The sequence below is a fragment of the Vicia villosa genome, linkage group LG6, assembly GCF_029867415.1.
Source record: "Vicia villosa cultivar HV-30 ecotype Madison, WI linkage group LG6, Vvil1.0, whole genome shotgun sequence".
Lineage (NCBI taxonomy): Eukaryota > Viridiplantae > Streptophyta > Magnoliopsida > Fabales > Fabaceae > Vicia > Vicia villosa.
In genome coordinates, this window is record NC_081185.1 from 28,644,806 (window position 1) to 28,716,894 (window position 72,089).

At 37.0% G+C, this 72,089-nt stretch overlaps 1 protein-coding gene and 2 long non-coding RNA genes across 3 annotated transcripts; all 3 read right to left on the reverse strand.

Annotated features, from left to right (window-relative positions):
* Nucleotides 1-3,402: 3,402 nt before the first annotated feature.
* Nucleotides 3,403-4,200, reverse strand: LOC131613449 (uncharacterized). The gene has a single exon (XM_058885118.1). The coding sequence runs from the start codon at nt 4,198-4,200 to the stop codon at nt 3,403-3,405; it is 798 nt and encodes a 265-aa protein (XP_058741101.1).
* Nucleotides 4,201-4,938: 738 nt separating this feature from the next.
* Nucleotides 4,939-5,468, reverse strand: LOC131611379 (uncharacterized). Its single transcript, XR_009286876.1, has 2 exons — nt 5,335-5,468; nt 4,939-5,208 (listed from the first exon to the last, which is right to left on the reverse strand). It is a non-coding gene; the product is annotated as an uncharacterized LOC131611379 (long non-coding RNA).
* A 30,435-nt stretch (nt 5,469-35,903) lies between these two features.
* LOC131611380 (uncharacterized) lies at nt 35,904-36,499 on the reverse strand. The gene is made up of 2 exons (XR_009286877.1): nt 36,347-36,499; nt 35,904-36,188 (listed from the first exon to the last, which is right to left on the reverse strand). It is a non-coding gene; the product is annotated as an uncharacterized LOC131611380 (long non-coding RNA).
* Nucleotides 36,500-72,089: the final 35,590 nt, after the last annotated feature.

Here is a 72,089-nt window from a genome sequence, read left to right on the forward strand (position 1 = left end):
GAGGTTCTAGACGAAGAACCTAGAGACTACAAGGAAGTTATGAGGAGTCGAAATAAGACTGAATGGCTGAAGGCCATGGATGATGAGATGAAATCTCTTCATGATAATCATACTTGGGAACTGATCAAGAAACCTGTTGGGGCAAGGTTAGTCAGTTGTAAATGGATTTTCAAAGTTAAGGAAGGAATTGAAGGAGTGACGTCGAAAAGATACAAGGCAAGGTTAGTTGCAAGGGGTTTCACTCAGAAAGAAGGTGTTGACTTCAATGATGTGTTTTCTCCTGTTGTGAAGCATAGGTCCATTCGAATGTTACTTGCCATGGTAGCACAATTCGATCTTGAACTGGAACAGATGGATGTGAAGACTGCGTTCTTGTATGGTGATCTAGATGAAACGATCCTGATGAGGCAACCTGAAGGGTATGTCGAAAAGGGGAAGGAAGGTTATGTGTGAAAGTTAAAGAGATCTTTGTATGGGCTGAAACAATCTCCTCGACAGTGGAATAGGAGATTCGACAAGTTCATGGCACGTATAGGTTTCATTAGAAGTCAGTTCCACCACTGCGTTTACTTCAGATTTCGACCTGGTAATTCATTTGTTATTTTGTTGCTTTATGTGGATGATATTCTCATAGCAAGCAACAATGTTGAAGATGTGACGAGAGTGAAGGCTGAACTCAATAAGGAGTTTGATATGAAGGATCTGGGAGCTGCTTCCAAAATTCATGGAATTGACATTCGAAGAGATAGAAAGAAGTCTAAGTTATGTTTATCTCAAGAGGCATACCTACGGAAGATTCTTGAAAAGTTTGGTATGTCGAATTCGAAGCCAGTTGTGACTCCAACAAACCCTCAATTCAAGCTGAGTATTGATCAGTGTCCCAGTACTGATGTCGAAAGAGCCTATATGAATAGCATCCCATATGCTAATATAGTTGGTTCTTTGATGTATGCTATGGTCTGTACTAGACCCGACATAGCATACGCAGTAAGTCTTGTAAGCAGGTACATGGCGAATCCTGGAAAGGCTCACTGGCAAGCATTGAAGTGGATTTTAGGGTACATAAATGGGTCTCTGAAAAGAGTCCTAATTTATGGTGGAGCCTTGGGTGAAGATGGTAAAGCAGCAATTGGAGGATATGTCGACTCTGATTATGCAGGTTGTATGGATTCCAGAAAATCTATTTCTGGATATGTTTTCACTATGTTTGGCACAGCAATTAGTTGGAAAGCAACACTTCAGAAGGTTGTTGCTCTATCAACCACTGAAGCGGAGTATATTGCATTAACTGAAGCTGTGAAAGAAGCATTGTGGCTTGAAGGTTTTGCGAAGGAATTGAAACTTCAAGGTCGAGGTATCACCGTTAAATGTGATAGTCAAAGTGCAATACACCTGTCGAAGAATTCAGCCTATCATGAGCGAACTAAGCACATTGATGTGAGGCTGCATTTCGTCAGAGGAGTAATCGAGCGTGGAGAAGTCCAAGTGCTGAAGGTTTCGACTAAAGACAATGCTGCTGATATGATCACCAAGACATTACCGAGTTGCAAGTTTTTCCACTGTATGCAGTTGCTAAAGCTGCATGAAGAAAGCTAGTTTGTTCCCTTGATGTTGTAGAGTTAGATCCAAGGTGGAGATTTGTGAGATATTGGATCGAACTCTAGTATGGCCGAAGGGTAGCTTCTTGGTTCGACAGGGTTAAGCATGAAGTCGAAGGTTGTTCACATGCTTGTGTCGAAGATGTTAGGGTTGTTAGCATGTTAAATTAGGTTTTAGTGTTTAAACCCTGATTTGTTAAGTTAGCTTGTTTATTAAGTTGGCTTGTGTAATGGGCCTTGTGGAAAAAGCCCATTAGTTAGTATGTTAAATTTTATTATAAATAGCATATTAGTCTCTCATCATTGCTAAGATGCAAATCCTAATTTGGGGTGAGAGAGGTTATTTGTTATTTTTGTAAACTTGTAATCTTGTTTTAAGAGAAAGTAAAAGAATAGCAGTTATAACCAATCTTGTGTTCCTCTTCTTCCTTGTCCTTTATTCATCCCTTATTTTATACTTTGTTCGTGGCATTGAATTCACAACAATATTAAACCAATATTATTATTATTATTATTAATGAATTGCTATATATTATAAACTTGAAAAAAGATTTTCCTTAGTTTAACACATACAAACACAATACAAACACAGTATGTGTGACGCTACAATAGCTTAGAAACACTATCCAATTGTATTTACTATATCTCATAACATGGCACTATGTATAGATTATATTACTATATTATCAAGGCACTAGTTTGATAGGACAATAAAAGTATATGTTTTCTTTGTAACTTGGTCATCCATGCGTAAAAACAGTAGTCACGCCAGTAATTCAATTTTTCGGATGGCTTATAATATTCCCATTCATATTAAACCACGTTCATATTAATACATGATTTCACTAAAAGACACAGCATGGGTTTATCCCGATGGACTATTAACTAGCACATAAATAGCAATAATCTGACAATTAGAAAAACACAGTAGGCAAAAAAAAAAAAGAACCGTATTCAATTAACTAAATAAGTGGCATATAGCTATTTACGAAATCCAAATTCTCTCGTGCACTCTAACGATCCCAACAACCCAAAATATATTGATAACCAGCCACATCAAAATATATACTATAATCCTAATCCAACTATTGACGAGTTATATTTAGGAATTGCTCATCAAAACCTAACAATGTCAAAACCATAAAATAAGGGATTTTAATCTAAACAAGTTTCTATCCATCATATATTATTATATAATCCTAATAACCATGTAAAAACTCACCCTTACATAATATTCATCATAAATTCCATTATAGAGTCAAAACCTCACCCTTACCTCGAACTCCCCTTAGGTTTTTCTGCAACTTTCTCTCTTTCCCAAATTCTACGTTCCTCTTTTCTCTTCTCCAACCTTTATGTTTCTTTCTTCTTACAGCACTCCAAAACCTAATTCTATTTTTCCCATTCTCTTATAATAACTCTATTATTCTATTTTTCTAATAAACCAATTGGGCCTAATACCTACACCCCACTTTTACTTCATGACACCATAAAATAAGCCAATCCTATATCTAGTCTTATTTCTAATATTATTTTCTACCACTTACTCAACTAAATTAATCCGATTAATTCAACATGCCAACTTAAATAAAAATTTCCAACAAATCCCAAAAACAATTCAAAAGTATTTAATTAAATAAATAAGTAAATATCGGGGCGTTACAACTCTCCCCCACTTAGAATATTTTCGTCCTCGAAAATTTCAGGTTCGGATATTCATTCCACACTCCAACTAACAATCTTTCAAGTCGACAATATTATCACTACATGAATGGCTAATAATGAAATGCATACCTCGAATCAATCATCCCTGTTGGTTGGTCTTCGAACCAGTCAAAGCAAAGACTTTTCCTCCGAACTTAGCCTTCTTAGGTTTTTGACAATTAGTGCTAATATGGCCTTCCTCCCCACAGTTGTAACGAGTCACGGTATTACTCTTACAGTCAGCCAGGAGATGTCCCGTTTTTCCACACTTATAACATTTCTTTTCAACACTAGGACACTCATTGGCACGATGACCAATCACACCACACCTATAGCATTGGACCGAGGTAGAAGCTCCTCCCTCACTTGGCTTCTTGGCATCAACTGCGTTATGATTTCCCTTATCAGCCGGGGGGTTGTAAGGCTTCCCGCGGTTCTGATGTTGCTTACCTCTTCTCTCACTTATGATCTTGTAGTGAGCCTTACTATCCTCCTCATAGATCTGGCAACTATCAACCAAATCAGCAAAGACACGAATCTTTTGGTACCCAACATCTTTCTTGATCTCAGAGCGCAATCCATTCTCAAACTTGATGCACTTTGAAAATACAGCACCTGCTCCTTCATAGTACGGGTAGAAGTTAGCCAACTCAGTGAACTTTGCAGCATACTCTGTCACTGACATATTCCCCTGTTTCAGCTCAAGGAACTCAATCTCCTTCTTACCACGAACATCTTCAAGACAATACTTCCTCAAAAACTCTCTGCGGAACACAACCCAAGTAATCTCTTCACCAGCAACTTCCAATCTCTGGCGAGTCTCTAGCCACCAATCATCTGCTTCGACTGCCAGCATATGAGTTCCATACCGAACCTTCTGTGCCTGAGTGCAGTCCATCACACGGAGGATCCTCTCAATCTCCTTCAACCACTCCAATGCGCCATCAGGGTCATGCTTTCCTTTGAAGACCGGCGGATTCTCCCTCTAGAAGGTCGCCAATGGGCTTTTTCCACAAGGCCATTTACACAAGCCAACTTAATAAATAAACTAACTTAACAAATTAGGGTTTAAACACTAAAACCTAATTTAACATGCTAACAACCCTAGCATCTTCGACACCAGCATGTGAACAACCTTCAACTTCATGCTTAATCCTATCGAACCAAAAAGCTACCCTTCGACCATACTAGAGTTCGATCCAATATCTCACAACAACAATTAAAAATTCTCTATCTTAACATTAACATTTTCTAATAGTATTGAATTCATAAATATTGAATTAAAATGGAAACTTAAATATCTAAGACTTAAATATAATAGGTTTAACTATGTAGTCTCTTTATTCAGATGATTCACAAAATTAATCCTCCAATTTTAAATTTAAATAGTTTTGGTTTCCTCCAATATTTTTATACATGTCTCATTTTTTTAAATGACAAATTTCTTGTAAAACATAATAAATTATTATATATAAATATATTGTGGAACTTTAAAAAATAAACTTTCATCGATTTTTTATAAAAAAAATCTTAGAATTAGATCAAATCTATTTGAATTTAAAATAATAAAATTAATTTTGTGAATCAGATAAAATTGAGAGAATAAATTATAATTTAATCAATATAATAACTCATATTAGGACATCATAACATTATTAAATTTTATTAAATTTATAATGTTATTACATTTTAGTTTGTCATCAAAATGACTAATTTTTACAATAAACTTTGTTAATTAAACATGTGCAAAGGCGTTTATTATCGGCAAGATCTTTACAAGTACATTGATGAGCCATGCCACTTGCTCCATATGCAGAATTGAGTTCGTCAAAACAGGTTCGAGATGTGTCGCTACACTTTCCTGATGTATTCAAACTTTTAGGACAAAATTCAACATCATCTGCATCTACAACATTAAACAAAACAAACATATAATGATTTCATTTAGCAATAAATTAAATTAAATTTAGAATATAACCTTTTTTTTCATTCTGAAATAACAATAATAATATTAAAATTATTAAAAGTATACCTCTTATAGGTGTAGGAGATCCGTAAGTGTGGCTCAAGAGGGCAAGCAAAACACACACCATTAGGAGAATGCTTCCTAGCTTCATGATGAAATTTGCTTCGATAGACTGAAAATTTTCAAATAGAACTCTTAATGCATTGGAACAATATCAACCAAGAGGATATATATGAGAAAAAAGGAAATGCACTGACAGTGTAAAATATTTTTACACTGTCAACCAATGAGAGACATGCATCAGAAATTAAAATATTTTGATTGATTGTATGTGTAAACAGATTTACACTGACACTGCACTATCTTTAATATCTCTCTATATATATATATATATATATATATATATATATATATATATATATATATATATATATATATATATATATATATATATATATATATATATTTCGTTAAAACTAATTAATTCAATAAGAATGATATAAGTCAAAGACTTGAATATATTTAAAATATATAATAGGTATTTAAATTTAAAGTTATATATCTTTATAAATATTTAAAAGTTAGTCAAACTTATGAACATTTAAAATTTAATACGTTAAATATATGTGTTCTAGCGTATGAGTACACTGGTTTAGGCAAACTACTAATATTCAGTACCGGTACGTGTATGATATTTGTATGAGACTATTTTAGTTACTCAAATTTAAATTTTTCATTTATTTATATATAATAGAGGCAGAAAAAGTGATTCTGTATAGCCTTGTATTAATTTTTTATGTTTGCGCTGCTACTAAGCAACTTTCGTATTTTGGCCTTTGATTTTATGAATTATCGGCACATTTTATATGTATTTTGGTCTTTGATTTATGAATTATTGGCACATTTTATATGTGATTTTTTTATAATATTGAACAAATTATTTTACAATTTTAAATTTTTTATCATATTAATTTTTTAATAATATAATCATTTTATATTATTTTTATAATTATATTTACAAAATTATAGTATTACCTATACCTTATTTTTATAAAAATGTCGTATTATGTACCCGACTTATATAGGATACGTATCCGGATCGTTGCAACACTGTCTAGCATATTACTTTGTCATTGGTGTTGATAAATATGAGTTAAAACCCTCTCCATTTTTAAAAGAAATAGAAAACACAATTACTAAAATATTGGGGTATAAATATATATAGTATTGAAATGTGTGACATATAATTTATATAATTCAATTTATATATTTAATGAAAACAGTGATAATAGTACTTTCCATTTCTTTTGAGAAATGGAGAGAATCTCAACCCGATAAATATATAGGACATATATGTAATAGAATTTTTGTAATGTTACTCAAACACACCTTTTCAACATATGTCTTTTATATTTATTTATTTTTGGGAAAACGTCTTTTTTAGTCTTGTATGATAATTTTAAGAGACTAAAATTAATTTCTGTGGTTAACATAAGGAGAAAAAAAAAGATATTTTGTCTATTTTTTTAAATCTAAAATAAAGAAGATTGATGCTTAGTTGTGCACTATCATTAAGTCCACACGTCATCCTAAAACCAAATTGATCTTTCGTCATTGCCTCATGTTGTAAAATGGATGTCTCGATGAACAAAGGATAAATTGTTTTTTTATGATCAAGAAACACACAAGGGTAAAAAAGATGATAAACAAGAAGAACAACAAGGATTGGTTATAACTGCTATTATTTTTTTTCTCTTTCAATTAAGATTACAATTTACAAGATTAACAAATAACCCTCTCACCCTAAATTAGGATTTGCAGTATGCAATGATGAGAGACTAATATGCTATTTATAATAAAACCTAACATACTAAACTAATGGGCTTTTTCACAAATAACCATTACAAGCCAGCTTAGGGTACTAGCTAACTTAAACAATTGGACATAACAAACAGACCCAATTCGAAATACTAACAACCCTAGCATTTCAACACCCACATGCTAGAACACACTTCGACTACAGTATGTAGGTCTTCGACACAATCACTGTCGAACAAAAGCTACCCTTTGACACACTAGAGTTTGATCCAATTCTCACAAATATCCACCTTGGAACAAACTATATAATATCAAAGAACAAACTAGCTTTCTTCATGCAACTTTATCAACTACATAGAATGAAAAAACTTGCAACTCGACAATGTCTTGGTGATCATATCGGCAACATTGTGAACTGTCAAAACCTTCAGCACTTGGGCTTTTCCACGCTCGATTACTCCTCTGACGAAATGAAATCTAACATTGATGTGTTTGGTTCGCTTATGATATGCTGAGTTCTTCGACAGGCGTATAGCACTTTGACTATCTCATTTAACAGTGATACATCGACCTTGAAGTTTCAACTCCTTAGCAAAATCATCAAGCAATAATTCTTCTTTCACAGCTTCAATGAGAGCAATGTACTCCGCCTCAGTGGTTGATAAAGCAACAACCTTTTGAAGTGTTGCTTTCCAACTAATTGCAGTGCCAAACATATTGAAAACATATCTAGAAATATATTTTTTGTAATCCATACAACCTGCATAGTTAGAGTCGACATATCCTTCGATTACTGCTTTACTATCTTCACCCAAGGCTCCACCATAACTTAGGACCCTGTTTAGAGACCCATTTATGTACCTTAAAATCCACTTCAATGCTTTCCAGTGAGCCTTTCCAAGATTCACCATGTACCTACTTACAAGACTTACTGCATATACTATGTCGGGTCTAGTACAGACCATAGCATACATCATAGATCCTACTATATTATCATATGGGATGCTATTCATATAAGCTCTTTCGACATCAGTATTGGGACACTGATCTACGCTCAACTTAAATTGAGGGTTTATTGGAGTCACAACAGGTTTTGAATTCGACATACCTAACTTGTTGAGAATCTTCCGTAGGTATGCCTCTTGAGATAAGCATAATTTCGATTGGTTTTGATCTCTTCGAATGTCAATTCCATTAATCCTAGATGCAACTCCCAAATCCTTCATATCGAACTCCTTATTGAGTTTAGCCTTCACTCTCTTTACATCTTCCACATTATTGCTTGCTATGAGAATATCATCCACATAAAGCAACAAAATAACAAATTAATTACCAGGTAGAAATATGAAGTAAACGCAATGGTCGAACTGACTTCTTATGAAACTTATGTGTGCCACAAACTTGTCGAATCTCCTATTCCATTATCGAGGAGATTCTTTGAGTCCATATAAATATCTCTTTAGCTTGCGCACATAATCTTCCTTCCCTTTTTCTACATACCCTTCAGGTTGCCTCATCAGGATCATTTCATCTAGATCACTATACAAGAAAGCACTCTTCACATCTATTTTTTCCCGTTCAAGATTGAACTGTACCACCATGGCAAGCAACATTTGAATGGACCTATGCTTCTCAACAGGAGAAAACACATCATTGAACTCGACACCTTCTTTTTGTGTCTGAAAGTTTCTATTTTAATGATTGAATTCATATTTTAAAGGTATATTTAAAATGTGTAATTAATGTAAAGGTAATATAGCATGTAAAGATGAAATTCGCAGAAAAGACTTAAAAGGCTTCAATGATAAATGTAAAAGACATGACTCGAAAAATAAATGTATGTAAATGACTTGAATTTATAAAACTGAGAGTAATATAAAAATACAAATGGTGTTACACATATATTCTCAATGAAACTCTTTCTCTTTCACTTGGTAATTGAGCGATTTTTGAGTGATTTGTACAAAATGAACACCCCTTAATCCTTCCACTAAGATCTCTATTTATTCTAATTCGACCCTAACGATCAAACTATAAGGAAATGCCACGTTGCTCTTTTGCATGTACTTCGATTCCCTAATGCTTCCACGTGTCTTTCTGACTGAATAAATCATTTTGAAATTCGAAACATTTCCGCTCGAAATTCTGATATGCGAAACAATATGACTTTGTCAATCGTATCTTCAAAATATCTCAAAATAATCTAAGTATTTTATTCCTTCGACTTTGAAGATATTACAATTCATGCCTTACTTCGACTTATAGAAAATCTTCAATATAAAGAATCTTAAAAATAGCCTTACAAAGCTATTCTCCCTTCGAAGCATAAAACTTTTAGAACATCTCGTGTCTACTTGTCAAAATCTCTAGCTAACACTATGTGGATGACATTGTCTGTGGTGGGATGTCGGGTGAGATGGTCCAACACATTGTCAAACAAATGCAATCTGAGTTTGGTGGGTGAATTAACCTACTTCCTTAGTGATCTTACTGAGCAGATCAGATGGCCAGCAACAAAGAAGGCTTGAAGTCCGGAACGGTTGAGAGGGGAAAAAAGGGTTGTACCTGCAAGGCACTCCGATGCCAAAGTAAGTATATGTTCTACAAGGTACAACAAAGTAAGAGAATTTTGGGGTAAGAAAATATTACCTTGCCCTCTGTGATGAGAGGGCTATTTATAGGGGGTATTCCTAGGCGGAATTGACTCCTCTTTCCAAGGCGCGGATTTTGGTAACGCGTGAGCCGGCCGTTTGCCGAGCACGAGGTTGCCTCGTGGTCGGCTGTCTTTGGTGTTTGGCCGGAATGGTCCGGGGGAAATAGTCGCGCGCGTGTCCATGGTACCTTGGGCCGAAGGCTGGATTGGCCCAATAAGGGTGATTGGGCCGGTCCAGAAAAGGAGCCCCCCAAGTCGTTGCTTCTGCCCGTGGGAGGGACAACTTAGAGGATGCTGATCTGGGGGATCCTCCGGTGACGTGTGCCCTGCGCCGGCCTAAAGCTTCCGGGGATAAGAAGGGTCAGGTCGGAAGTTTAGGAGGCGTGTTGTTTCAGAATATTCAGTAGGGGGACGTGTCGCATTTAATGTGAAATGATGGCTACCCTACTCGTAGGCTACTAGGGTTAATGATGGCCATACTGTTTCGTAGAGCCCCATGTGCGGCGCACATGACGTTTTCAGTAGCCTATAAATATCAGGGTTTGCTATTTCTCCCAAACTTTTCAAATTCTTTTGCTTCATTCTCTTCCCTCCGCCGCCGACCGTGAGCTTCGCTGTGGTGTTCTTCTTTCTATTCTTTGTTTCTTCCGTCAGAATCTTACTCGTAAGTTTGTTTTTACCTTCGTTTTTAGCTTTCTATGCTTTGATTGTTTTTAGGAATCGTTTGCATGTGGTTAGGGTAGACCTTTAGGACTGATTTTGACGAAGATATAGGATGAAGCTGGTGGTAGGCGGCGGAGATAGATGATTTCTCTGTTGCTGGAGGCAGTGTATGGTTGGATTTATCGCTTATGGCTACCTTCCAGCTTGTTGATTACGGTTTAGGAGTTTTGGTTATGTGTGAATATGTTTTTAGCGTTTTCTCTAGGAAAATAGGTTATTGTGACGTAGCATGCGTCTTTGCCATTTCCTTTGGCGCGAGTCTCCTTCTGCTCGGATTCTGTTTTTCTGGAGAAGGGCAAGGTCGTGGGCCGTTCGGTTCCCAGACCGTTGGTGCGCCCTTTCACTCTGAACAGTGCATCCCTAACATGGTTCACATATAGTCGAGCATCATCTGTTGACTCTCTGGCATGGTTCACACATGGTCGAACATCATCTATGCATATAGTTGACCATCTTCTATTGACTATCTTCTATGGTTCACACATAGTTGAACATCATCTATGCATCTCTAACATAGTTCACACATAGTTTACCATAATCTATTGACTATCTTCCATTGTTCACATATAGCTGATCATCATTTATTGAATCAATTCCATTGTTCAAACATCTTTAATCATCACCTAAGCATCTCTAACATAGTTCAGACATAGTTGACCATCTTCTATTGTCTATCTTCCATTGTTCACACTTTATTAATTGTCATCTATGCATCTCTAACATAAAGTTCAGACATAGTTTACCATCATTTGTTGACTATCTTCCATTTTTAACACTTAATTGACCGTCATCTTTGTATCTCTGACACATAGTTGACCATATTTTATTGACTATCTTTCATGGTTCACACATAGTTAACCATCATCTATGCATCTCTGACATAATTCACACATAATCGAACATCATTAGTTGACTCCCTAACATGGTTCACACGTACTTGACCATCTCATGTTCATCTGTAACATGGTTCACACATAGTCGAACATCATCGGTTGACTCCATGACATGGTTCACACATCGTTTACCATCATTTATTGACAGTCTATAACATAGTTCACATATAGTGACCATCTTCTATTGACTATCTTCCATTGTTCACACATAATTGACCGTCATCAGTGCATCATTAACATAGTTCACACATAGTTGACCGTCATCTATGCATCTATGACAAAGCTCACACATAGTTGACTGTCATCTATTGACTATCATATGTTGAGTCTCTGACATAGCTGACCATCTTCTATTGACTATCTTACATGGTGCACATATATTTGACCATCATTTATGCATCTCTAACATGGTTCACACATAGTTAACCATATTCTATTGACTATCTATAACATAGTTCACACATAGATGACCATCTTCTATTGAATATCTGGTTTGTTATCAATAACATACGCAAGATAAAGACAATTAAATTAGTTGCTCAAAAGTAAAGTGCACACAAGAATTATTGACCCAGTTCGGTGAAATCACACCTACTCTGGGGGCATACCAAGCCATGAATGAATCTCTTCCATGGTTCACACATAGCTGACCATCGTCTATGCATCTCTAACATAGTTCACACATGGTTGACCATCATATGTTGAATATCTTCCACGGGTCACACATAGTTAACCATAATCTATTGACTATCTTCCATGGTTCATACATAGTTGACCATTATCTATGCATCTCTGACATAATTCACACACAGTTGACCATCTTCTATAAACTATCGTTCATGGTTCACATATAGTTGACCTTCATCTATGCATTTATGACATAGTTCACACATAGTTGACCTTCATCTATGCATCTATTACATAGTTCACACATAGTTGACAATCATCTATGCATCTATTACATGGTTCACATATAGTCGACCATCTTCCATGCGTCCCTGACATGGTTCACACATAGGTTAACCATCATCAATGCATCTCAAACATGGTTCATGCATAGTCGTATGCACACATAGTTTACCATCATCAATGCATCCTTGACATGGTTCACACATAGTAGGACATCATCAGTTGACTGTTGTTTATGGTGATTTCCGGTAAACAACCGCTAGTCTTCCAAACTATAATAAATATGATTTGGTTACTCGCAGGATCGACTAGATTGATCCTAGGACACATAGTCAAGAAGATTGTCATCAACGTTCATTCGAACTATATTCATTATTTGTCTTCTTCAATAAGCGTTGTTCGATTAAAGAACAAATAGTCTTGACAATCACTTTGTTATATATAAATGTGACTTCAGCGAAAAGATAAGTAACATAACATAGAAAATTAAAAGGACTATTGAAACGTAAAGAAATCTCAAACTGCAGAAATGTTAAAGACTTTGAAAGTAAATAACATGAAAGTAATTCGAAAGTAAATGACATTAAAGTAAAGATACAGAAATGTAAATGGCAAGAAGTAAACGAAATGCAGTAATTCTAGAAGATATTTAAAAACAAAAGATAATACACATGTATTAAAGTGGTGGTGTCATACGTACATTTTCTCAGGGAACTCTTTCTCTTAACGCTTGATACTTGAGTAAATATGTGAGTGATTTGTACAAAATGAACACACAGAATCCTAACATTAAGACTCCTATTTATACTAGTTTCGACCTTAACGGTCCTATACTAATCTGCTGCCACGTTTCTCATAAGAACTTCTAGCGATGCCATCTGTTACTTGGACAGTTACGAAACCGTCTTCGAATTTCAAATCTTCCCGCCTAAGTCTGTCTTCGACGCGTGGCAGTGTATTAAACAAACACTACGAAAAAAACACGCTAAGTAGTAATATTTGAATATATTTATAAATTTGTCTAAGTCCCCGAAGACACATACTTTTCACTAGCTTTCAGTATTCATTATCTTCATAGCGAACTTAGAAATCTTTACTCTCGAAGCATGACCATCAGTAGCCATTCTTTTATTTTTAAGGGATGGCCATCAGTAACCATCTTTCCTTTGATTTTCTACTTCTTCGAAGGACAAATACTACAAAACGAAATCTTCAGCTAACAAATTGCCCCCAATAAATGCCTGTTTCGAGAGTCAACAGAAATAGGCGTTTCTTGTCATTATAAGATTTCGTTCTTTATTGATCTTTGAGAGTTCCAAGACTGCTGACTAACGTCATAATTATTGATGACCCTGTTTCCGAAACGTCTTGTCATTTTCAAAGATGTCTTCTCATAACTTACATTCCCACGTTTTAACCTTACTTCTTGATCATTACTCCTACATACTAGGAGTGAAGCTAACTTTATTCGACCGCCATTGGATTAAATCACCAGCCGCCACGTGTTCTTTGGATTTTACCCAAAAGATTTAAAAAGGGTTTCCGTTAAACCTTTAAATACTTGGTCTTGCACTTCTACACAACCTTTCATTCCTATTTCTTCATCTTCTTCAAAAAACCAAACATCTTCAATCTCTTCAAAATCTCTCTCTCTTAATCAGAAATTTCTCTATGGCTTCATCTTCAAATGTTCTTCAACCTGCTCTGAAGCTCCAATCAACAACACGGTCTGGGGAACAAGAGCACGTTCAAAACCCTAACACCGAAGAAATACGCGCTATTTATGCTTCCCAGGTAATCATTCCCTTTGAACTTTCTGGAAAATCTCTCGCTTTTATGGGTCCATTACCAGGTGAAAATATCCCAACCAAGGTATTTGGGTTCCACCCCACATATTATCTTGTGATCTTAACCAAATAATTAAACTGACATTTACCTTGTTATTGCAGGAAGACGCTGGCACTGCCACTTCAGGTTTCAAGGACCATGGCTTTACCATTCATGTTGACAAACTTTACGGTAATTGTCAAACTTTAACTTTCGTCAACTAAACCCCTCAAAGGCTTATCTTTATGACTAACTTTGCTCTATTTAACATAGGTACCTCTCAAAATCAAACTCATGTTCTCTCGCCAGTCTTTGAAGACGTTAGGCCAATTGCTACCATATTGCCTAATGAACCAGTCGAAGAAAGTCATTCCACTGACGAATCCCCACCTACTCATCAAGACAAAAATTTGGAAGAAGATCATCCATTCTCAGGCAGCGACAATGTGAACCCCCAAACACATGACAGTGAAGATACTGCGTCGGAGCAAGATGCTATGGAAGAAATTTCTCAACCAGAAAAACAAGATCCTCAAGGGACTTCGACTCTTGATGCAAAAACCATTCCTGAGACAACTTCGACGCTTGCCCCTGCGAAGCCTACTCCTTCAGAGCTGGAACAACTTAAGCAAACTGATCCTCTTAGTTTCCTAAAGGCTATCATGAATGAGAATACTTCTTCGTCTTCGGAACTCGATGTTTCTCCAGCTGTAATTGTAGCATCTAGTGATAAAGAAGATATTCCTAGCCTCCTCCGACAAATAAAAGAAAGATTCTTTGGGGTCAATCTTGTGGATGTCCTCAACCGGGAACCTATTAAGAGTCACAACTTAAATCAACTTCTAAAGAAGGTAGATTTGCTTCAAGTTTCCACATAAGTTTCAGAGGTAATTGTTCTGTTAGGCTCTCTACTCGAGCAACTCCAGGCCAACATTCTTCGAAAGCAAAATGTCGAAAAAGAGCTATCTGAGACAATGGCCTCTCATGACTCTTCATGGAACTCTGCTGTGGACGCAACGAAACAAGGTGAGGCCCTCAAGCTTAAACATTCAGAAAATCAGAAGGCCTTTGATGATTATGAGAAGAACATCAACTCCTGGAAACAAGAGATAAAGGCACTCGAGGACAAGATAAAAGAAGCTGAACGTTGTCAGGCAGCCATACAAAAATCTAACCAACAAGATTTGCTCGAAGTGGTGTAGTCGGGAATTAAACATTTCGAGACTGCACAGAAATTAGTGCCAGAAATCGAAAGATTGAAGAAACAACGGGCACTAATTGAGCTTCGTATGTCTTCGTGGGAGACTCAATACTTGAAGATCAAAACGGATCTCCCTAAGGATTTTAACTAGATGTTTTCAGTCCTGTTACTTGTTGCACCTTTGTTTTGTAATCGAAACTACTGTAGACTCATAATATTTGTATGCTTGACTCCCATTTATATCTATAATGTTTGCCAGCATTACTTTTAGCGAATCTAAACATTTCTTCCAAAATATATCTTTAGATTTTCTACAGTGCTTTTTATTTAATGCAACGTGTAGAACCTGAACATCTTTCGCAGCATCCTTGCCTCTAGACTTGACGTTTCCCCTTCTCTAGCCATAATCATTATTAAACAGTGACGTCACTTTCTCCAAAACGTCGGTTTAAGACGTGCGTGCATCAGTTTCATGATTACTTCTCAACTTCCAAGGGCGGGAAACGGCGGAAGCCATAACTTCTTTCTTTGGAAAACCAACCGCAGTCCAATCACTCATTAACAATTAAAAATCACCCTTCAGTATTCCCAGTCTATATAAAGGGTCAAATATTGTCTTCATTTCTTCATTCATGCGCTTTCTCTCCAAACCAAACACAGAAAAAGAAAACACACAACTTCTCTCTCAGAACACCTTTCTTATCTTGCAATGGCTGAAACTCTCTTCTTTAACGACATCAAAGCCCTCATCAGAGGCGAGTTCAGACTCTCTGAGGATGAACTTGTTCGTCATTTCATCAATATCGAAAACCTCTTTGTCAACCAAGAACTGGACTTCTATTTTGAAGAAGTCTTGGAGGGTGCTATTTACCCCAACATGGTGGCAGAATTCTGGATGAATGCGTCTTTACGCATAGATCCTGAAGGTAGGACCACCATTGATTCTGAAATTCGACACGCTCGTCTCAGCATCACTTCCACCACTATTGCCAACCTAATAAGATGCAATAACTCTGGTGCAACTTTTGATGACAACAGTTTCAGCATGACTACTCATCTCATGTTGAGAACTCTTATGGACAATGATCGCTTCAGTGCCAAAGTCATCAGGATCTGGCACCAGATGCTCGTGGGGAACTTCCAACCTCGGCGGATCGATGAAAACAACATCATGGTTGAAGACTTGGAGTTTATCCTCTGTGGTCTTCGAGGGAGGAAAATTAACATTCCTTTAATGATCTTTAAAGGACTTGTTAAAGCTGTCTCTATCGGTGTTGACCGTCGAGGGAGTGTGACTTGTCTTCCCTACGGGAGACTCCTCAGTTACATTTTCCTGAAGAAAGGTGTAGTAAGGCGGATGCGTGATTCTGGAGCCAGGGATATGTTCGAAGCTGAACCCTCGCCTGTGCTGTCCTTGGAAGGCTTGGACCAAAGGATCAACTAGCTAGTTTTTTCCTTAGTTTTTTTTTTATTTATATGCCTTTTTTTTTCTTCTTCTCTTTTTTTTTTTGTAGTCTTGGATCCTGTTTTTTGGATCCTTTGTAATGCATGTACTACTATGCTTTTGAATGAAAAATACTTTTGGTGTCTCCTTGGACTCTTTTCCCTCCATTTAAAATTTATTCTGATCGCAAAGCCATTTTGATCAACGTAGCGTATATGTTTTGACACATGCCTGACCATTTTGGCTTTTCGTATTACCCTGAGTATCTACGTTTTTGCAATCCTTACTTCGTACATACTTGGTTTATATCTCTTCAAATATTTCCCGTTTACTCTTAAGATCCTACGATCTTCTGCTAATTCTTCAATTTCGTAAGCATTGTTCGAGAATACTTTCAAGATTCGAAAGGGTCCTTCCCAATGTGGGGACCATTTACCAAGTGCCTGATTCTTTCGATCTATAGGTAAAATAACTTTCCAAAATAAGTCATTATTAACAAAAGTTTTACCTTTCACCTTTTTATTATATGCTCTGGACACTCTTTCCTTTTGCCTTTTTATCATTTCCAGTGCTCGAAGTCTGTCTTCGTCCAAATCTACTAACTCATTCATCATTAACTCCCAGTATACGTTGGGAGGAATGTCTGCTTGTCTTTGTATTCTTACCGATTGCAAACATATCTCAATTGGGAGTACTGCATCATGTCCAAACGTCAACTGGAAAGGAGTTGTATTTGTAGCTTCCTTTGGAGATGTCCGACAAGCCTAGAGTGCTTGATCTAAAGTCTTATGCCAGCTCTTAGGTTTCTTTCCCACATGTTTCTTAATAAGGCCAATTATTATTTTGTTTTCTGCTTCAACCTGTCCATTTGCTTGGGCGTAATAAGGTGTAGAAGTAAATAACTTGAAACCTATTTCTCTGGCAAAGTCTTGCATTTTTCGTCCAGTAAAGACTGATTCCTGATCAGTTGTTATACTTTCTGGGATTCCAAACCTATATATAATGTGTTTCTGAATAAACTCAATCACAGCCTCTTGATCCACATTTGCCAGTGGTATTGCTTCGACCCATTTTGTGAAATAGTCTATTCCTACCAAAATGTACCTTTGACCTTTAGATGACTTGGGGTGAATTTCTCCAATCAAATCTAATGCCCATCCCCTGAAAGGCCATGGTTTTACTATCGTACTTAATTCGTTTGCTGGAGCGTGTTGGATACCTGCATGTTCTTGGCACTCTTGGCACCCTTTCGCAAACTCTATGCAATCCTTTAACATCGAAGGCCAATACATCCCATAACGAAACAAGAGCCATTTCATTTTGTGCCCTGCTTGATGTGCACCACATGCCCCACTATGTACGTTCGACAGAGCCAAATATGCTTCTGCTTCACCCAAGCATTTCAACAATACCCCTTCAGGAGTTTTCTTGAATAATTCATTTCCCATCAGAAAATATGACAATGCTCTATACTTGATTTTCCTGTCTGTATCCGTCGAAGGATTCTTTAGATAGTTAATAATTGGACTCCTCCAATCTGTGTCTGCCAGCGAGTCTATATTTAGTACTTCGAATTGTTCTTTGGTGGCATACCCCAATTGTGAGTTCTCTAGATCACTTGGCGAAAGTTTAGTAAACATTGCTCTTCCTCTTACTTCAATCAATTCCTCCAACTTTTCTTTTGATACTTTATATCCTGAAGCTAATTGTGCCAAGTCGTTTGCTTCCTGGTTATTTACCCTTGATACGTGTTTTAATTCCACATATTCAAATTTCTTGAGTAGCCTATTTGCAATGACAAAATACATGATCAAATTCTCTTTGATACATTTGTACTCCTTTGTCAATTGCTTGATGACCAATTCGGAGTCTCCTTTAATTTCGACTCTGGTTGCCCCCAATTCTAACAAAGCCTCAAGTCCAGCAATTAATGCTTCGTATTCAGCTTCATTGTTGGAGCATAACGGATCTTCGATTTTATACTTGAGCTTTGTTGGAATTCCATCAGGAGAAATTATCAACATTCCAACTCCAGTACCCTCTCTATGTGTTGAACCATCGAAGTATAACTTCCAAGGTTTTAAGTCCACGTAATGCTGATGATTCTCAACCACCGCATGATCGACAATGAAGTCTGACACAATCTGACCTTTCATTGCCTTGAGAGGCTGAAATATTAATGAATATTCAGTAAGGGCCAAAGCCCACTTGCCAATTCGACTATGCAGTATTGGCTTAGATAACATATGTTTAATAACATCACAATGAGATGAAACGTAAACATCAACTGGCTTTATATAATACTTAAGTTTGATACAGGAGAAATACAAACAAAGGCAGAGTTTTTCTATATCAGTATATCTAGTCTCTGCATCATTGAGTACCCTACTTAAGTAATAAATGGCTCTCTCGATGCCATTCTCATCCTCCTGGGCAAGCATGCTGCCTATTGTTTTATCTGATGCTGAAATGTATAGGCGCATGTGCTTCTTCCCATTTGGGGGAGACAGAATTGGTGGACAAGTCAAGTATTGCTTTATCTGATCGAAAGCTTCTTGATGTTCAGCACGCCATTCGAATTTTCCTTGCTTAAGCCGAAGTAGAGGTGAGAAAGCTTGCGTGCGTCCACTCAAGTTAGAGATAAATCTCCTTAAGAAATTTATCTTGCCCAATAATGATTGTAGTTCTTTCTTCGTGGATGGGGACTTGGTTTCCCTAATGGCTTTCGTCTTGTTCTGGTTAATTTCTATCCCTTTTTTGTGGACTACGAACCCCAAGAAATCACCTGCCTGCACAAAGAAAGCACATTTAAGGGGGTTCATCTTCAAGCCATATTTCCTCATTCTTTCGAATGATTGGCTCAGATGATCGAGATGACTCATACCCGAGGTAGATTTTACCACAATGTCATCTATATACACTTGCATGAATGTTTCTATAAAGTCATGAAATATAGAATTCATTGCTCTCTGATAAGTTGCCCCAGCGTTTTTCAAACCAAAAGGCATCACAACCCATTCGTAAGTGCCTATTGCCCCTGGGCAACGAAATACCGTCTTGGATACATCATCTTCTGCTATAAAAATTTGATTGTATCCCGAATATCCATCCAACATGCTCAAATACTCAAAACCTGCGGCTGAGTCTACTAGCATTTCTGCTACAGGCATGGGATACTCGTCTTTAGGAGTAGCTGCATTAAGGTCACGAAAGTCTATGCATACTCTTAATGAGCCATTCTTTTTAATTACAAGTACTATATTAGCAATCCACTCAACATACCTTGTAGTTTGGATAAATTTGCACCGTAAGAGTCTTTCGACCTCTGCTTTAATCTTCGAGTGAATCTCTGGCGCGAATCTTCTAGGGGTTTGCTTTATGGGCTTCTTCCCTTCTTTTATTGGTAATTTTAGTTCGACTAAATCCCTTCCTAGACCAGGCATCTCATCATAGTCCCAAGCAAAACAATCTCTGTTTTCTTTCAGCATTTTGATGACCGTTGCTTTCAATTCTGGTTCTAGTTTCGCGCTGATATATGTTATCCTTTTTTGATCATTGTCTCCAAGATTTACTTCTTCAAGTGGATCTTGGGCCAACATCTTTATATTCGACGCCATTGGGTCTTTTTCGAACCCCAAAGGTTCCTCGTCGTATATTACATCCAACCTTTGGTTTGGTTCTTCTCTTATGATCTCTTCGTCTGGAGCCGTGTGTTCAGGGAGTTCGAAACTCGCACGTATCTCCAATTCTGTTATTCCTTCTTTGGTTAAAACTGCATCTATCTTTGTATTTGATAGTTCGGCTTCGAGAGCCGCCTTCCTTTTGTTCTCGGCCACATAGGCCGAAATCTTTTCGAAGAACGAAGACTCAGACATGATTAATGTCATCGTCCCAGCCTGTTGGCCGTACTGTCGGATAATTCTCCAATGGTGCTGTATCTGGTGGACCATCCCTGATCTCTCTATCCCATTGGAATCCATTTGGGTGTAAAGTTAAATAGTACAATGCATTTTTATTTGGGGTATACATCTCTTCTGCAGCATGACAAGGGCCTATGTTTGCCAGGTTCCTGTCGAAGTTGGTTTTGTTCACCTGGTTGACCTCAGCCATGTAGTAACTCTGATCACCTTCGATATTCTCCACTATACCATCTTCTCTCCAAATTGTCACCCTCTGATGCATTGTTGAGGGCACAGCTGCTACCCCATGAATCCATTCCCTACCAAGCAAAAGGTTGTAGTTTGCCTTTGCTGGTATAACCATGAACATGGTTGGCCTGGTAACTGAGCCTACTGTCAAATTGACTTGAACAACTCCCAGTGTTTGTCCTATTTTGCCTTCGTAGTTAGATAAAACCATGTTATGTGGCCTTATATCCGTATCGAACATACCAATTCTTTTTAGCATGTATTGAGGCATTAGGTTCACTGCTGCTCCCCCATCAACTAGGACTTTATTAATGCCAACGTTCTCAATCTTAGCCCTGATATAGAGTGGCTTCAAATGATTTCGCATACCCTCATCAGGCCTTTCGAAGAAAGCATTCTGTTCTTCTACTGCACCATTATTCAGCACATAGTAACACACAGGTTTGTGTTTTGTCATTTCTTCGATATCAGCCTCTTCACAGTCTTCCACTTCAGTTTCCTGATTAAACTCGTGAGGGAGTACAGAAACAACATTGCAATTCAAGTTTATAGATGACACTCCATCAGAATCAAAATCATTTGTCATTCTATCCTCTTCTTTCCAGGAATTTGAACGCATCTTTTCTTCTTCATCCAAGAGTTTTTCAGCTTCGAATAATCTGCGTTCCACCGGAGGTTTGTTTGACTTTGCCCCCTGGTATGGGACTTGGTTGCTACTAGATTTTCCAGCTTCTCTTGGCCTGTATTCCTTCTGAGCCTTTTTTATTCTCTGATGCCTTCTCCACTGGGACCGAGACATAGGATTTTTTCCTTTATAATTCTCCAATCGATACGCCTCTCGATTTGGTCTTTGAAATTGTTTCCTATATGCCATTGCAGTTCTACCACCTTGGTCCCAACTTCGCCATTTGTTGGCTCTTGCATCAGCTTGTACCCACCTATCCCTTGGCGCATCTGCAGGGATTCTGAAAGTTACCCTTCGAGTTCTGGGGTGTGGGCTATCAGGCCTCTTTGTTGGAGTCTATATGTCGAAACTGTACAGGTTAGGACGTAACCCCTGAGTTTCTTGACTCATGTAGCAATACACACGTTCGAATGATCGTGCTAGCATTTCGTCATAGACTGCCCCACATCTTGGGCAGAGAGAAACTTCAGTGTTTTCTTTGTGACATCTGACAAAAAATCCTACCAAGCTTTCCTCCATCTTTGGGTACAGTTGTAGTAGGGGATTTGGCTCTCTTCCTGGGTGTTCCCACCTTTCGCGTCGAACCCTTTCGAAGTTGGCTTCGACCCTTCGATTCAGCATGATCGAACACCTTGGACACATCCATTGCTTACCACCATTTCTCTCGTGGCAATTCCAGAGATATTCTTTGAGGCTTTCGGTTCTTGGAGGAACTTCGATGCCCCCATTTTGCCTCGTCAGCCATGTCTCTAGTTCGCCAAATTCAGACACTGGTCGTCTGGCGCTGACCATGTTAACCGCTGCTGGAGGAACTTCAGAGATCTGGATTTTCTGGAGTTTCATCCTGAGGTCTTCAGTGGCCTCACTGTTTTCTTCCTTCGATGCTTCAGTTATTTCTGTCTTGGAAGATTCTTCAACAACAGTGTTGAAGACTATTTCACCTTTTAGGCTTTCAGTAGCCTGCTTTCCATTGAACATTGCTTTAGTCTCCACAACTTCAACTTCAGATGCCTCCACCATGTTGATATCTTCCACCTCGCAGAGGCTAGCGTCAGCAATGTTCAGGGGATTGGTATCGACCCTCATATGACTCTTGGTCTTGTCAGCAAACTTCAACCTTCCATCATTGAGAGCATTTTGAATTAGATCCCTGAAAAGAAAACATTGAGAAGTTTTATGGCCTAAAAACCCATGATATTTACAAAAACCTCTTTTCTTCCGTTGTTCCAACGGAGGAATTTTTGAATTTGGAGGTAGTATCATTTGGCCATCTTTTACCAATAAATCAAATATTTCATCACACTTGGTAATGTCGAATGTATAAGTTTTCTTAGGGAACCTATCATTCTTATCGTTTTCTACTGGGTTTTTTCCATTGGCAGGATTTAACAATTTGCAGGCGTAAGGTGGCGCTTCTTTCAATTCAGCTAAGTCTATTTCGACTTCTTCAGGGCTATACGAGTCATTAAAAGACTCATCATCAGCGTCCTCGGCTTCGACGTACGCTACTCTCTCTTTCTTATAACTTTTATTCGCCCTAACTTTTTCTGCCTTCAGGCGTTCGACTTGTCGAACCCTGTCTGCTAATTGGGCCATGTCCCTAAGGTATTGGGTATCTAGTTTCTTTCTTATTGAATAATCTAGACCACCTGCAGCCATTTCGACAAGTTCATGCTCTGGGACTGTTGTAAAACACCTTGATTTCAACAAACGGAACCTATTTAAATAATCATCAATTGTTTCTGTGAATTTTCTTTTAACACTGGCCAATTCTTTCAAACTTATCTTAGTTTGACCCATGTAGAATTGCTCATGGAAAAGCCTTTCCAAGTATGCCCATGCATCTATCGAATTTGGTGGCAAAGTAGTAAACCAAATGAAGGCATTTTTTGTCAGCGAACTAGGGAAATATTTGATCCTTAAATCCTCGTTTCCTGCTAAGTCTCCTGCTTCTGTCAAATATCTAGCAATATGTTCCACCGTTGACTCATTAGTTTCGCCTGAAAATTTTGTGAATTTGGGTACCTTAGTGCCCCTAGGCAATTCTGTCTGCATGATATAATCTGATATAGGGGATGTATAGTTTGGACGTCTAAGTCCAGTACTAAGGCCATTATTGGCCATAACCCTTTCTATCATGGCAGTTAAGTTATTTTCTGTAGCCAGATTTTCTCTTCTGACTCTTTGAACAACCTCATCTGGGTGTTCGTTCCTACCCACAATCCTTAATCTGGGTCGCTCCTCCTCCGTTTCTTGTTGAACGGGGACGGCTCTTTGATTTGAAGCTTCTAAGTTAATTATTGGAGTTCCTTCGAACATCTCTGTTCTTCGTGAGGGGCCTACATCCCTAGTGGCTGTCCTAGATGACGGAACTATGTCTTATACACGTTCTAAAATGGGCCTCTCTTCTTGATTCGAAGGCTGTTTGTCTTTCCTTTTAGGTGGTGTTATTCCCATGAATTCTGCCATTCGATTCATTTGAGAGGATATCTTTTGGAAAGTCTCCATGTTTTCTCTATTTGTAGTAGTAACATTTGCCATTAGTGGGCTTAAAACTGAAGTCAATTCTCTGGCCAAAACCCCTACCATATCATGGTTGCTTGCATCCATTTCTTGTCGAAATGCTGCTTGGTTATTTGTGGTAAAGTGAGGCACCTGGGTAGAAAAACCAGTGTTATGTGCACTTCGACCCACTGAACTAACATTCGGTGAAAATGTCGCATTGTTAGTTGGGGCATATATAGATCCTGCCCCTCGTACGCCTGTTCCATATGGGTATGGCATTCCATATGAACTATTTGGTCTCCATTCGAAAGCAGAATTCGTGCCTTGACCAGGCAAATTATTTGCAGCATTTGTCGAGGCAAACAATACGTCCTATGCGCTTGTGGATGAGGGTGCGGTTGTCGACACTGAAACTGGAATAGTCCCTGAAAGCCCTGTATTATTTTCAGGCAAAGCCTGGGAATTATCTGCAGGTCTCGATCCATTTGGACCCGTTGCATCTCGTGTTCCTTGAGTAGAAGTCGAATTTGCCGCTCCTGATCCTGAACCTTGTGGGGGATCTCGATCACCCCCTGCACTGGCCGTAACGACCATTTTCCTGTTGTACCTTTGTTTGGGAATCGGTTGTGCACTGTTCTTTAATTTACCGTTCCTAAGGTTCATACAAGATCTTGATATTGTCTAGACAAAAATAAAGCAATTGATTAAAACAATCTGCTTGACACTGTCCCACTGGGCGTGCCAATTTGTTTACGGTGATTTCCGGTAAACAACCGCTAGTCTTCCAAACTATAATAAATATGATTTGGTTACTCGCAGGATCGACTAGATTGATCCTAGGACACATAGTCAAGAAGATTGTCATCAACGTTCATTCGAACTATATTCATTATTTGTCTTCTTCAATAAGCGTTGTTCGATTAAAGAACAAATAGTCTTGACAATCACTTTGTTATATATAAATGTGACTTCAGCGAAAAGATAAGTAACATAACATAGAAAATTAAAAGGACTATTGAAACGTAAAGAAATCTTAAACTGCAGAAATGTTAAAGACTTTGAAAGTAAATAACATGAAAGTAATTCGAAAGTAAATGACATTAAAGTAAAGATACAGAAATGTAAATGGCAAGAAGTAAACGAAATGCAGTAATTCTAGAAGATATTTAAAAACAAAAGATAATACACATGTATTAAAGTGGTGGTGTCATACGTACATTTTCTCAGCGAACTCTTTCTCTTAACGCTTGATACTTGAGTAAATATGTGAGTGATTTGTACAAAATGAACACACAGAATCCTAACATTAAGACTCCTATTTATACTAGTTTCGACCTTAACGGTCCTATACTAATCTGCTGCCACGTTTCTCATAAGAACTTCTAGCGATGCCATCTGTTACTTGGACAGTTACGAAACCGTCTTCGAATTTCAAATCTTCCCGCCTAAGTCTGTCTTCGACGCGTGGCAGTGTATTAAACAAACACTACGAAAAAAACACGCTAAGTAGTAATATTTGAATATATTTATAAATTTGTCTAAGTCCCCGAAGACACATACTTTTCACTAGCTTTCAGTATTCATTATCTTCATAGCGAACTTAGAAATCTTTACTCTCGAAGCATGACCATCAGTAGCCATTCTTTTATTTTTAAGGGATGGCCATCAGTAACCATCTTTCCTTCGATTTTCTACTTCTTCGAAGGACAAATACTACAAAACGAAATCTTCAGCTAACAAATTGCCCCCAATAAATGCCTGTTTCGAGAGTCAACAGAAATAGGCGTTTCTTGTCATTATAAGATTTCGTTCTTTATTGATCTTTGAGAGTTCCAAGACTGCTGACTAACGTCATAATCAATGATGACCTTGTTTCCGAAACGTCTTGTCATTTTCAAAGATGTCTTCTCATAACTTACATTCCCACGTTTTAACCTTACTTCTTGATCATTACTCCTACATACTAGGAGTGAAGCTAACTTTATTCGACCGCCATTGGATTAAATCACCAGCCGCCACGTGTTCTTTGGATTTTACCCAAAAGATTTAAAAAGGGTTTCCGTTAAACCTTTAAATACTTGGTCTTGCACTTCTACACAACCTTTCATTCCTATTTCTTCATCTTCTTCAAAAAACCAAACATCTTCAATCTCTTCAAAATCTCGCTCTCTTAATCAGAAATTTCTCTATGGCTTCATCTTCAAATGTTCTTCAACCTGCTCTAAAGCTCCAATCAACAACACGGTCTGGGGAACAAGAGCACGTTCAAAACCCTAACACCGAAGAAATACGCGCTATTTACGCTTCCCAGGTAATCATTCCCTTTGAACTTTCTGGAAAATCTCTCGCTTTTATGGGTCCATTACCAGGTGAAAATATCCCAACCAAGGTATTTGGGTTCCACCCCACATATTATCTTGTGATCTTAACCAAATAATTAAACTGACATTTACCTTGTTATTGCAGGAAGACGCTGGCACTGCCACTTCAGGTTTCAAGGACCATGGCTTTACCATTCATGTTGACAAACTTTACGGTAATTGTCAAACTTTAACTTTCGTCAACTAAACCCCTCAAAGGCTTATCTTTATGACTAACTTTGCTCTGTTTAACATAGGTACCTCTCAAAATCAAACTCATGTTCTCTCGCCAGTCTTTGAAGACGTTAGGCCAATTGCTACCATATTGCCTAATGAACCAGTCGAAGAAAGTCATTCCACTGACGAATCCCCACCTACTCATCAAGACAAAAATTTGGAAGAAGATCATCCATTCTCAGGCAGCGACAATGTGAACCCCCAAACACATGACAGTGAAGATACTGCGTCGGAGCAAGATGCTATGACAAACATCTTATGACTATCTTCCATGATTCACTCATAGTTGACCATCATAGTTCACACATAGTTGAAATCAAAAGTGCCTCAAATATCCATTGATCAATCAAAGACGAGTTTTCAAACAACTACATGTTTATGATTAAAGCATAAAAACAAGTCTTTAAAAGCCAAATAAACAAAGCCAAAAAGTGAGAAATATTTACAAGGAGTATGGCATCCCATGAGAAGAGCCTTGATCAATCCAAAAATATTTAATCAAGAGTTTTGAAAAGAAAACTATAAGAAAAGGTTTTTAAAGTCATTAAAAATGACTTGTTTTCAATTAAATGAAAAATGATCAAATAATAAATATTTTTGGGTTTTTTTGACATAATCATAAAATAGATATAATAAATAACAATGACAAGTGTGCAAAAAATCATCTCAAAATGAGAAGTTTTGATTGATTAAAAAAATTGTTGAAGTTTGTTAAAAAACCAAAGAAAAGAAAACAAATGATAAAAAAATAAGATTTTTTCACCACCAAGGCTTGAAATGGAGACCTTGAGAAAACATTTCTTAAAACTAACCACCAGGCCACGCACCTGTGGTGACAACAATATGAATGGAATAAATTATATTAAAACATTCTTTCAGAAATCACACAAAACCAAAATAATAACATAGAAAATCAAAAACGGAGTTCCAGTGGATTGAACTCGCGTCCTCTTGAGTGAAAGCCTTAACACGCTCACGCTTGCCACTAGGGTGGCTATTACATCAGTTCAACTCGGTGCTTCAATAATATATATAATAAACTCAAAGTTTATAAATGAAAAGCCAAACTCCATCTTCTTCTTCCTCAAGACCACCACCATGGCCAAACTCATATTTTCTCTAATCCTCATCTAATTGAAAAATGTAAAATACCAAATTGCTCAGAATTTCATCACGATTCCAACCATGTAACTTATTAAAGCTATCAAACAAATAAACCCTAACTGAACAATTCAACCAATCTATGAACACAGTTGATTTTAATCGAAATTGACGATCCAGTTAGATTTAGCAATATAATATATACATCTTCCTACAGAAAATTTATGCTAATGATGCTTATATGATGATAGTGTCGATGTCAACGACGGAGAACCACTGGCGGAAAATTCTCCGAACCAATTCTAATTTCTCACGTTAGTTTTTTTTTATATTTATGTTTATATTGATTTTTTATTTTGAGTAGATTTTGATTTGGTGAAGTGGAGTTCGTCGAGATTGAAGTGAAATTGTTGAAATCAAAGGGGTATCCGAAATTATATTTTTACGACTATGAAAAGATGAAGTGTGGAAGATGAATCATAATTTATTTTATTTTTTTTATAAAAATTAAAATTTAAAAATAATATTATTATGTTAGGGACTAAGTTGCAATATACAAACTATAAAATTACCACAGTAATGGTCAGTAAGGGTCATTAATGCTTCAGTCCAATGTGACACTATTAGAGCTTAGGGTTTATTTATGATTGGTCCAGGCAGTGACTTCTTCTCTGCAGTCAAATAGGTGACTGCACCATAGAATTTCTCATATATAAATATGTATGAATTAAAAGAAAAAAGTCTTAAATGATATTGAAAAATATGAGTATATAGTGTAGGACACACTTCACATACACACATATATAAAATCGATTATCTACTCGTACGTTTGAGTGTGTCGTGCAATATCGTTATAAAAAGTAAATAAATACAGTATAGCGATGATTAAGAAATGTATATAAAAGATATACAAATTAAGTAGTATGGTCTGGTCAAAAATGTATATTTTAATTGACAAAATAAAGAACATAATTAAGTAGTCATCTATTCGTGCGTTCGCACATGTCACATAATGTTGTTATAAATAGTAAATAAATATAGTATTGTAATGATTAAAAAATGTATATAAAAGATATACAAATTAAGAAGTCTCGACCCGTCAAAAATGTATTGTTTAGTAATAAAAAAGTTGACAAATAAAATTGAATATTATAATAACAAATAAAAATTAGAAAAAATAATTAAATTTATGTAATTGAAACGAATATTATAATAAAAAATAGACTCCCACTGTTTTCATAAAATTAATTGTTTTCTTTGATCTTTCAAAAATAAATTTGTGTATTATTGCGTGTGTAGTAACATGTGAAGTAAGTCTCAATAACTTGCTCTTGGAGTAAGAATATCTCATATATATATTGAGAGAAAACTATTACTTATTATTTTTAACTATTAAATTGAAAAGAATTAATGATAAAGATGTGGAGTAAGTCTCAATAACTTACTTTTGGAGTAAGAATATATATATATATATATATATATATATATATATATATATATATATATATATATATATATATATATATATATATATATATATATATATATATATATATAAGAATGAGTAATTTATATAAGAATGTGAGAATGAATAAGAATCATCAGATTTAAAAAGGAAAGGTTGAGATTAAAGAATAGTTTTCACTAAATCATGTGCTATTAAGAAGAAATAGAATTTATTAATTAAATTTTAAAAATATCTTTTAATCTCAATCATTAAATATAAATATAATGGTTGTTATAAAATTCTCACATTCTCATATAAATTATTGTTTGATATATATATATATATATATATATATATATATATATATATATATATATATATATATATATATATATATATATATATATATATATATATATATATATATATATATATATATATATATATACTAATCAATTATTCTTATATCAATTTATACTAACTAATTATTATCCAATTTACATGAGCAAAATTCTAAGATGGAATCTAACTTTTAAAAATCAATTAAAAAAAGAATTTTCAGGTAATGGATTGCCGTGGCTATCCTTAATAAGTGTCAAAATATCGTTAGTTTGAGTAGTATTTTATGGCACTTATTCGCTTTATTCTTTTGGTTTGTATGACAAAACCCCGACTTTAGTGTAAATAATAACTTAATAGTGTTATCGTGTAAATATTATATCATTTGATAGTTTTTCATGATTAAAGTGTCGATCAATAAGAGCCCAGGGCATAGCTTCAATGATGCAAATTTTAGAAATAAAAGTTTTGTCATGCCCGTTCAACGCGAGTTGCAGTATGATCCCGCTTAGCCCATTTTCTAGCGTGAGTTTTTGAAGTTGGCAGTAGCGAAGTAGAACAAAGCCCACTCAGCCCGGTCTACCGTACTCAGCGCGCTCTAAGGCAGTATGGTGTAATAAGTGACACCGCACTTAGCCCACTTTGAGAAGGCTAAGTGCAATATGCAATTTCAGCTTCTATGTATTCATTTCATGCAGATTTTTAGGTATGGTTTTGAGGATTTTTAGCTCTCAACTCCATTCCGTGGTACATAGACTTTGAAAACAACATTGGAGCTTGCATTTTCCTGATCCGGAGTGGGGTTTTTCTTCAATATTGATTGACACCGCGAGAGATGTTTGATTCTTCTTCTCTCTTCTCTATGTATTTTCCATTATTGGGGTTTGTATTTAGTTTACTCTGACTTTATGTATATGTATTGATCATGGTGTTGTATAATATCTATTTAGCAAATATTTATCGATGTTGTTCTTATTTACTTGCTTTATGCTTGAATTTAAATTTGCTATAGACATATACTCTTCAAATCTGGATCTAGGATGAACATCTATTAGGTTCTAAACTCTAGACATAGATTTAGATCTAATATTCACAAGTGGGTATCGATTCTTAATGCTCTTTGTTGTTTAATGGGTTGAGAGATCATCGATTAAGCAATAAGATAGAACTCTCGTAGGTGCTGCAGACATGTGTGCTGATGTGAGAGATACATGATGATATAAATGAGTATTTTAGGTTGCTTACAACTAATCGATGGATTTAAATCTTTGACGGGTAAATGAAATCCAAAGTTTGATAAGTTCTCTATTCTCTAAGGAATGCATTTATTTTCTTGTTCAAATTTTACTTTCCGCACTTTACTCTTGTAAACCATTTAAAAGCAACCTCAGAAACGTGGAGATTGTTGAACGACATTCTTTCTCTCGCACTAATTCATGTGGAGATGATAAAAACAAATACTTACTTTTGCTTACTACTTTACCACTTCAAAAAAATGGTGTCGTTGCCTGGGTTTGGTGTTTAGACATTGAATTGCATTGCAATCATTTCTATGTTTTTAAGCTTTGTACATACTTGTATATTCACTTGTATATGTTGTCCATACTTGTATATTTGAGCGTGTTTTTCTATACTCGTATATATGGTATATATTTTTGTTTTCTTCACATTTGCTAAAGTGATTGGTTAGGAGTAGTCGTTCGTGAACAACTAATTAAGCTAAGAGGAAACATGAAGGAACGTTTTTGCATACATACTGGTGTCGAGCTAACGACGTAAAACATGTGTGTTTTGGGAGATAACCCAAATTTTTAATAATTTAAGGCTTTATATGTGTGTAGTTGAGTTAGTGTAGGTGATAGTGGATGTTTACTGTGAAATTCAGATGCATTTTTGAGTTTCTGCACAGAATTGCTCGCGTTGAGCGCGGTCTGTGTGCGCTAAGCGCGCTTTCTTTTTCTGTGCGCGCTAAGTGCGCTCTGCTATTATTCTATGAAAATTCTTTTCACTCTGCCCTTTTACCCACTTTCACCTATGTAATTTAGAGTAGTAAATAGTAATATTTAATTTCTAATATTTTTGTTTGTTGTTTTTCTTAAAAAATTGGTCTATTGGTTTGAAGAAGCATGAAGTGAACTTTTCAAGTTTGATTGTTTCAACAAGGAAATCGTGTGGTAATGATAGAATTTGAAGTTGGTACTTTGCAAGGTACTCGTTTATCGCTTTTTAGAACATAGCATGAATACCATGCCATACATTCTTTTGCACTACTTGTAATTTGTACAGATATCATGCCATTCATTCTTTTGTACTACTTGTTCTTGATTGAATCACTTTAGATCTTATCCCAAATGTGAGAAAGCTTTCCATTGTTCACTATATGCAGGAGACCAACATTATTGTTTTAACTAGATTCTATTATTTATTATCTTTTATATGTGTTGGTTGTATGAAAGCATGAAAAAATCAAGACATTTTGTTTGATTTTGAGTATAACCACCTAACCAAAAGTAATTTATCAGAATTTGTTAACCCCTCTTGAAACTTTTTGTTAGGATCCATATTGGTGTTGAATTATGAACTTATACATGAGTAAGTAGTTCATCATGGATTCTAATTTTGTTTCTAAAACATTTGAACCATCAACCATATATTGTGGATACAATTTTTTTCCTTACCTTAGAAAGTTGGGAGTATTAATGTAGGTTGTATTTAAATTAGGGAGAAAAATAATCATTTGCTTAAAGGTTGGTTGCTATGTGTTTGAAAAAAATAAAGTGGTTGAAAAAAATATATATAAACTTGTGAAAAAGAAAAGAAAAGAAATAAAAGAAAAAGAAAAGATTGATATTGATTGATATATAATAAAAGCATGACTATTCTTTTATAGTCTAAGGTTGAATTTTTTAAAGTTTTTTTCTGCTCTCTTTTTATATAAGTTAATAAGGTTTAGAAGATTAAGAGACGTTCCTAATTTTTTGCAGTCACTAAGAAGTGCAATTGCTTCAACATTTTATTCTGATCTTGGCATAGAAGATGATGATATATTTGTCTCAGGTAGAACAACGTGTCTTATATCTATATCACATCCAACTGAATCACCTCCAACCAAGACATAGTCAAATATGTTACAATGTAAAGATATTATATGAACCATATGACACTTCAACAATGAGACAAATTTCTATAGCATCATTATAATATAATTAATTAATGAGTTAATTATTCTTTCATTCTACGGACACCAATCCACCCTATGCTTATTCTTAACTTACATTTTGTTAACCATATGCAGGTGGTTAGTGACAATGGCATTTTTATAAATAATGAAGATGACTTCTAGCATTTTAAAAAAAATACTTGGTTTGTATTATAAAATTCACAATGTGACAGCTAGACAAACATATATTTTTTATAGTGATTTATTTTAGAAATGAGAAGAGGATTTTTAAAAGGTAAACATGAAGTTCATTGAGGTCAGATAGAAATAAATGGGGAAAAATTGGAGAGGATCTTAACTCATTGTCCTAATACAATACATTAACGAGCAACATTGAATGAACCACAATCAATGCCAACATACTACAATTCTTGAGAATTCTATATTATGTTTGGTTTGTTGCTTTCCGAATCAACGTTTCAGTCATTTACACCATGAATTTAAAATTTAAATTTATTTGTATAAACACTGATTATGGATTCAAATGCAAAATTTATGCTCAAAGGTGATTTTGTTAGAAGCTATTTTATATTGTGTTTGTGTTCAAAAGTAATTTTGTTATGCTATTGAAAGTTGAAAATAAAATTAAGAAAACTTCTGCTATGGGAGTATGTATAGAGAACTTCACTCCTGGTATGCAATAGTTCAACACACAATGTGAACTTCCTAACAGTATCAAAACAAAAGAACACGATATCACCTGTAAGCATAATTTTTATTGTTGTTTGTATTGAATAGAATACATCAAATATCTCCAATTTATTTCTTTTCCTTCTACAAGACGCCTAAAATCATCATTAGGGAAATCATTTAGCTTCAAAGGATTTTCTTGTGTGAAAGAGTAGAGACGAAGAGGAAGATAAATTGGATAGCTTGGGATAAAGTGTGTTTGCCAAAGAAGGAGGGAGGATTAGGAGTTAAACATTGCGGAAAGTTTAATCGGGCTTTGTTAAGCAAATGGAGGTGGAGGATGCTTAATGAGGAGAAATCTTTATGGACTAACCTTCTTTCTTGCAGGTACGGCGACATTAGGAGGACAATGCTTTCAGACTTGGTGACTAATAAAAGAAATATGGTTTCTCTTTGGTGGAAAGATGTTTGTTCTGCGGGATCAATGGGAAACGACTCGTTGGAAAATTATCCGTTTCTTGCAAGCTTGGAAACAGAGAGATCATTTATTTTTGGGAAGATAGGTGGATGGGAGGGTCCCCTCTTAGCAACCGCTTTCCTTCTTTGTTCTTCCATGCTGAAGCTTCTTCCAAAAATGTTAGTGACAACGACTTTAGAAACAATGGTTCTTGGGTTTAGTTAATTAAAGTTCGTGAAGGCTTTTCTGATGCAGTTGAAGGGGAGTTATTAGTGGAGTTGTTGAGACTTATCAATTCGGTGCAACCCGTGGTTGGTGTATCGGATTTGTTTGTTTGGTGGAAGAATCCTAAGGGGTTTTCGGTTAAGGCTATTTATGAGATGATTATGGAAGGTGATTCTCGGAGTTATCTTCTTTATGGAAAACTAAGATTCCGAGTAAGGTGTCTATTTTTGGATGGAGGTTACTTTTGAATAATATTCCCACTAGGAAGAATTTAGCTTCTCGGGGTATTTTATTCGGTCCGGATAATTTGGTTTTTCCCTTATGTTTATTGGCGGAGGAGGATATAAATCATCTTTTTGGGAATTGTTCGGTTACTTTAGGTTGGTGGAATAGCTTCTTTGATTGGCTTCGAATTGATGTTCTTGCAATTTTGGGTAATATCTTTGACCGTCTTATTGCTGTTAAGGTTTTTTGTAAGTCTCTTTTTGTTGTGAACACTAGATGGCTTTTTGGTTTGGCTTTTTGTTGGAGTATTTGGTGTTGTAGGAATGAAATTGTCTTAATGGGGGGAGTTGGCCAATATCGATACTTTAGGGATGATTAAATTGTTAACTTGGGAATGGGTTATCACTTTCTTTAAGGTGGATGACAACCTCGTTTGGTTGGATTAGTGTCTTAATCCCGCCTCTTGTATTGGAGTTGTTTAATTGTTTGTTGGTGGAGGGAGTGGTAGTTCATTATCTCCACCCCCTTTTTCTTTGTATGCTTTTCGGTTAGCACCCCTTGTGCTCTTTTAATATAAGTCCCTTTGCTTATCAAAAAAAAATTAAAATAACAAATTGAGAAATGAAACTTGTGATTTAAATAGTTGATTATGAAAGATTGAAGACTTCAAAACTGTAAAATAATATATGAAAGTGGAGAAGATGTTACCCTGTATCTGTTTTTTCTTCTTCACTTAAAATCGAAACCCCAACCCACAAACATATCTTCGTCTTCTTCTTAACTTGAAATTGAAAATGGGATAGGAAATCGAAAAATCAGAAATGTTTTTGACAGGAGACATTGAAGGATTAATATCAAGTTATGAACTTACACAAATTTGTTGATCAAGGATTGAAGGCTGAAATATGAACCAGAACAAACGGGTGAGATGTTTGCGTTGTAGAGAAAGGAAGAACTCAATTGAAAGGGGAAAGAAAGAGAAAGAAGGAGGAATGGAAAGGAAGAACATGAAATAAACACACTTTCGCACTGTGCATTTTTTCGACCGCCGCTCACCACTGAACCGATTCTGGCTTCCTGCGACCACCAAATTCGCCTCTACAGCCCTTCATAAAACCACACATGGTCGCCTTTAAAGAAACCACCACACTTGCCTTAGTGGAGATGGATTGAAGGTGAAGTAGTTGTTAACCAGACAAGAGAGACTGAAAAATATGATGGAGAGAGAAAGAGAAGTGTGGGAATGAGAGGGGCAAGCTATGAGTTAAAAGGAAAATGAAAAGGTTTAACAAAAATAATAGCTTTACTCGGGTAAAGAGGAGTACTAAGAAAATTTGAAAAAATTGAATGCCACTTTGATGAAAGGATTAATTTGATTGGTTAGTATAATTTAATTTAGTCAATTATCAAAATAAACATTTTGTAGTGTAAAATTTTTTATTGCTAAAGGATAGATTAGGGAGAACTTAAGCATCTTTCATGCTTAGGTAAATAGTTGATATTGTATAACAAACAATTAAAATACTCCATTTTAACATTCTCTAATTAATATTGAATCCATAATTATTAAATCAAATCGGAGACTTAATTAATATAACAACTCATATTGCCACATTATAGCATTATTAAATTTATAATGTTATTACACTTTTGGTCATCGTCAAAATGACTATTTTTCACAATTGACACATGACCAAACAAGTGCAACGTCGTTTATTATGCGCAAGATCTTTACAAGTACATTGATGAACCATGCCACTTGCTCCATATGCATCATTGAGGTCGTCCCAACATGTTCGAGAAGAATCACTACACTTTCTAGGCACAACCAAACTTTTAGGACAAAAAGGGCCAGGGCCAACTTCATCCGGGTCTATAACATTAAGGAAAACAAAAATATGTCAAAATCATTTAGCAATAAATTTAGTTTAGAATATAGCCTATATATACTCTCTTTTGAAATATCTATGAATGATGTTTAAAATTACAATAAGTATAACTAATAATATTATTAAGTTATTAAAAGTGTACCTCTAATATGTGTAGGAGATTGGTAAGTGTGGCTCAAGAGAGCAGACAAAACACACACTATTAGGAGAATGCTTCCCAGCTTCATGATGAGATTTGCTTCAATAGACACGAAATTTTCAAATAAAACTCTTAATACGTTTGAACAATATCAACCAAGAGGATACACATATATAGTGATCACTAAAACTAATGAATTCAACAAAAGTTATAAATTAAGTTATATTATTAAAATTAGGAATTTAAATTCAAAGTTATATTTTTTCTTATTATAAATATTTAAAAGTTAGTCAAATTTATGAACATTTAAAATTTAATACATTAAATATATGCCTTCTAGCATATGAGAATAGTTTGAAAATATTATGTTTTAAAAACCGAACCGGCTAGTCGAACCGAAAATTGGAGGGTCATTGATCTGGTCTGATTGTTGAATCAGGTAAATTATTGAATCAAAGGAAACCGGTCAAAATCGATAAAAATTGATAAATATCAGAGAATTGAGGGTTTTAAAAAATCGACGGATTAAATACTTGCTTTATTTCTCTGATAAAACGACAACGTTTTGATTTTTGTAAATAAAATTAAAATGTACGTAGACTTTCTTCAAAACATATTTGAAACAACTTTCCACTATAAAATTAAGTTTATTAGATAATGTCCTTATTTTGTTATTTAGTTTATGTTTCTATTAGACTTTATTTAAAATTTTATTTAAATTTGTATTTTATATTATTTTGTTGTGTGTGATAACTATGTTTAGAATTTTAGTAATGAATTTTTTAGTTTGATCGATTTATTAATTATATAATTTTATTATAGAGACTAATTTATTTAACTGAATTATTTGATTTAATTCGATTTTGTTATGCGGTTTGACTAGTGATCCAGTTATTCAGCAGTCTTATTAAATTGATGAACGGTCCGATTTTAAAACATTGTCTATATATATATATATATATATATATATATATATATATATATATATATATATGGGACATCATATGTAAATGTCATTTTTATATGAGAATGTGAGAATGAATCTGAACCATTGAATTATAAAATAATTGGTAGAGATTAAGTGTGAATTTTTTTTCTCTCTCCTACATAATTTATTGAGCTATGCTATATGGTACGAAGTAAACAACATACGAAAGGCAAGAATTTATACGTGGCGTTTTTACAATTAAAGTAGAAATAATTAACATGTGCTTGCCATAAATAATGGGTGGTGGTGGTTATAAATTAAGGGGTCGTGTTATTCTTGTGCAAAACATTTCGTAATGTTAAGCATTTTCCTAATTTATTTTAATAATATGAAAGAGAAAAAAAGATTCACACACAAACTCCACCAATTATTTTAAAATTCAATGGTTAAGATTCATTTTCATATTCTCATATAAAGATATCATTCTCATATGATATATATATATATATATATATATATATATATATATATATATATATATATATATATATATATATATATATATATATATATATATATATATATATATATATATATATATATACACAATGTTATAATATATTGAATGTTCTAGCCTCTTACCTTTTCATTATATTTTCTATCATTAATGCTCATAAATAGATAATGCATTTATAATAGAAATTTTTTTTATGTTATTCAAACATGCTTTTTTTCAAGAATTTTTGTAATGTTTATCAAAGATATGTATCATTTCACTTTTTCCTTTTAATACCTTTGTTCTTAATTATAAGATTCTCTTGAGTTTTTTTATCCTACTTTATAAGATCCTTTTTAACTTTCAAAGTGTATTAATTTTTTTTCTAAACTTAACCTTAATTATATCACATCTTTTTATGGAATCAATAATAAATACACATGTATGAAGATTAATCATTTCTCTCTCCTATGAATAAATTTGTAAAATTGCACAAATAGTCAATAAATTTAATACTCTAACCAAGTTTCTTAAATAGCGTAATTTTATCTACGGGTTCTTATATTTAAGGATAGAGGTAGTTGATCCGGAGGTTGATCAGAATCAAAAAGTGGACAAGGAACGTCTGCACGGTGTTGATGAAGAGGATGAGGGGGTGTACCTGCAAGGCACTCCGACAAGCAAGTAAGTAGGAGCGCAGATACGTGAGAGTGCTTCAAGGAGTAAAAATTGTGTTACCTGGCCCTCTCAAGTGAGAGAGTTTTTATATTGTCCACCAGCGCGTGGCCATTGGTCCACATTTTGCGCTGGATCGTGGATTTAGGCCAAAAACGCGTGACTTCCAAAATTCTAGGAGTAAATATAAGAATCTTGGGAGGTTGCCCGAAACTAGTCGTTGGTCGGGCAGAGGGAAGTTCCATATCGAAAGGAACACTTAACGAGCAGGAGCCGCTTTGCTCCTAGACGGGGAGCATGACACATGTCTCGTCTTTGGCATTGAGGTCGAGATCGTCGATGGCAGTAGGCTGTTCCGTCCTCGACACAAAAGGGGAGAGAGAGTCCAACCGTCGGGTAGGGGAGATGGCACTCCTACTGTCCTTAAGGGGTTGGGTCAAGGCTATTGGGTCGTCCTAGGGTAAGAGCGGATTAGGCCATGCTTGACCATTGGGCCAGTCTAGAACAGGAGACCCCCAAGTCGTAGCTCCGAGCATGAGAGCGATGACTTAAGGGCACACTCTGGCTGGGAGAAAAGATCGGGGATCGCGCCCGTCCGTATGCCGTAGTTCAGCCTCGTGCCACCATTATTGCATGACAATTGTTACGCTAGGGTTATGTTGGGCGCGTGCTCAACCACGCACTGAGAGGGCCCTCTATTAATAGGAGTGCCCACATTCATTTGCCACTTTTCGCTTCTCATTCTTCTTCAATTTCTGCTCAGTGTCTGCTCGGATCTGTTTCTATCGTCCACCTCTGTGTAAATTTTCCGACCACCCTCTACATCCTTCCAACCACGTAAAATTTCCGCTCCTTTTGACTTCTCTGCCTTAGTATTGATATTTTGGTAGAATGCATGCGGTTTAGGATAGAAGGAACATAGTTTTATGTCATTTTATGGTGGAGAGTTGGTGTTTGACGGTGGTTTTTCCATTTTCAAACGTCGGTGCCGCCGTCTTGGGTCGGGATATGGTGTTTTCTTTGTTATTTGGTTGTTGCGATGGACGAGACAAGGCGGTTTTCGAATAGGTATCCTAATGAGCATAGATCAAAAACTAGGTTGGCGTGGTAGTTTGCATAATTTTCTAGGTTAAACTTCATGCGAAGCTTAAACCCCTATGTGTCAGGGAGATCGTATGGTTTAGTCTTTCGAGGAGGTTCCTAGTGTATGGTCTGCTGTTTTGAGTTAAGGACTTTGGCTAAGGATATTGTCCTTGTTGCCTTTGCGCACGCCTTTCACTTGACTAGCGATGGAAGGGTGGATTTGATTTTTGAAGTCGAATTCACTTTCTTCTACTGCCTTTTAAGTCAGGATGGCTAGTAGGTTCGAGGAGGAGACCATGAGTGATGCTATTCATTCGGAGACTGGGAGTTTCACGAGCGCTGAGTCTTCGGGGCGGACGCCATCTATGCAAAGTGATCTTGGACAAAAGGAGGACGTGGCTATGTCTAGGGACGATTGGGTGTCTGGCGAGCCTCGCATCACTCCTTCCTACTTCGTATCCCGTCCCAAGGGGGCTTTTATTACCATTGCAGCCGAGACGGGCCTCTTGCTTGCAAGGAATAGAAAGTTGTTTTTGCTCACGAATTTATATGTCTAAGAATCTTGACTGCAAGTACACAGTTGTATCGCATAGTTTTAAAAGATATCGAACCCAAAGGACCAAAAATCAATATACCGCTATCCTAAATTACTGTGTAAAGCTAAGGCTAATATTTTAGTTTAATTAGAGGAAATAATAGGGACTAAACAGGGAATAATTGGATTCTAGTTTGAAATATTAATTAATGGATATCGGTATGTAGTTTGTCAAACCTAGGGAATTTGAAGTTTCGTTGGCCATTTTCAATTAACAAAAAGTCTTTTCAGTAGATACTATTAATTTAAAAATCCTTATCTCACAATTCCGTGTTTATTGAATTAGACTATGATCCTAGACCGTAACGTATTCTTCCGCTATTCTGTCAGGTGTAAAAACACTTTTTGAAACCAATAAAATCTAATTAGTTTTAAAGTGCTTCTGCTATGTTCAAAACTAATGTTAAGTGTCCACTATTCGGTAAAAGTACTCAAACTTCTGTTCTTATTGTTGTCTAACCTCTATCCATTTTTACTTCCGTAACAAACCGTTTTAATATTAATTATTGGAAACTTATACCAGAAAAGTGATTTTCCATAAAATGTAATTAGGCCAACTTATTTCGGACCCCTTAAATTCGATTAATTTACTTACCGATATCTAATTGGTTTAGCTAGACATACTTATTAATTCAATCATGCATAAACAATAATAACTCAAATATCCAGACATGTTCATAAATATAGAAATAGAAAACATAAATTAGATAAATAACTTTATTAAACAAGAACCTGAAATGAAATAGTACTGGGATTAAATCTTGAAATTTAAAATACTCGAACAATCTACCACAAGCCGACTAGATTTGTATCGTAGAAGTTCTTGAATCAAAATGATAAAGACAAGGAAATAAAAATACTAAAACCTAACGTAAGTATAGATTCAGTAAAAATTTCACAATAATTTTCAGTGTAGAAATTATTGTGAGAAAAACTATCTGCCTAAATCTATGCGGAAAATAAGAATTAAAACTTGAATGCTTGATTGCTGAACAATGTGCTCGCTAGAAACTGCTCTTGAAAAATTACGGAAACTGGCGAAAGAGCTTTTGGTTGCCAACTTCCTTGCTTTTATATCCTCCTTATAACTGTCCATTGAGAAAATATAGGTAAGGCGGAGTTAGTCCCTTTTGTTTCTTGTTGAGAAAAAGAAGGAGAATTAGTGAGAAGCTGTTAGCTGAAGATTTCGTTTTAGAAGAATGTCCTTCGAAGATTTGGAATTCAAAGGAAGATGATTACTGATGATCATCTTTGAAGATAAAATTGGCTACTGATGGCCATGCTTCGAGAATGATGTTTAAGTTGGAACAAAGATAGTTAGCACTGAAGCTAAATTCGAAAGGAATTGTCTTTTGGGACTTAAACGTTTTCGCGAAATATGCAAAGTGCTGAAGCTAAGCGTATTTTCGTGGTATTCTTGTTTCTAATTATGTTGCCACGCGTCGAAGGGAGATTCAGGCAGGATGATTTGAATTTCGAAGTAGTTTATGTAACCGCACGAAGACAGATGGCATCCCTGGATTTTCTATGGGCAACGTGGCATTAGATTAGTATAGGACCGTTAGGGTCGAAACTAGTATAAATAAGGGTCTTAATGTTAGGATTCCGGGCGATCATTTTGTACAAATCACTCACATATTACTCAAGTATCAAGTGTTAAGAGAAAGAGTTCGCTGAAAAATGTACGTATGACACCAACACCATTTTAGATACATGTGTATTTTTCTTTATTCAAGTATCTTTCGATATTACTGCATTCCATTTACTTTATGTCATTTATATTCCTGCACTCTTTACTTTCATGTCATATAATTTTCGAAGCATTTAACTTTTCTGCACTTTAAGATTCTTGCACTTTTACAGTTTTGTCTTATGTTTTATCTTTAACTTACCTTTCGCTGATGTTATATTTACGTGTATAACAAGGTGATTGCTAATCTTTATTTCCTTGATTAATTATTTCTTATTTCGAGACACACCAACCATAGACATAATTCGAACTATCATGAATAACAACCTTTTTGACTATGTCCTAGGATCAATCTAGTCGATCCTGCGAGTAACCAAATCATATTTATTATAGTTTGGAAGACTAGCGGTTGTTTACCAGAAATCACCGTAAACAAATTGGCACGGCCAGTGAGACAGTGTCAAGCAGATTGTTATTAATCGATTGTTTTGTTTTGTCTAGAAAATATCAAGACCTTGTAGGAACCTTAGGAACGGTAAATTAACAAACAGTGCACAACCGATTCCCAAACGAAGGTGCAACAAGAAAATGGTCGTTACGACCAATGCAGGGGGAGATCGAGATCCCCCACAAGGGTCAGGAACAGGAGCGGCAAATTCTACGCATGTTTCGACTTCTACTCAAGGAGCGCAGGATATACCGGGTCCGACTGGATCGAGACCTATGGATAGTTCTCAGGCTATACCTGAAAATAATGCGGCAACGACAGGGATTATTCCAGTTTCAGTGTCGACTACCACGCCTCCATCCTCAAGTGCGAGCGAAATGCAACTTGCCTCGACAAATGCTGCAAATCAGTTATTTACCCCAGGATCATCCGCGTTCGAATGGAGACCAAACAGTCAATATGGAATGCCATATCCATACATGACAGGTACACGAGGAGCAGGACCTACATACACTACAACTAACCCAGCAACGTTTTCGCCAAATGCTGGTTCAGTGGGTCGAAGTGCACAAAACACTGCTGGCAACCAAAATGCGGTTCCCCCGCTTCTTATCGAGAAGGCGATCCCATTCTAGAACGTATCCAAAATGCGATTCCCCCGCCTGGTGCAACCACTGCTGGCATGATTCCTCCACAAAGAACAACAATGGTCGAAAAGAATCGAGTAATAGATTTAGAGGCTTCAAATCAAAGAACTGTTCCCGTCCAGCAAGAGTTTGAGGAGGAACGACCCAGATTAAGGGTAATAGGTAGGAACGAACACCCAGACGAAGTAGTTCAGAGAGTCAGGAGACAAAACCTGGCTACAGAGAATAACCTAACTGCCATGATAGAGAGAGTTATGGCCAATAATGGCCTCAGTACTGGACTTCGACGCCCAAATTATACATCCCCCATAGCAGATTATATTATGCAAACAGAATTACCAAGAGGGTCCAAAGTACCCAAATTCACAAAGTTTTCAGGGGACACTAGTGAATCAACGGTGGAACATATTTCCAGGTATCTAACAGAAGTAGGAGATTTAGCAGGGAATGAGGATTTAAGGATTAAATACTTCCCTAGTTCGCTGACAAAAAATGCTTTTGTTTGGTTCACTACCTTACCCTCAAATTCCATAGATGCGTGGGCACACTTGGAGAGATTATTCCATGAACAATTCTACATGGGTCAAACCAAGATAAGTCTAAAAGAATTGGCTAGCATCAAGAGGAAGTTCACAGAACCTATAGATGAGTATCTAAACAGATTCCGTTTGTTAAAGTCAAGATGTTTCACGACTGTCCCAGAGCATGAACTAGTCGAAATGGCTGCTGGCGGTTTAGATTATTCAATTAGAAAGAAACTGGATACTCAATATCTAAGGGATATGGCCCAGTTGGCAGATAGGGTTCGACAGGTCGAACGCTTAAAAGCAGAAAAGGCTAGGGCAAACAAGGGCTACAAGAAAGAAAGGGTAGCGTACGTCGAAGCAGAAGACGTTGACAACGAATCTTTCGAAGACTCATACAGTGTAGAAGAGGTCGAAGTAGATCTAGCTGAACTAAAAGAAGCACCACCTTATGCTTGCCAATTACTTACCCCTGTCAATGGAAAAAATCCAGTAGAGAATGATAAGAGCGATAGGTTTCCTAAGAAAACATATACATTTGATGTCACTAAGTGTGACGAAATATTTGATTTACTAGTGAAAGATGGCCAAATGATGGTGCCTCCTAATTCTAAAATTCCTCCGTTAGAACAACGGAAGAAGAGAGGTTTTTGTAAATATCATGGTTTTTTAGGCCATAAAACCTCACAATGTTTTCTTTTTAGGGATCTAATTCAGAATGCTATCAGAGATGGACGTTTGAAATTTGCTGATAAGGCCAAGAGCCACATGAAGGTCGACACAAACCCCTTGAACATTGCTGACACTAACCTGTTTGAACCACTTGATGTCAACATGGTAGAGGTGTCTGAAGTCGAAGTTGCTGAACCAGAAATGATGTCAACTGGAAAGCAGGCTACTGAAGGCGTAAATAACAATACAGTCTTCAATACTGATGTTGAAGAATCCTCCAATGCAGAGACAACTGAATTTTTGAAAGTAGAAACCAGTGAGGCCACTGAAGACCTCAGGGTGAAACTTCAACAAATTCAGATTTCTGAAGCCCCTCCAGCAGTTGTTAACATGGTCAATGTTAGGCGGCCTTTGTCTCAAATTGACAAACTGGAAAAATGGTTGACAAGGCAAAAGGGAAATATTGAAATTCCGCCAAGAGGAGAAACCCTGAAAGATTATCTCTGGAATTGCCATGAAAAGACTGGCGGAAAACAATGGATGTGTCCAAGGTGTTCGATCATGCTGAATCGAAGGGTCCAGGCTAACTTCGAAAGGGCCCTGCGAGAAAGATTGGAACAACCATGGAGAGGAGGAAATCCTTTGCTAAAGGTATACCCAAAGATGGAAGAAAGTTTGGTGGGCTTCCTGGTCAAATGCCACAGGGAAAACACTGAAATTGCACTATGTCCCAGATGTGGAGCAGTCTGTGACGAAATACAGGCACGGTCATTCGAAATGGTGTATTGCTATATGTGTAGAGAAACTCAGGGACTTTGTCCTAACCTGTATGGTTTCGATATATGGACTCCATCGAAGAGACCTGACAGCCCACATCCTAGAGCTCGAAGAGTCACATTCAAGGTCCCTGCGGACGTACCTAGGGACAGATGGATGCAAGCTGGTGCAAGGACCAACAAATGGCGAAGTTGGGACCAAGGGGGAAGGACTGCAACGGCGTATAGGAAACAATTCCAAACCTCAAATCGAGAGATGTACACGTTGGAGAACTACAAAGGCAAAAATCCTATGTCCAGATCCCAATGGAGAAGACACCGGAGGATGAAGAAGGCTCAAAGAGAATACAAACCGAGGGAAATCGGAGAATCTAGTAGTAACCAAGTCCCAACCCAGGGGGCAAGGTCAAGCAAACCTTTAGTGGAACGCAAATTGTTCGATTCTGAAAATGAGAAAGAAGAGGAAAAGATGCATTCCAGCCCTTGGAAAGAAGATGATAGAATGACAAATGATTTTGACTCTGATGGGGTATCATCTATTAACCTCAACTGCAATGTTGTGTCTTTACTCCCTCATGAGTTTAATCAAGAAACTAAAGTTGAAGATTGTGAAGAGGCTGACGTCGAAGAGATGGCGAAACACAGACCTGTGTGTTACTATGTGCTGAACAATGGTGTAGTTAAAGAGCAGAATGCTTTCTTCGAGAGGCCTGATGAAGGTATGCGAAACCATTTGAAACCACTCTACATAAGGGCTAAGATTGAAAATGTTGGCATTAATAAAGTCCTGGTAGATGGAGGGGCAGCGGTGAACCTAATGCCCCAACACATGCTGAAAAGAATTGGTATGTTTGATACTGATATAAGGCCACATAACATGGTTTTGTCTAACTACGAAGGCAAAATAGGGCAAACCTTGGGAGTTGTCCAAGTAAATCTAACGGTGGGTTCAGTCACGAGGCCAACTATGTTTATGGTCATACCAGCAAAAGCAAATTATAACCTCTTGCTCGGAAGGGAATGGATCCATGGAGTTGCTGCTGTGCCTTCGACAATGCATCAAAGGTTAACCATTTGGAGAGAAGATGGCATAGTAGAGAATATTGAGGGGGATCAGAGTTATTACATGGATGAAGTTAATCAAGTTAATAAGACTAACTTCGTTAGGAACTTGGCAAACATAGGACCTTGCCATGTTGCGGAAGATATATACACCCCAAACAAGAATGCATTGTATTACTTGTCTTTGCACCCAAATGGGTTCCAATGGAATAGGGAAATAATGGACGGCCCAGAAGATATCGCATCAATAGAGCATTATCCAACAATACGGCCAACAGGCTGAGATGACGATGTTGATGATGTCTGAGTCATCATTCTTCGAAAAGATTTCGGCTTATATAGCCGAGAATAAAAGAAAGACGGCTCTCGAAGCCGAATTATCAAACATGTTGGTTAATGCAGGTCTAAGAAAGAAAGAAACGACAGATTCGAGGATACATATGATCCCTCAACCACCTGAAGATCCAGTTCGAGTCGAAGAAATCTCAGGAGAAGATTCGAGTCAAAGGTTAGACGTAATCTACGACGAAGAACCCTTGGGATTCGAGAAGGACCCAATGGCATCAAACATAAAAATGTTAGCCCAAGATCCACTCGAAGAAGTAAATCTTGGAGATGAGGATCGAAAGAGGATAACATACGTCAGTGCGAAATTAGACCCAGCGTTGAAATCAAGAGTTATCAAGTTGTTAAAAGAAAACAATGACTGTTTCGCTTGGGATTATGACGAGATGCCTGGTTTAGGAAGAGACCTGATCGAACTAAAGTTGCCAATAAAGGAAGGGAAGAAGCCCATAAAGCAGACTCCTAGAAGGTTCGCGCCAGAGATCCATTCAAAGATTAAAGCAGAGGTCGAAAGGCTTCTACGTTGCAAGTTCATCCAAACTACAAGGTACGTTGAATGGATTGCCAATATTGTACGTGTTATAAAAAAGAATGGTTTATTAAGAGTATGCATAGATTTTCGCGATCTGAATGCAGCAACTCCTAAGGATGAATATCCCATGCCTGTAGCAGAAATGCTAGTAGATTCAGCCGCAGGCTTCGAATACCTAAGTATGTTGGATGGATACTCTGGGTATAATCAGATCTTCATTGCAGAAGAAGATGTGTCTAAAACAGCTTTTTGTTGCCCAGGGGCAATAGGCACCTATGAGTGGGTTGTAATGCCTTTCGGTTTAAAGAATGCTGGGGAAACCTATCAAAGAGCAATGAACTCTATATTCCATGATTTTATAGGAACATTCATGCAAGTATACATAGATGACATCGTTGTGAAATCTGTTTCAGATTACGATCATCTTGATCATCTAAGCCAATCATTCGAAAGAATGAGAAAACATGGCTTAAAGATGAATCCCTTTAAATGTGCTTTCTTTGTGCAGGCTGGAGATTTCCTGGGCTTCGTAGTCCATAAGAAGGGAATAGAAATTAACCAGAATAAAACGAAGGCTATCATGGAAACTAACCCTCCACCCACGAAGAAAGAACTGCAGTCCTTATTGGGGAAGATAAACTTCTTGAGAAGGTTTATCTCTAATTTGAGTGGACGCACGCAAGCTTTCTCCCCTCTACTTCGACTCAAGCAAGGAAAGTTCGAATGGCGTGCTGAACATCAAGAAGCTTTTGATAAAATCAAGCAATACTTGATCCATCCACCAATTTTGTCTCCCCCAAATGGGAAGAAGCACATGCGCATGTATATTTCGACTTCAGATAATACAATAGGTAGTATGTTAGCGCAAGAAGATGAAAATGGCATCGAAAGAGCCATTTATTATTTAAGTAGAGTACTCAATGATGCAGAGACTAGGTATAGCTATTATACCCCAAAATTTGCCCGCATCTTTTTTCAAGAAAACAATCTAAAAATTAAGAGTCTCATATAATCATGGATTTTTATTTCAATAAATATCCTGACATGGGAAATACTTAGTTTTTAGAATTTTTCTTATACAGTATTTTGGCTTGCAATTGAATTTATTCTTACGCAAACGCCAAATACTGTTTATTACTTCACACATGCTATTTATTTATTTACAGATAAATAGTACTGACACAATTGGTACAAAGTTAAATCTTTTGCAGGCGTAGAATCAGGAAACTCAGACTGTACTGGTAACAAGTAGATTATTATTATCTTTTGTTTCCCATTAATTTTTGTACTATCTTCCATTATTTTCAAAAATCTTTTCAAATCTCTTTTTCAAAAATCAAATCCTAACTTTATTCTATACATCTCTCATTTTCCCAACACTATCATACACTTTCTTTCAAATCTTACTTCCACTCAAATTTTCCTTTTGTACGGAATTGTCGCGGGCGAAAAATCGTTGTCTTTTTTTCGGGATGAGACACCTGATGCCTTCTTTGGGCTCGAGTGCTCAAAAAATGATTTTTCTTTTGTACCGACCAAACTTTTTATTATTTCCAAAGGAGGAAAAGGAAAAAAGCTGCAATAACCTAAAAGTGGGGGGAGAGATCTTGGGTAAGAGGGTTGGTTATACGAAGGGAAGGTATCAGCACCCAACGTATCTATAGTACTCTATAGGTTTCTTTGCTTTGTTTTTCATTCCATGTTATTGAGAGGTTCTTGTGAAATAGGTGGGACCTAAGGTGTTTGTTTGATTATGCTCGCAAAGATCATCGCGATCCTCTGCATACATATCCCCTATAGGGAATCAGAGCATCTGTAGCTCGGGGTCTACGGGTGCTAAGGTTTGAGTGGTTTTTTTGTTTTGTTTTGCTCGCCAAGGATACGACCTTGTGCCTACGTATTCTCAAAGGGATGTTGAGAAAGTCAGAGCAATCGTAGTTCCCACTTATGCTAGTGGAAGCAAAGGATAAGAGACAAATGTCATCTCAATGTTCGATGTATCTAATCTATATCATCACATACATCTGTTTGTTTTTGTTTGAAAATCTTTTCATTATAAGCCCTGGGCCATGCCACTTATGGCGCTTAGAATGATAAAGATGTTTTTGTTTGTTTAACCAGCCTTGTGGCAAAAACTTTCAATGAAGTCAGCCTTGTGACAAAAAGTTTTGATTAATCAGCCAGCCTTGTGGCAAAAGTTTCAATGAAGTCAGCCTTGTGACAAAAACTTTGATTAATCAGCCAGTATGGTGGCAAAATGGTTTGATTGATTAGCCAGCCTTGTGGCAAAAAAGTTTGATTGATTGATTGTTTGTGATGATATAGAAGAGATACTCCTATCATTGAGATGATAAATGTCTAATCTCCTAGGGTATTTGATTTGGATATTGGGGATGCTTATAAGAAGCCCGTGGGTCCTTGTACGAAGCCCAAGAGGAGGCTATCCGAGGGTCCTTGCATTGTAAGCCCAAGAGGAGGCTATGGGAGGGACAATCCAGGGTCCTTGCATTGTAAGCCCAAGAGGAGGCTATGGGAGGGACAAGTCGTTTGTACAAAGCCCAAGAGGAGGCATGGTATAGTTGGTTTGAGCTCTTAGAGCGATTTCACCGGGAAACCATACTCTATGTCCTAACCTAAACTAGAGAGATTCTTTGCACGAAGCCCAATAGGAGGCTATGGGGAACCTAGTGTTGTACTAAGTTGAACAAGCACACATATCACACATATGAACAAACATGAACAAGTATGAACAGGTACATGAACAAATATGAACAGTTATATATAAGCACATATATATGACAAGGTGTGTGTATATAATGGAGTTTATGAAGGAAATATACCTATAAGCATGATCCATTTGTATACACGAGAGCTCGGGACTTATACTCGAGGAGAGGTCCACTTGAATTTATTCAAAATCTATGTAAACAGGTATTTACAAGGGGCTTGGGACTTATACCTACATGGAGGCCCATGGTATTTTTGGGAAGATTTAAAGAAAACCTTCATTTTTGATTTGTTGTTCAAAGTTAAAAAATAAACTGATCGAGGTATGTACAAAAAAGTGTATGTACAAAAAGACGTACAATGAAATACCTAATTTCATGTACGGGAATGGGACTTATACCTACGTGGAGGCCCATGTTTTATTTTATAAAACATGGTTGATTGTTTATTTACAGACGCGTTGTTTGAAAAACTGTTTGAAAGTTTTTTTTGAAAGAGTTTTCTGTACAAAGAAAAACTGTAAAAAGAAAGAGGAAAGGGACTTATACTCTCTAATATTCGAGAGGCCCCACATCGTTTTGAAAATCAATTGATCAATTAAAAAGATTTAATCAATAGTTTCCTTTGAAATCAAAAAGAAATGGTTTATCGTTTTGAAAAGAATTGTGATCGCTTGTTTAAAACGATTTGAATTTTGAAAGAAGTTAGTTTAATCAAGATAAGCAAAAAGATTATACTTAATTAACACTTAGATGATTAGGGTTTGCTCAAAAAATATTTACAAGTGATTATGTTTGAAAATCAAATGAAAAACAATATTTTAAAGTATTAAAAAACACTTAAAAACATGTCATTTTAAACTCAATTAAAAATACATTAAATAAATATATTTTTGTGATTTTTTTGGATATTCATAAAATACATATATTAAATGAGAAGTGTTTAAAAAATGAAGAAAAAATGAATTAGTTTGGTTAATTAATTAATTAAATGAAGTTTGTGTAAAAAATGAAGAAAAATAGTGTTAAAAAAAAGGTTTGTCTCCACAAAGGTTTGAACCCACGCCCTGAGTTTGAAAGGTGAAAAATAATACCACTGGGCCACCTGCGTGACTCAGTTATATTATACCTTTATTTGTTTTTGTTTGGAAAAAAGTTTGTAATAACAGTTTTGAAAAACAAGTGAAAATGAGAGTTTTGAGAAAATATTGAAAAAATGGTCCCAGGGGGACTCGAACCTGGGACATTGAGGCGAGTGAGAGACTTAGAGGCAAGCTGGCAACCGCTGGGGCGGTGATACATCCATTATCCTAACTCATTTCATTTCATTATATAATAAACAGAAATTTGAATTTTGTTTTAAAACACGCGCCACTATTCATCATCATCATCATCGTTGTTTATGAAACAGAGTTCCCCATGGCTAATCCAAATTCGAACTTCATCAAAACTCAATCATTTTTAACAAAGTAAAGATGCATCTTGCTCGAAATTTAACCACGAATTCAATGATGTAAACAATTAAAGCTAACAATCAGAGATGCTCATGAATTTTGGAGATCCCAAATTAAACCCTAGCTGAACAAACTCAAAATTCTCGAGCCACAGTCAATTTTAACGCAAGTTATGGATTCAGTTAGCTTTAGCATGATCATATGAACAATTCACTCTTTAAAATTTATGCTAAATATGCATGAATCATGATCTCCAAAAACGCATAAAAACTTACCTTGGCTGGAATTTCCAGAACTCGAGAGAGTGCTTCCAGATGCAAACTTCTGATCCTATTAGCTTCCTTAAGTGTATTTGAGTGTGTTCCAACCCTCACAATGCTTTGAAACTTGTTGAAACTCCATGACCAAATCAAAGTGCAGCTTGCTGATTTTTGAATGAGAGAGTTTGATTGGCACGATACCAGAAGCAATTTTATGGTTTGGATGAGTTCTATATGATGTATATGAGGTGTTGGAAGTGGAAATTTGAGGGATGCACGAGTGGATTTTGTTTTGGCAAGTTTTGGCTCACTTTGTGCATAAATGGAGGTTGAAGAGTGATTATGTGTTTTGGGTGTTTTTGAGAGGTGTGAATGGTTCACACAACTTCCATATGATGTTTAGGAAGTGTTAGAAGCATCACTTTGCTTAAAACTTCAAAGGTTTGGAAATTGGTATTTCTCCCTCTTTGAAAACTCATGAAACTTACAACTTAAGAAAGAAAGAGAAAACCAATTCTTTGAGAGGTTTGGTGTGATTTTGAATGTGATTTCCATCTCTATTTATAGGCCATGAAATCTGATTACAAGCCTTGGCAAGTTGAGAATGCAATGATGGTTTTGGCTTAAGAGATAAAAGAGAATATTTCCATTTAATGCTTTAGGTTAAAAACCTAAACCATGGTTAAAAAACTCAAGTTCCATAATATTCTCTCCAATCTGATCTTTAGAGATAAGAACCTTGCTGTCATCATTTCATTTGATCATTTCTTGCATTATTGGTCATATAGTATAAGAACTTTGTGAGAAAATGGTGAAAATTCAAGCATAAGGACCTCTAATGACAAAATTCAAAACCATAGCTCCACTTCATAATTTTTCATGCTCTTGATCATTTTGGAAAGCTCATGTTACACACTTCAAAACCCTAGTTGAAGGTTTCTTCAAGACCTTTAAGGAAATGGGTGAAAAAGATCCATGAACTTCGAAGAAAATGAAGTTTTAAGTGAAATTTTCAAAAGATACCAACTTTGAAGCTCCATATCTCTTAAATGGTTGATCTTTTGGAAAAAAATTATATGTGACAAAGTTGTTTATTGGATCAAAATCTACAACTTTCATGTTGGAAGTTTTTTTCAGTTTGTAGGTGAAATTTTGAGTTATTCCCTTCCAAAGTTTGGAAAAAACCATTGAAAAACACTTAGAAAATTTTCTAAGTATGAAAGTCAAACTTTTGACTATTTGATTCTTGATTGGTTTTCTTGATTTTTCTTGATCAAATGACTTCATATATCATATATTGATGATTCAAAACTTCAAAAGTCATGGTTAACCAAAATTCTCCAAAAGTCAATGGTAATCTTGTACAGTTGACTTTTTCAAACGAATCGCGTTTCTGGAGATTTCAAATGAACCAAGCTATCCTCACCAAATGAATGGTATGAATGGATAATATTGAAGCATTAGAGGATATTGAGCCATGATTTGAGTTGTGGCACCATGTCCTGATTAAAAAGGCAGTTGTTCAGTGAATTAGGTCAAAAACCCTAATTGTCGACATGATGAAATTGATGACTGTGGATCTTGAATTGAGATGTAATTCCCATTAGATGTTGTCATAGGGATTATTTGAAGATGATTGAAACCTTTGATTGACTTCCTGGGGATTTTTAGGGTTTCCCAAATGTGATCCCTGATTTCAGTCCCTGATAGTTCAAAACCCTAATCTGATGATTTGAAATTTCACTGTTGATCAATCCTTGTGTAGGAGATGTCTTGAGCCAATAGATTAGGCCAAAATGATGTACTTGGGGTCTTGAGGTCATGTCCCAAGTCATTAGGTCAAATCCTGAGCAGAAGTCAGGAGTATGCTGTCTTCAGTCAAAACCCTAATCTGGTTGGTTCAGAGCCTTTGAGCTTGTTGAAATGAATCTCTGAGGACCAAATGTTGATTTTTGATGAAGATGATTCATTTGAGATGAAGGGAGAACAAAACCCTAATTGATTGTTGCTTGTACTGATGAGTGATTTCTTGTTTAAATCCTGCTGAGTCACAAGTAGCAAACACAAGCTATGCAATTTGTTAGAGATGCAAATGATGCATATGCAATGATATGAGGTGGTATCTTAGGTCAAAAATTGGGGTATGACAGATGCCCCTATTTAAGTTTCTTCAACCTGAGACATGAAGATTGAAAATCTTCGTTTTGATAGGGTGGAAGAGACTTAAATATCAGAAGACGCGAATTTTGGACCTAAGATACCAAAACTGCGAATGATACAAGGATGTCTTTACCGAGGGGATATCAAAACTGACTCCACTGGGGAAAAGAGATCGGGAAGGATATCTCAATCCGTTTTAGGAAAAGAGTCCGTTTTTTCTTTTTCGGGAAAGCAAGTGTATGCTTCACCGGGGAATGATAGCTTTGTAAGAAAAGCTTACCTATCGACATTATCGACTATCAGCATGGGGATAGACTTGTTTAATAATGCGAAGGTGAAAGGTATGAAACTGTATTACCGACTATCAGCATTGTGATAGACTTGACATGGTAAAAAGAGTTTCAAAGGTTCGGTTAATATTACCGACTATCAGCATGGTGATAGACATGTTTAATAATATAACCAGAACAAAAAGGTTACCGACTACCAGCCTCGTGATAGTGGTTCTGAAGACATGATCAATTATCAGCCGAGTGATAAAATGATTCTTGAGACTTTGCTAGGGAAATTACTGGTTATTCAGCCTTATGAACAGTAATAAGGCCCTGATTGTCAAATGGTCTTCATGATTGATTTCCTAAAGAGGAGAATCTTTTGAAAGAAACATAAACTGCTCAGATGATGAGGCTATTGTTTATGGTTCAAATTTTCTTGATTCTATTTGAGGAATCGGAATTTGAATTTCTGGTAAAGATAGGGTTCTATCCAAGAATGAATTGGAAAGAGACAGTCAAACAAGACTTTGTACCCAATGAGGAATGAACTCAACTGGGGATTTTCTCCTTTGTTTTGAGAGGAGAAACTAAAGCAACCTTCTTCCACGAGGAATGATCTCAGTGGGGAACTGGAGAAAGAAGATGTTATTTCTGCTTATGGGTGACAACCTACTGGAGAGATGACACGCCCATATCTGCTTCTTTTCTTATTTTTTCTTTTCTTCTTTTTTTGGGATATATATATCCTAAACAAGTGATTTTGAAGCAAACATTGAAAAATGCAAGAATGCATAAATGATGCAAATATGTATGAATGATGAATGTCATGAATGTCGCATGCATGCTAACAATACTGACAGACAAAGAAGTATATTGGAGAGGGACCGACGTCGCAATACAACCAGATACTTGGCAAATGTTCTTCAACACGGTGTAGATAACACAGGTGATGAATGGTGTTGCGTGCTTTCAACTTCTCTGGGGAAGATGAGCATCTTTTCTTATTCACTGGAGATGGAAAATCTTCGTTACTGGGGATAAAAGATCCTCTTCACTGGGGATAGAAGAGCTTTTCCTATCATAATCTTTGATTCATTCTATGGAGATAGCTGTTGATGTTCCTTCTGTTGTTCACAACTCAAAGGAAAGTTTCGCTTTTATTTTGAAAAAGGAAAGTAAATTCATTTAAAACTTTTTTTCTTTTTTTTTTCAAAAGTAAATAACACAATTAAAGCGTCATTTTGAAAGCTAAAAGAAATTAGAGATTGCAAACAAATGGGCACAAGGCTCAAATTTATTTAATAGGATGGAAATCAGCTAAAGGCGTGATTCCATGGAGTATTTACAAAAGTTGGAAATGGTAATTATGCGGAAAAGGCTACATTGAAAGCAATAACCACTATTCCTCCTAACAACTTTGAGTTCCAACTGTGCTTGTCGCTTCAGATTGGCGATGATTTGATCGAAGATCCTTTAATAAAAAAGACTCTTCAGGTGACGAAGTATGGACTGATGTAGTTACTTTGTCATAAATCCTTAATTTTTGCCTAGATTTCCCTTTCAGGTTTTCAATCTACCAGGATGAATTTTTCTGTTTATTGTCTCTAATTTTTGCCTGGACCGCCCTTTCGGGTTTTCAGTCCACCGAGACGCTCATTTTTGCCTAAGTCGCCCTTTGCGGGTTTTCGACTTACCGAGCTGTTCTTTTGTATTTTTTTAGACAAAGTATTTCTTGACTGCATCAGCATTCACAGGATGTGGGAGTTCATCACCATCCATGGTTGTAAGAATCATGGCGCCGCCAGAAAATGTTCTTTTGACAACATACGGGCCTTCGTAATTAGGAGACCATTTGCCCCTGGAATCTGGTTGAAAAGACAAGATCTTTTTAAGCACGAGGTCGCCTTCTTGAAATTCACGAGGTCGAACCTTTTTGTTGAAGGCTTGTTTCATCCTTGCTTGGTATAACTGTCCATGGCATAGAGCAGTCATACGTTTTTCTTCTATTAAGTTCAACTGATCGTATCTGCTTTGACACCATTCATCCTCTGATAACTTAGTCTCCATGAGGACTCTCATTGATGGTATTTCAACTTCTACGGGGAGCACAGCTTCCATGCCGTATACTAGAGAAAAGGGAGTTGCCCCTGTTGAAGTACGCACTGAAGTACGGTACCCATGTAAAGCAAATGGCAGCATTTCATGCCAGTCTTTGTAAGTGACGACCATTTTCTGGACAATCTTCTTAATGTTCTTGTTGGCGGCTTCGACGGCGCCGTTCACTTTTGGTCTATAAGGAGGAGAGTTATGATGCTCAATCTTGAATTCCTCACACAATTCTTTCATCATTTTGTTGTTCAAGTTTGAACCATTGTCAGTAATGATCTTGCTGGGAATACCATATCGGCAAATGATGTTATTCTTGATAAACCTCACAACCACTTGTCTTGTAACGTTGGCATAAGATGCTGCTTCGACCCACTTGGTGAAGTAATCAATGGCTACCAAGATGAAACGATGACCATTTGAAGCTTTTGGTTCGATCATTCCAATCATGTCGATACCCCACATGGAAAAAGGCCACGGAGATGAGAGAACGTTGAGTAGAGTCGGTGGCACATGGATCTTATCTGCGTAGATCTGGCACTTGTGACATCTCTTCACGTGTTTGTAACAGTCTGATTCCATTGTCAACCAATAGTATCCTGCTCTTAAGATCTTCTTGGACATTGCATGCCTGTTTGAATGAGTTCCAAAGGACCCTTCATGCACTTCATACATTAACATGTCTGCTTCGTGTCTGTCCACGCATCTGAGCAAAACCATGTCGAAGTTTCTTTTGTATAGCACATCTCCGTTCAGGAAGAAACTGCCAGAAAGTCTCCTTAGAGTTTTCTTATCTTTGTTTGATGCCCCAAGTGGGTACTCTTGAGTTTGAAGGAAGCGTTTGATGTCGTGAAACCACGGTTTATCATCGATGACCACTTCAGTTGCAAACGCATAGGCGGGCCTTTCAAGGCGCGTAATTCTGACTGTAGGCATATCATTCCAGTGACTGACTTTGAACATGGAAGATAGAGTAGCCAAGGCGTCTGCCATTCGATTCTGATCTCGAGGTATATGATGCAATTCAACCTTGTTGAAGAAAGTCAACAAACGTCTTGCATAATCTCTGTAGGGAATCAAGCCAGGGTGGTAAGTTTCCCATTTGTCTTTGATTTGGTTGATCACGAGGGCTGAATCTCCATATATGTCTAGGATCTTGATCCTTAAATCAATGGCTTCTTCGAGACCCATGATACAAGCTTCATATTCTGCGATGTTGTTGGTGCAATCAAATAGCAATCTGGCGGAGAACGGGATATGAGTACCCTTGGGAGTGATGATGATTGCCCCAATTCCATTGCCAAAAGCGTTTACTGCTCCATCAAAAATTAGGCCCCATCTTGATCCAGGATCAGGACCTTCTTCAGGTAACGGTTCGTCACAATCTTTCATCTTTAAGTACATGACATCTTCGTCAGGAAAGTCAAACTTGAGAGATTGATATTCATTAATTGGTTGATGCGCCAAGTGATCGGCGAGAATGCTTCCTTTGACCGCTTTTTGAGTACGGTATTCAATGTCATATTCGGATAACAGCATTTGCCATCAGGCAATCCTTCCTGTTAATGCAGGCTTTTCAAAGACATACTTGATCGGATCCATTTTGGAGATTAACCAAGTAGTATTGTTGATCATGTACTGGCGGAGACGTTTTGAAGCCCAAGCCAAAGCACAACATGTTTTTTCGAGCATGGAGTAACGAGACTCACAGTCTGTGAATTTCTTACTCAGGTAATAGATGGCATGCTCCTTCTTACCGGTTTCATCTTGTTGTCCAAGCATACAACCCATGGATTCTTCCAACACGGTAAGGTACATGATTAGTGGTCTTCCTTCAACTGGAGGAATCAATATCGGTGGTTCTAACAGGTATTCCTTGATACTGTCAAACGCTTTCTGGCAATCTTCAGTCCATACAACCCCTTGATCTTTGCGGAGAAGCTTGAAAATCGGCCCACAAGTAGCAGTCATTTGAGAGATAAATCTGGAGATATAGTTTAATCGTCCGAGAAACCCTCTAACTTGCTTTTCAATTTTTGGTGCAGGCATCTCTTGAATAGCTCTGACTTTGTCGGGATCTACTTCAATACCTCTTTGGCTGACAATGAAACCCAAGAGTTTTCCAGATCTAACCCCAAAAGTACATTTGTTAGGATTCAAGCGAAGCTGATATTTCCTTAGTCGTTGAAACAACTTCAAAAGGTATTCGATATGTTCTTCTTCTGTGCTGGACTTGGCTATCATGTCGTCCACATAAACTTCAATTTCTTTATGCATCATGTCATGAAAGAGAGTAGTCATTGCCCTTTGGTAAGTTGCTCCTGCATTCTTTAATCCAAACGGCATCACTTTGTAGCAGAAGGTACCCCATGGGGTGATGAAAGATGTCTTCTCCATGTCTTCGGGAGCCATCTTGATCTGATTATAACCGGAGAACCCGTCCATGAAGGAAAAGACGTTGAACTTAGCGGTGTTATCAACCAGCATGTCAATATGTGGTAATGGAAAGTCATCTTTTGGACTGGCCTTGTTCAAGTCACGGTAGTCAACACACATTCGGACTTTGCCATCTTTCTTCGGAACTGGCACTATGTTAGCCAACCATTGAGGATACTCTGAGGTGACTAGAAAACCTGCGTCGAGCTGTTTTTGAACTTCCACTTTGATCTTGTTAGCCATATCAGGGTGAGTCCTTCGCAATTTCTGCTTAACTGGCGGACATTCTGGCTTCAACGGCAAGTAATGCTGAACAATATTGGTATCCAACCCAGGCATGTCTTTGTAGGACCAGGAAAACACGTCAACATATTCTTTGAGAAGGTCTGTCAACTTACTCTTGATATCAGCATCAAGCAGCGATCCAATGGTCACTTCTTTTTTGTCTTCTTCAGAACCCAAGTTGATCTTTTCTAAAGGCTCTTTGTGAGGCAGAATGGCTCTTTCCTCGTGCTTAAGTAATCGAGAGATCTCGTCCGGGATCTCCTCTTCTTCCTCTTCTTCGGCTTCGAACACAGGAAACTCAAAGTTGGGAGAGGGCATAGGGTTATTGCATTCAATGGGTTTATCAATAGTTAATCTGCACATATGATTTATATTTATTTCAGAAAATTTATGAATGCAAGAGTGTATGCAGATTTTTTTTGAAAAAGTTTTTTTTATTTATTTTATTTTGGTTTTTTAGGATTACCATTTCCAGAAAAAAGCAAAAATAAAACATATAATGTAGGGAATTCAAAATGACACTTTATTTATGATTCATTTTTGAAACAAAGCCCTAAACACAAACTCATTTGTCTTGGGCAGGACAAAGAGGGAAACTTTTAAAACAAAGCCCTATACACAAAGTTATTTGGGCGGAACATTTAAAAGCAAAGCCCTATAAAACATCTCTCTGCTTTGGGCAAGGCAGGAGGTCAAAATAACAGCGAGGTGATTACTTTGAGCGGCGAACAACATTCGGAACGTCGACAGCTTTCCAGTAGCAACGAACTCCTCTGTGTATTATGTATTCAGGAAAATTCTCCCCAGAATTATCTCCAGTATTGACATTGACCGCTGGTCGAGCAGGATTTGAAGGTCCTGGTTTGTCACCCTTGTTCTTTGTAGAGTTGAAACGGTCTTCTTCTATTTCTTGAAGAGCATAAGACGAGTCACAATCTTCAGAATTTTCAGGATGTATTTCCCAGTCTTCAGGATGAAGAGACTCATTGTCAGCGACACTTTCCGAGTCAGTTGCGGGACCATCTTCCCCTTCATCTTCAAAAATGGCATTTATGTGATAATAACCATCTTCAGGATTGTTAATCTTGGCAGATGCATTGAAGTCTTCAGTAATTTCAGGATGCTGAGAAAATTGACAGGGCTGATAAGCCTCTTCTAGTTGACTATTGCATTCAAAGGAATCTCCCCATCCAGTTGGTTGGATATCCTCAATCGCAATCTTTGAACTTTCAGGCGCAGTATATTTCACCATATAATCAAATTTTCCACTTGGTTGTCCCAAGGTGTCCCAGATTTCTGCAGGAATAAGCTCAGTTTCTTTGCCATTGGATTTCTGTGACGGAGGATACGGTTCTTCCTGAGATATGTATCCCGAGTCATTGAGATAACATTTCCATTCTTCTTCAGGATCGGGTAAACCTTCTTCGATGCATTCTTCGATAAGGACATTAACCTCTTGAGGAATTGGGTTAAGGAATCCTCCACTAATGAATGTTTCTTTGATCGGACGAAGGGTTTCATCCTTCTTGGTGCAGTTTGAGAATGTTGGTGAACATCCGAGACCTGCTCTAGTTTCATTCTTGGTAGGGATCACAACTTGCCCCCAGCCAGTGGTAGTTCCATCTTTTACTACTTTTACCGCCTCTTTGTAAGAAGAGATTGATGCTTTCTTTTTGGAGGATTCGTCTTCTAAAGAGAGACCTTGGAACTGTGTTCCTTCCACATCATCAGCACTAATGAAAGAGAAATTGGATAAATGACTCACCATCAAGGCTTGTTCTCCACTTATTGTTACCAATTTTCCATTTGTTACAAACTTTAACTTTTGATGGAGCGTAGACGTTACTGCCCCTGCTTCATGGATCCATGGTCGTCCTAACAAACAGCTATAAGCAGCTTGAATGTCCATGACCTGGAAAGTGATTTGAAATGTATGTGGACCAATTGTCATGGGAAGGTTGACTTCGCCGATAACAGATTTTCGCGATCCATCAAATGCTTTGACTACTACACCACTGAACTTCATAGGCATTCCTTGGTAAGACAAGCGAGCAAGAGTCGTTTTTGGCATAACATTCAAGGAAGATCCGGTGTCTACCAGCACATTGGACAAAGAGTCTGACTGACAGTTCATAGAAATGTGCAGAGCAAGATTGTGATTTCTACCCTCCTCGGGGAGTTCTTCATCACAGAAGCTTAAATTATTGCAAGCTGTTATGTTGGCTATTATCCCATCAAAATGATCAACAGTCACATCATGATCTACAAAAGCCTGATCCAAAACTCTCATCAGGGCTTCCCTGTGGGCTTCTGAATTCAACAGCAATGAAAGTATTGAGATTTTTGAAGGAGTCTGCATAAGCTGATCCACAATCTTGTATTCACTTCTCTTGATAAGCTTCAAAATTTCGTCAAAGTCAGGATTGACATTGGTTCCACTGGATTGACCAACATCAGTGCTTGTATTACTGATAGGAGTTTCCTCGGGATTTCCCACTGGTGTATTGACAGGATTTTGTCCGGTAGCAGGAGCAACAGGCTGCTTCGGAGGTAGTGGAGTATACACACGTCCACTTCTTGTTACGCGACTCACATCGGCGATATTCACGACAGATGAAAGAGTAGGTAAAGGAACTTCTTTTCCATTCTTTATCATTGTAGCATTGTAGTTGTATGGAACTGCCTTGTCAGAGTCATAAGGAACAGGTCCAGGTAGACAAATGATCAAAGGAGTAACAGGAACCTTTGGCTTGTTGTAGGTAACTTCCATGCGCTCGGGCATGTTGAAATGAGGAACGATGACGTTAACTGTAGGCATTTCCGAGTTGATATCTGAGACTAAAAGCTCATGCGGATAACATCCTATCATGTTAACTTCATTTTCATCCCTATTTCGGTAGATCTGAATAGTACCATTATCCAACAGTACTTGGAGATCTCTTCTCACAATCGAACATCCATGAGGATCTACACAACATATGCTACAGGAACCATAGTGATGCTGGCGAAAACTCGGCCCTCGACAGAGAGTGGCGTGCATTTGTACCAAATTGGCTCTTGAGAAATTGATATTATAGACTCGGTACGGACCAGGACATCCATACACCATGTTTACAACATGCCCTCCATGATTGGGCAGCGGATTTGCTTGCACATTAGGATTCAAATTTCTGAAAGAGAGGAGATTAGATCTAACCAACCTCTGAACTTCATATTTCAAGGCTATGCAATGCTCAAGATCATGGCCAGGTGCTCCTTGATGATAAGGGCATGAGACCTCAGCTTTGTACCACCATGGGAGTTTCTCAGGTACTGGTGGTGGTGCTTTAGTTTGAACAAGACCTCTTTCAATCAAAGCAGGGTACAACTCTGTGTAGGTCATTGGAATCGGATCGAACTGTGGAGCTCTTTGTACACGATTCTGATTATTGTTAAACTGCTGAGCCTGTGGTCGAGGCCGTTGTTGTTGAAACTGCGGGGTAAATCCCGGATTCGGTGCTGTATTAACGGCTGGTGCGATAGCAGCTACCTGTCGTTGACGATTGACATTTCCTCTTGGCCTCCCTTGGGATACCATGTCAACACTTTGTTCCTTCTTCTTTGGGAAACCACTTCCGAACTTTTTGGTTCCGCTTGAAGATCCACCTTCTTTAGTTAGACGTCCTGTTCGGACTCCTTCTTCTAAACGCATACCCATGTTTACCATTTCGGTGAAATCACTTGGAGCACTAGCAATCATGCGTTCATAATAAAACGGACTGAGAGTATTCAAGAAGATCTTTGTCATCTCTTTCTCTTTTAACGGTGGATTAATCTGAGCAGCAGTTTCTCTCCATCGTTGGGCATACTCTTTGAAAGCTTCATGGTCTTTCTGAGCCATGGATCGAAGCTGATCTCTGTCCGGAGCCATATCCGAGTTATACTTGTATTGTCGGACAAAGGCCTCACCTAGGTCATTGAATGTTCGAATATTAGTGCTATCCAAGCCTGTGTACCACTTCAGTGCAGCACCAGTCAAACTGTCTTGAAAGTAATGGATGAGCAACTGATGATTATCTGCATAAGTAGACATCTTCCTAGCATACATCACGAGATGACTTTGTGGACAAGAACTACCTTTGTACTTCTCAAAGTCTGGGACCTTGAATTTAGCTGGTATTTGTACACTGGGAACCAAACATAGTTCCTGGGCATTCTTTCCAAACAAATCTTTTCCACGGATAACTTTAACTTCCAACTGCATCTTGTTAAACTGCTCTTGGAGATCTTCCACAAGGTTACGCTGATTTATGCTATCATCCTGATCATGATAAATCTCATTGCCACCATAAGGAACTGTGTGAACCGTAGGGGTCGGAACTGTCATAGTGGGTTGAGAAAGTGCCATAGTGATTTGGGAAAAAGTTACCCCTGAATGTGGAATAAACGCCGAACCCTGTGCAGCAAGCGCTTCAGTTGTGGTTGTTTGAACCCCGGAAAAATTATGGCGGAAACCTGCACCAAAGCTGAAAGGCGTGCCCCAACCTTCTGGCATGGAGAAAGATGGAATACCGAATGCAACTGTAGAAACTGGAGTAGTGACTTCAGATGTTACTGTTGCTTGACTGTTTGGTGGCGGCGGCTGATTCTGTGCGGCCATTAAGGAGTCAACCAGAGTAGTGAGACTTTCCAATTTTTCCTGAAGGGTGGTCACTGTACCACGGAGCTCAATATTCTCTTGTTCAGAGTGTTCCATTACTCTTCTTCTGTTTGAACGAGTATTGTATCTGTGATCTGATTGCGAGCGCGGTCGAGAAACTTTGAGACGCGACAGCTTGACGATCTATTGGAGAAAGATCCAAAAGATGAGACTCTATACAACAGACTCGATATGCAGAATGATGTATGCAAAAAGAAATTTATGATTTTTCCAAATATTTTAAAGATTATTTTCTTGCAAACATTTGAACACAAACAAATCTTTTATTCATTCATTTTTTTTTATTGCAATAATGGGAAATGTTACAACATTGGAGCGTAGCTCCTTACAAAAGCAAATGATAAATAAAAAAGCTAAACAAATCCTAAACATCTTCATCAGACGAAGAACCAAATGCATTGTGCAGCTTGAGCTTCATGATTTCTTTCCCATAGTGAGCTTTCAACTCGGCCTTTTCAGTCCTCAGCTTGTCAACAGTATCCTTCCAATCATCAGGAGTCGGAGCGTTGCTTGTTGAACCTTCAAGCTTTTTCTTGCTTTCTCTGATATATCTCTTGATTGCAGCGTCTTTCTGGCGAATCTTCTCATCTTTGCTCATGAGCCATCCATCTTGGTAATAGAGAGTTTCTTCGTGATCTTTCACTCTTTTCTTCAACTTTCTATTTTCCACATTAGTTCTACGAAAATTTTCTTCCCAAGCGTCTTTTTCTATCCTCATCTTAGCCAAAGTGTCTTGGTATTCCTCCATAGCGGGAATGTTGGGTCGTTGAGACACTGCAGGAAACATGGGTTTTTCATAAGCATAAGGCATTTGAAACTCCTTTGCTCTTTTCTTTACCCAGCAGGTGTAGGCGTCCATGGCAATGCAATTTCTTTCCTCGCCTTTTTCTTTCCATCGGACGTCGTACCAAGCTCTCACCATTCTTGCTTTCAACCTTTTAGGATTATCCCCTTCTCGGTAGAAGTAACCTTCCACTGTAGGACCAATGGGTTTAATTGAATTTGCATACCCGAGTTGTCGTCGGGCTAGGACCGGATTGTAGTTAATTCCTCCTTGTGTACCAATGAGGGGTACGTTGGCGAACTCCCCACAACTATCAATGGTTTTTGTACCACAGCGAGCCAAGGTATACCAATGAATATCATTATTAGTAAGAGACATAAGTCTTCGAGGCCAACGTAAGCCTTCTCGGTTTTCCATGAAAATAGGAGACTCAGGTAAGTGTGAAACAATCCATTTGAACAACAGAGGTGCACAACATACAATGATTCCACCACCTTGGCGATTCCTATGATGGACAGAGAAATACATGTCACCAAGTAAAGTCGGAACAGGATTCCCAATCAGGAAGATCTTTATGGCATTGATATCAACAAAGTTGTCGACATTGGGAAACAGAACCAACCCATAGATGAGCAAGGCTAGTATAGCTTCAAAAGCTATCATGCTACCAGTTTCGATGAAATCAAAGGCTTTCTTTATTAGGAAGTGTGAAGTTAAACCCGGGAGGTTTCCTTTGGTAGTCCAATTACTCTCTACTTCAGACTTTTTCATGTGGATACTTGCTGCAATGATGTGTGACTTAGGAATGGCTTCCAAACCATTGAAGGGTATTTTGTCAGACACAGGGATACCTAAAAGATTGGCATATTCTTCCAAGGTCGGTACCAACTGGTAGTCTGGAAAGGTAAAACACCGGTAGACGGGATCATAGAACTGAACCAGAGTTTTGAGAAGTCCTTCATCAACATGAGTGTTCAAAAATAGGCAAAAGCTTTCCATAACTTTTCCTAAAATTACAAGGATCTTGTACAGAAGATGCTAACTCTATCAGTTTTTCCACATCAGGCGCTTTGAAACCGTACTTTTTGGTATACCTTTTTTCCATAACTTAATCCTATAATGTTTGCAAAGAAAATTCTCTAAATTTTTTTTGGAAAAATCATGTTTTTATGGAAAAAGATGGGTTTTTTAATGAATGTATGAATGCATGGATGCATGGATGCCACATATTCAAACATGGTAAATCAAACATGGTAGTGAAAACATGGTAACACAAACATGATAACACAAGCATGGTAACGCAAACATGGTAACGCATAGGTTCAAAGGTCCAAAGTCACGAGCATGAGGTCAGAGAACCAAAAATGGGATAGTTCTAGTTAATCACCTGCACAACATGTTCTACTGATACGTCAGAGTCTACATTTTTCTTTCGGATATTACCGGCTTTCCACAATTAAGCTCATGAGCCAGTAATATTCTCAAGAAAAACTCGTCTGAGTGTGGTTCTCCGCATGACAACTAATCCAAGTCTTCACCTGAATAGTTTCTGCACCACAACCTAATAAGGCCAGGATGGGTTGGGGTTCTACGGCCAACTCAGCTTCTACAGTTCAATGAAAGTAATAATATCTTCGCTACGAAACATGCTAAACATATATTACCAACAAGGAACCTCCACTGAGCGGAAGGATTCTCACGTACGCCTGTACATGACTATACCCTCCACCTAATTCTTATGTGTACTTAATCCGGGTTAGGATTTGTCCATAATGTATCACTTGTAACAGAACCACACAAGTAACAGAACCAAAGAACCAAACAAGAACAAAATAAAAACAAAACAAATAGAAATAACCCTTTCTTTGGAAACAATAAAAAGATGGTCCCCAGTGAAGTCGCCATTTTTCTGTCGCGGGCGAAAAATCGTTGTCTTTTTTTTCGGGATGAGACACCTGATGCCTTCTTTGGGCTCGAGTGCTCAAAAAATGATTTTTCTTTTGTACCGACCAAACTTTTTATTATTTCCAAAGGAGGAAAAGGAAAAAAGCTGCAATAACCTAAAAGTGGGGGGAGAGATCTTGGGTAAGAGGGTTGGTTATACGAAGGGAAGTTATCAGCACCCAACGTATCTATAGTACTCTATAGGTTTCTTTGCTTTGTTTTTCATTCCATGTTATTGAGAGGTTCTTGTGAAATAGGTGGGACCTAAGGTGTTTGTTTGATTATGCTCGCAAAGATCATCGCGATCCTCTGCATACATATCTCCTATAGGGAATCAGAGCATCTGTAGCTCGGGGTCTACGGGTGCTAAGGTTTGAGTGGTTTTTTTGTTTTGTTTTGCTCGCCAAGGATACAACCTTGTGCCTACGTATTCTCAAAGGGATGTTGAGAAAGTCAGAGCAATCGTAGTTCCCACTTATGCTAGTGGAAGCAAAGGATAAGAGACAAATGTCATCTCAATGTTCGATGTATCTAATCTATATCATCACATACATCTGTTTGTTTTTGTTTGAAAATCTTTTCATTATAAGCCCTGGGCCATGCCACTTATGGCGCTTAGAATGATAAAGATGTTTTTGTTTGTTTAACCAGCCTTGTGGCAAAAACTTTCAATGAAGTCAGCCTTGTGACAAAAAGTTTTGATTAATCAGCCAGCCTTGTGGCAAAAGTTTCAATGAAGTCAGCCTTGTGACAAAAACTTTGATTAATCAGCCAGTATGGTGGCAAAATGGTTTGATTGATTAGCCAGCCTTGTGGCAAAAAAGTTTGATTGATTGATTGTTTGTGATGATATAGAAGAGATACTCCTATCATAGAGATGATAAATGTCTAATCTCCTAGGGTATTTGATTTGGATATTGGGGATGCTTATAAGAAGCCCGTGGGTCCTTGTACGAAGCCCAAGAGGAGGCTATCCGAGGGTCCTTGCATTGTAACCCCAAGAGGAGGCTATGGGAGGGACAATCCAGGGTCCTTGCATTGTAAGCCCAAGAGGAGGCTATGGGAGGGACAAGTCGTTTGTACAAAGCCCAAGAGGAGGCATGGTATAGTTGGTTTGAGCTCTTAGAGCGATTTCACCGGGAAACCATACTCTATGTCCTAACCTAAACTAGAGAGATTCTTTGCACGAAGCCCAATAGGAGGCTATGGGGAACCTAGTGTTGTACTAAGTTGAACAAGCACACATATCACACATATGAACAAACATGAACAAGTATGAACAGGTACATGAACAAATATGAACAGTTATATATAAGCACATATATATGACAAGGTGTGTGTATATAATGGAGTTTATGAAGGAAATATACCTGTAAGCATGATCCATTTGTATACACGAGAGCTCGGGACTTATACTCGAGGAGAGGTCCACTTGAATTTATTCAAAAGCTATGTAAACAGGTATTTACAAGGGGCTTGGGACTTATACCTACATGGAGGCCCATGGTATTTTTGGGAAGATTTAAAGAAAACCTTCATTTTTGATTTGTTGTTCAAAGTTAAAAAATAAACTGATCGAGGTATGTACAAAAAAGTGTATGTACAAAAAGGCGTACAATGAAATACCTAATTTCATGTACGGGAATGGGACTTATACCTACGTGGAGGCCCATGTTTTATTTTATAAAACATGGTTGATTGTTTATTTACAGACGCGTTGTTTGAAAAACTGTTTGAAAGTTTTTTTTGAAAGAGTTTTCTGTACAAAGAAAAACTGTAAAAAGAAAGAGGAAAGGGACTTATACTCTCTAATATTCGAGAGGCCCCACATCGTTTTGAAAATCAATTGATCAATTAAAAAGATTTAATCAATAGTTTCCTTTGAAATCAAAAAGAAATGGTTTATCGTTTTGAAAAGAATTGTGATCGCTTGTTTAAAACGATTTGAATTTTGAAAGAAGTTAGTTTAATCAAGATAAGCAAAAAGATTATACTTAATTAACACTTAGATGATTAGGGTTTGCTCAAAAAATATTTACAAGTGATTATGTTTGAAAATCAAATGAAAAACAATATTTTAAAGTATTAAAAAACACTTAAAAACAGGTCATTTTAAACTCAATTAAAAATACATTAAATAAATATATTTTTGTGATTTTTTTGGATATTCATAAAATACATATATTAAATGAGAAGTGTTTAAAAAATGAAGAAAAAATGAATTAGTTTGGTTAATTAATTAATTAAATGAAGTTTGTGTAAAAAATGAAAAAAATAGTGTTAAAAAAAAGGTTTGTCTCCACAAGGGTTTGAACCCACGCCCTGAGTTTGAAAGGTGAAAAATAATACCACTGGGCCACCTGCGTGGCTCAGTTATATTATACCTTTATTTGTTTTTGTTTGGAAAAAAGTTTGTAATAACAGTTTTGAAAAACAAGTGAAAATGAGAGTTTTGAGAAAATATTGAAAAAATGGTCCCAGGGGGACTCGAACCTGGGACATTGAGGCGAGTGAGAGACTTAGAGGCAAGCTGGCAACCGCTGGGGCGGTGATACATCCATTATCCTAACTCATTTCATTTCATTATATAATAAACAGAAATTTGAATTTTGTTTTAAAACACGCGCCACTATTCATCATCATCATCATCATCGTTGTTTATGAAACAGAGTTCCCCATGGCTATTCCAAATTCGAACTTCATCAAAACTCAATCATTTTTAACAAAGTAAAGATGCATCTTGCTCGAAATTTAACCACGAATTCAATGATGTAAACAATTAAAGCTAACAATCAGAGATGCTCATGAATTTTGGAGATCCCAAATTAAACCCTAGCTGAACAAACTCAAAATTCTCGAGCCACAGTCAATTTTAACGCAAGTTATGGATTCAGTTAGCTTTAGCATGATCATATGAACAATTCACTCTTTAAAATTTATGCTAAATATGCATGAATCATGATCTCCAAAAACGCATAAAAACTTACCTTGGCTGGAATTTCCAGAACTCGAGAGAGTGCTTCCAGATGCAAACTTCTGATCCTATTAGCTTCCTTAAGTGTATTTGAGTGTGTTCCAACCCTCACAATGCTTTGAAACTTGTTGAAACTCCATGACCAAATCAAAGTGCAGCTTGCTGATTTTTGAATGAGAGAGTTTGATTGGCACGATACCAGAAGCAATTTTATGGTTTGGATGAGTTCTATATGATGTATATGAGGTGTTGGAAGTGGAAATTTGAGGGATGCACGAGTGGATTTTGTTTTGGCAAGTTTTGGCTCACTTTGTGCATAAATGGAGGTTGAAGAGTGATTATGTGTTTTGGGTGTTTTTGAGAGGTGTGAATGGTTCACACAACTTCCATATGATGTTTAGGAAGTGTTAGAAGCATCACTTTGCTTAAAACTTCAAAGGTTTGGAAATTGGTATTTCTCCCTCTTTGAAAACTCATGAAACTTACAACTTAAGAAAGAAAGAGAAAACCAATTCTTTGAGAGGTTTGGTGTGATTTTGAATGTGATTTCCATCTCTATTTATAGGCCATGAAATCTGATTACAAGCCTTGGCAAGTTGAGAATGCAATGATGGTTTTGGCTTAAGAGATAAAAGAGAATATTTCCATTTAATGCTTTAGGTTAAAAACCTAAACCATGGTTAAAAAACTCAAGTTCCATAATATTCTCTCCAATCTGATCTTTAGAGATAAGAACCTTTCTGTCATCATTTCATTTGATCATTTCTTGCATTATTGGTCATATAGTATAAGAACTTTGTGAGAAAATGGTGAAAATTCAAGCATAAGGACCTCTAATGACAAAATTCAAAACCATAGCTCCACTTCATAATTTTTCATGCTCTTGATCATTTTGGAAAGCTCATGTTACACACTTCAAAACCCTAGTTGAAGGTTTCTTCAAGACCTTTAAGGAAATGGGTGAAAAAGATCCATGAACTTTGAAGAAAATGAAGTTTTAAGTGAAATTTTCAAAAGATACCAACTTTGAAGCTCCATATCTCTTAAATGGTTGATCTTTTGGAAAAAAATTATATGTGACAAAGTTGTTTATTGGATCAAAATCTACAACTTTCATGTTGGAAGTTTTTTTCAGTTTGTAGGTGAAATTTTGAGTTATTCCCTTCCAAAGTTTGGAAAAAACCATTGAAAAACACTTAGAAAATTTTCTAAGTATGAAAGTCAAACTTTTGACTATTTGATTCTTGATTGGTTTTCTTGATTTTTCTTGATCAAATGACTTCATATATCATATATTGATGATTCAAAACTTCAAAAGTCATGGTTGACCAAAATTCTCCAAAAGTCAATGGTAATCTTGTACAGTTGACTTTTTCAAACGAATCGCGTTTTTGGAGATTTCAAATGAACCAAGCTATCCTCACCAAATGAATGGTATGAATGGATAATATTGAAGCATTAGAGGATATTGAGCCATGATTTGAGTTGTGGCACCATGTCCTGATTAAAAAGGCAGTTGTTCAGTGAATTAGGTCAAAAACCCTAATTGTCGACCTGATGAAATTGATGACTGTGGATCTTGAATTGAGATGTAATTCCCATTAGATGTTGTCATAGGGATTATTTGAAGATGATTGAAACCTTTGATTGACTTCCTGGGGATTTTTAGGGTTTCCCAAATGTGATCCCTGATTTCAGTCCCTGATAGTTCAAAACCCTAATCTGATGATTTGAAATTTCACTGTTGATCAATCCTTGTGTAGGAGATGTCTTGAGCCAATAGATTAGGCCAAAATGATGTACTTGGGGTCTTGAGGTCATGTCCCAAGTCATTAGGTCAAATCCTGAGCAGAAGTCAGGAGTATGCTGTCTTCAGTCAAAACCCTAATCTGGTTGGTTCAGAGCCTTTGAGCTTGTTGAAATGAATCTCTGAAGACCAAATGTTGATTTTTGATGAAGATGATTCATTTGAGATGAAGGGAGAACAAAACCCTAATTGATTGTTGCTTGTACTGATGAGTGATTTCTTGTTTAAATCCTGCTGAGTCACAAGTAGCAAACACAAGCTATGCAATTTGTTAGAGATGCAAATGGCGAAGTGGTGGGAAACGTGTTTTCTTATGGTCATCACCATTGCTACGGTGATCATGTCTTTTTTCTGTCTACAAAGCCCGGAACACTGTGGACCTGGGATTCTTGCACTCCCAATCATCTACATGTTATTATTTGTAGCATGGGTTATTAATCGTCATTCTTAAAATTTGCCGTATTTCTTATTTCTTAAATGTACCGTTTATTCGTCGTACTGTTCAATATAGTATGTAATATTTGTACTGTCAGTATTAAATGTTGTACTATTTGTCATAATGTTGCTTAATTATTCAGATAATATTTTGTGTGTTTTCTGCCAGTCAAATATTCATTTTTCTGTGCATTAAATGATTTTCAGGGTTATTATCGGTAATTTTGCTCGCATACAGTAAATATTAGTTATTTATTATGTCTGTGTTTTTAACAAATCATGTAAATAAACTTTCATCTTTCACATAAAAAAAAAACAACAAAAAGAAAATTAACTTTGACTGTTGATTTTTCACTCTAACTGCTACATTAATACCTGAACAGTCAGTTGACAGTCAAACTGCCGGCAGTACGATTCTCAGTGTTTTGTACCATCAATCAAATCAATATTTTACAATTCAAAATTCCAAGATTTTTGTCCTAGAAGTCTTCTGAATATCACATGATTAACAGAGACTCAACAATGCACAAAAATCAGGTACGCTTAACTGTCTCCTACACAAACAGTCCCTGACTAGGGTTTTCTTGTTTTTACAGGAGAAACAAGTTTTTGAGACCTCAAATGGATTTCATGGACATCCATATATCTCAAAGTACCATCACACAAATTTTCAGACTTCAATTCACTCAGACGCACCGTCAGCAGCTCGAACAGTCAACAGACGATCCGTTTGACCAAAAAAGTCAACAGACAGTCAAAAATGAAATTTTTTGTCAACATCCATATTTTGTCAAAAGATTCATCATTTGATCATTGGATGATCATAATTCATCAAGGAAAGATCAAAAATCAACAAAACCCTAAGATTCAAAATTAGGGTTTTCTCCTAAAAAGTCAACTGAACTTTGACTGGCCATAACTCTCTCCT

Bases quoted from the DNA above. Each gene is read 5' to 3' on its own strand.
- LOC131613449 (XM_058885118.1), bottom strand. From the start codon at position 4,200: ATGGACTGCACTCAGGCACAGAAGGTTCGGTATGGAACTCATATGCTG.